The sequence below is a fragment of the Vidua macroura genome, chromosome 3 (genome assembly GCF_024509145.1).
Source record: "Vidua macroura isolate BioBank_ID:100142 chromosome 3, ASM2450914v1, whole genome shotgun sequence".
Classification (NCBI taxonomy): Eukaryota; Metazoa; Chordata; class Aves; order Passeriformes; family Viduidae; genus Vidua; species Vidua macroura.
Window position 1 is genome coordinate 82515999 of NC_071573.1, and position 72089 is coordinate 82588087.

General features: G+C 41.5%; 3 protein-coding genes across 7 annotated transcripts in view; 1 reads left to right on the forward strand and 2 right to left on the reverse strand.

The window, feature by feature from the left end:
- Positions 1-4244: 4244 nt before the first annotated feature.
- SH3BGRL2 (SH3 domain binding glutamate rich protein like 2) lies at positions 4245-42280 on the reverse strand. Its single transcript, XM_053973555.1, has 4 exons — positions 42105-42280; positions 21447-21632; positions 9566-9646; positions 4245-8468 (listed from the first exon to the last, which is right to left on the reverse strand). Exons 1-4 carry the CDS (start codon positions 42147-42149, stop codon positions 8454-8456), a joined length of 327 nt encoding a protein of 108 aa, XP_053829530.1. The 5' UTR covers positions 42150-42280; the 3' UTR covers positions 4245-8453.
- Positions 42281-61718: 19438 nt separating this feature from the next.
- LOC128805163 (inositol 1,4,5-trisphosphate receptor-interacting protein-like 1) lies at positions 61719-63990 on the reverse strand. The gene has a single exon (XM_053973674.1). The coding sequence runs from the start codon at positions 63746-63748 to the stop codon at positions 62024-62026; it is 1725 nt and encodes a 574-aa protein (XP_053829649.1). The 5' UTR covers positions 63749-63990; the 3' UTR covers positions 61719-62023.
- Positions 63991-68516: 4526 nt separating this feature from the next.
- The window catches only part of LCA5 (lebercilin LCA5), a 17569-nt gene continuing 13996 nt past the window's right edge, over positions 68517-72089 (forward strand). For 2 of the 5 annotated variants that reach the window (XM_053974454.1, XM_053974459.1), the window contains exons 1-3: positions 68517-68590; positions 68880-68963; positions 69056-69179. The gene's annotated coding sequence lies outside the window, so the exon portion shown is untranslated. Of the gene's footprint in view, positions 68591-68712; positions 68799-68879; positions 68964-69055; positions 69180-72060 lie in introns of those variants that run through there. The other 3 variants (XM_053974455.1, XM_053974456.1, XM_053974458.1) reach the window with 3 other exon arrangements.

Here is a 72089-nt window from a genome sequence, read left to right on the forward strand (position 1 = left end):
TGCCCACACAATATGCCAGGAAATATGCTAAATTGGAGCGATAGCTCAATCAGGGCTAAAATGAGAAACTGTTAAACAGCAACACTTCTGCCAAGACACTGAGAGCAAGTATCAGGATCATCTCTAATTACAAATTCTGCTAGCTGAAGTAATTAAAGAGCTCATTCTGGACTTGCTTCATGAAGCTACTCCATGCTATTGACTAGTGGGAATCTCCTTATGCTGGGGATCTTAATTGGCCCTGGATGTCAGTGGTGCCATCAGGAGAACTGGACTCTGCACTGACTCAGCCACTTCTTCTACCTGACAAAAGCATAGCTAAGGCAGAAGAAACCAACTCATATGGCAGGTAATTCCTGCAAGGGAGACTTATTCAAATGAAAGAACAACCAGGACAATTAAGACAAGCTGGCCACAAATAAACTTCAGCTGGAATTTGGAAGAAAGTTTATTTTTTGCTGCAAGAGAAGCAGGATTTTGAAACAACCTTCCAACTAGCACAGCAGAGCCAAAAAACCACAGGGAAAAAAATATCAACCCAGACCCAATGTTGTACTTTTAGCTGGAGTTGAGTTTTATGAAATAGTCTCTGTGGCAACAGAAACAGCAGAGGACTTGTCTCTGTAACCCAAGAATCTCCTCTAGGCTGATTATTTAATGCAGGCCATGAAATCTGTTGCATTGAAATGCCATCCCCTCTGCAGGTTTCAGTAGGTATAAGTGGGTTTGATGGATAATCAAACTTTGCTCAGAGCAAGAATGTTCCAAAGGACATGAAATGGCCACTTAGGGCTTAAGTATTATAGTCCAGCTGGAGCAGCACTGATGCTACAGCAATTTACCTTAATGACTCAAGAGCAGATTTCTCAACAATGCTGTATACCTCTTCTGACCTAAAAGCCCTTTGTGGCTTAAGCTCAAATTTATGGCACTCACAGAATACATCTAAAAGAAAAAAAAAAAAAAAAAAAAAAAAAGCATATCCATTGAAGCCAGGAAGAAAAACAGAGGATTTGAAGCTGTGAAAACCCAGAAATTAAAACATACTGAAGGAAAATTATACCAAGAGTGCCAATGATTATAGAAGTCTCATAGTAGGAAGACCATTACCTTGGGATTCAGCAGTGAAAGCCATTAAACAGACATTTTTTAGGTGCAGCGTGGTAGGGCAGCAGCAGGATGACCAGACTCTGCAGCACCAGTCAGAGGCAGTGCTTGTGGGGCCACAGCCATCTCAGCAAGCGTTCCTGTCTTTTGGAGAGGGCTCACGGCTGTGTCACTGCTCCAGGCAGGTGGTATCACCAAAGGACTCTGCAAGGGCTATCCCCAGCAGACAGCCATTAGGCAATAAATGAAAGAGGACAATATGGGTGTGTGGCCAAAGGAAGTGAAGCAGGAAAGCTGGAGCTCCATCCAGATACAGCTTTAATTAGAAAATCTACAGTTAAATGATAAATGCTATGTATCTGAGCACATTAGTGTGCTGCTTGTATCATGCTCAAAAGTGATTCAGTTTTCTTCATTCTCACACCTGGAAGGCTGACCTCTTCACACCCACATTCTTCCCACCTCCCTTCATTAAGCATATAAAACCGTGACATTTCGAGAATCTAAGAAAAACGAAGGGAAGAAGCTGTTAGCCATAACATCAGGTTCCATGGGATGGATTTTGCAAATGAAGGATGGGCTGGTGCTTATGTGCTGCAGACAGGAGCCCCACAGCAGCAGCACCCATGCCATATCCAGCACTGTGTGTGCTTTCCTTACAGCTTTGCCCTGTGAAAGAGAAGTTGACACACAGATTGGCAGGAAAGAAGGAAAATTGGCTTAGGCTATCTTGGAAATGCATGCAGAAACCATCAAATCGGATAATTACCCTTTTCCTATTGGGAAGGTGCGAACTGGAAGTATTTAATGAAGAGGAGTAATGGGGTAGCAGCAGCTGGAGAAGCAGAATGAGACAAACCTGAGCTGTTATCTTCAGCAAACCTTACCCACTACAGCTCTTATTTGCCTGGCCTTGCCCCTGGGCTCCTGATCACCTTCTGCAGGTTTGTCTCCATGCCAGCACTGGTCTGCTCCTCACTCCTTCAGTCACTCCTTGGTGAAACAAATCCCTCATGCCTAGGTGCAGTGGTGGTCTAGTCCCTTTGGGAGTCAGAAAAGCAGTCACAGCTTTTGCTTGGCATTTGGGGGAAGTCCTCTACACACTCTGGCACTTCACAGTAATGTGTTTGCAAAATCCTGCCAATACCAGAAGTGCCTTACCCAAAGAAACAAGGCAAAGAAACAAGCTACTATTTCTTTTTCTTTGGGTTCCCAGCAGAGTAACTCAATCTGCCAGATTTATTTGTGGAAAGTGCTGTAATGCAGAGAGATGTTGGCTCACCTCTTATTTTTCCCATCTTGATAGTCATTGATTGCAGTGGAATTGATCTTGATCTCCAAAGAGGTACAAAGGAAAGATAAGCACAGGTTGCTGTGTGGCATGGCTGGAGGGGATAGAACCCCTGGACCTGGAAGTGTCTACTTTCCCTGGAGGGTGAGGTTCCTCTCCTGAACTAGATGTACTATTACTGTGGACAGCTAAACTGGATGGGGCAACCAAGCAGCTAGAGATTGGCACACGTTTCTCAAGGTCTCTGCTTTTCAACTCCCTGTTTCCAAACCACAATTTCTTTCTTGTCTTCTGAACACAATTTTTCAAGGCTCCAGTTGACCTTTTCTTTAGAGTGCTAATTCCTTAAATCTGTCATTTCCTGTTTCCCAAATTTACCAGGGGATTGAATTACATGCAATGATCACCTTTAAAGAAATCATACAGAGGACTTGCACTCAGAATGTTTGCTTGTGCTGCACCATGCAGCCTGAGGAGGCTACTTCAGATGAGACCATCAAGGCACCTTCAGTGGCAGACTGATTGAAGTCTAGGGGATGAATTAGGCAAGTCCTTCTGAAACCTAAAAAGCAAATCAAGCAAATGAAAGTTCAGTAGGACCTTCTAACAGCCCAGACTGGCTGCCCTGGGGTAGGAATGAGATGCAGACAGACTGGCACAAACACCACTGTACAAACACAGTGATGACTTCCAAGCACTTTTTTTGCACTGAGGCTGCCCTGGCACAGGGAGCAGAGGCAGGACTGGGATGCACAGAAGGATGACAGCCAGTGGCAAGGCATGCCACACCGTGTGACCTTTGCCTGCTTTCTGCTCTCAGCACGGTCCCCAGCAGCCAGGCAGGAGGAATGGCAATGCCACTGGTTTTCACACAGAGAGCAGGCCGTGGTGCAACATGAGCAAGGTGACACAGAACATCACTTTCTCTGCAAATCAAGAAGATCCTGCCCACCCGTGCAGCAAAATCTGTCTGCCTCTACCCACCATGACATAAGAGCTGAGCTAGCACAGCTTCTCTCACTTCAGAGCAGTGCTACTGATCCTACAGCAGCTCAGGATCCCACTGCAAGCATTTCAGACTTGCCTATTCCATCTGTACCTCTTTTATGCATCCTGCCTAAAGCAGGATGTATAAAGGTTTAGTGTAGCCTAAAGCAGGATGCATAAAGGTTCTGTGCTTGCTCCAGGGTGCAGCAAAAGTCACAAATGGAGTTTTCATGGCAGCAACCCCAAGACACTGGGCCAGTTTAAGACAGGAATGATAAGGTATTAAAAACTATTTACTAGACTGAGAATCAAGGGAAAACTGTAATTATGCAACTTGTACCTTTGGTTAGCCACTTAAGTGGTAAAATGTATTAAATTACCTTCTATGGATTGGTAAAGTGGATAGGCAAACCAGGAACTCACATTTCTTTCTGACATAAAAAGCAGTGAAGCTTTTAACCCTAGGAACAAAACTTCATTGTGTGAAAACTTCCTGTCCCCAGTGTCCAAGCCACCCCAAAGGATCTACCCTTTATTTCCAGGTAACCCAAGTATAAAAAATAGAAGACAACACATAATCCCTTTTTTTGATTTCTTTTCTTTACTACTATTTACCTGGGGAGTCCCCAAACCATCAAGTATTCTGGACACATTGCAACTCCCATGCAGCCACTGGGGTTCAAAGCCTATCAACATCTTACAGAATCAGGCTCACCCACCCCAGGTGAAAACTTCTGCAGTGCTTCCACCTGCAAAGGCTGCCCAAACCAAAGCAACAGGCTGCCACCACAGCAAGCCACAGCAAGAATAAACTCATATTTTTTCATTGTTTCTTTTAGCACATACAACACAGTGCAAATTTATTTTCTGAATTGCAGTTTTTTATTAGACGAACACAGTTTAATACATAACATGTACACAACCTAGGATGCAACATGCTCCCTCCCCTCCCGAGTTACAGAACACTGAAGCTGTGAAGGGGAACACCAGCTCTGCATTTGTGACCCCACAGGGATGTTACAGATGGCTGGGAGTGGAAGCTTTGCACACAGGTAGGTCTACACAGGACAGGATTACACACGAGGAAAAGACAACGAAGAAGGGAGTAAGCTGGGTCTGCCCTGGCTGAAGGACTGCTCTCAAGATGTTCTCTGTTTTCCCTCCCAAATCCCTTAGGGAGCAGGAGGGTGAAGCACAGACCATGATGCAGCTGGAGTCTTGTGGAAAGCAGTGGTGTATGGAGTCACACTGCAGTGTCACTGCCAGCCAAGGGCCCCTGTAAGAACCACTGCTCGGGGTGCCAGAGCAAGCTGTGGGCCATTCTGCACTGGGTCCTCCACTCGGGCTCTCTGTGAAGGGTGAACATAAGGGGCTCCATCCTCCTCTCACTGTTCCTGCCAAGGTGTAGTGAAATCAGTGAATAAGTTACTGCAAACTAATGAGATTTGGCATTTTCCTGGTGCTCATCCCACTCTTGCACTCCTGTGAAGGGCCACAAGGCAATTTCAGGGTCCTACTTCTGAACCATGGTATTGCCTGAATAGAACACCTCAAATAAATGGCCTGATGGTGGAAAAAGATAGGGAGGGACAACCAAGAAATCCACTGAGAGCTTGGCAGCTACTCTTCATTTCAGTGATAGCACTTGGGCTGCTAAACATTAGAATCAGACACTATTTTAATAAAAGTGTAAACATGAATTTATGGGCTTTACTCCAGGTTCACTTCCCTTGGAAGGTTTGATTCTAGACAGTCAACAAAAAGGAAATGAAAATTAAAAAAACAAAGTCATCTAGGAAAAATCAAGAGTTCAGAAGATTCATCAAAAACTGTTTCAGTCTTACAAAGCATGTGCCTTTTGACTCAAGCATCAAAATTAATTTACTGTATTATTAAAAAATAGCACTATAGAAACTATGCCTTTCTCAGTTCAAAGTTTAAGCACATCTAAGAAGACCCCACAGAAACAGTCCTCTTTCTGGCAAGGCACTATCCAGTAGTGTGTGGCACAAACAAAACCACCTCTATCAAAGCCACTGATACAGTGAATGTGCACGTGCACGTCAGCCCACACAGCAACTTTAGGTACAAAGATTAAGTTTCACTCACACTGCTCTCCATTTTAAAAAGTGGGGTAGTTATATGTGTTATCTAGAAATTGGGATCATTTGGTTCTTAAGCATAACTTTATACGCCAAAATTTTAAACAGAATTAAGAATTTCCTATTTCCTTCAGTAAATGTCTCTAGATTCCCCAGACCTTTTCAGTTACCTGATAGCTACATTTCATTAATACAAAACTGATTACAAATATTCCAGATCATCTTGTGTAACAAACTAGAAGTCTACTTGCTTTAATTACAAAAATAAGGCTGTCATTCAACAGACAAAATTCACACCCAAACATATATACTTTTTTTTTTTTTAAACTAGCTATTTATAATTCAAAAGCACACATTCTAAGGGACTTACACTGCCAATCCATGCAAGCAGGATATCTTTGGAGCTAGTGTTGTCCTCCATACAACTGACTATGCCCACACACACGCTCTGAAATAAGCCAGGTTCACTTAACAGCTGAAATAAGACAACTCTCCACTAAATGAGAGCCTTCTATTCTACAATTATCAAAATTCAAAAGGAGCTTTGTGAAACTAATTTCATCCCTGGAGAAATCAGTGTGGTTTTTCCTTTCACATCAGTAAGCCTGGGATTTCATCCAGGATTACTCATGTTTATATGCTTACACACTTAGGTAAATTTTTCAAACCTGGGACTTCAGGCAGTTCTCAAAGTTTACAATGTATCAAGTACATGATAAATCCAGGATGGCTTCTCTGTAATCAACTGCAAAATTACGTACATTTATATCTCTATTCATTTACAAAGTTTAATATTTAACTTCTTTTTAGGAATAGTTATATTGAACGTGGTGAAGTTAACAATGTACAGCTCCACCTCATGTCATATTCCCTTCCTATAGTGAAGTTCAAGTCTTATGAAAATATGGGATTGGTTACAAGAATGTCACAGTACCTTGATATAGACAATATAATTCTTAAAAATGTACATACATACATCAATGCATGTTCATAAATCATCTAGAGAAGGTGCTCTAGCAAAGATTTTCACCAGCAAATACAGCCACGGACTTCAAATCTCTGTGTGCTCTTGCTCCATCTAGCTCTTTAGCTCAGCTGAGCATCCAGGTTTGTTCAGTCTTGTAAGAAGGCTAAGAAGTGACCCAATGGTAGCCTATAACTATCTTGAGTTAAAAAAAAGAATGGTGCCAATCTCTTCTTGTGAGTGTCAAAAAAACACAGCAAAGGCAGCAGCCTCAAATTAAAGTCTAGGAGTCAAAGCTGGACTTTAAAAGATAAAATTTTCACTAGGAAAGCACTGCAGCAATGTCACAGATTACCTAGATAGTTATAAGATCTTCATCTCTGGATATTCTTACTGCTCTGCTAGACAAACCCATATCTATTTCAAGCTAGTGTGGTTCTTCGGCCTGATTCTGACAGTGCTGCACCAGATGACCTTCAGCTGTCCCTTCCAGCTGACATGTCTCGTATGCCATGTTTACTGATGTCAACAGAACATGTGATTTGTTTCACAGTGTTGCTTTTGTTGTGACAGTGCTGCTTTCTAACACTTTTTTACAAGTCTGGCTTCCTTCAAACCACACAGTCTGAGTGATGCTGTTATTGCAAAGTAGCTTCTCTACATAGTGCTTGTCTTCCTTTCACCCAAAGACATAAGGACAGTCACTGTGATGGCACTACCTTGCCAGTATGAGATCCCTTTAGTAAAAGCTACATTACAGCACAGCTGCTATTTATGTATCCGGATTTGATTCAAAATGCATGATGCAATTTTACTTCTGCCTAGAATGCATTTTGTCATTACTATTGGCAAGTCATGGGCCTAAGTTCTGCTATGTGCATCAGTGCAGTCCCACTGGAATAATCTCCACTTCCTTTACTTGCTCCTCAGCTGAACAACCTCTCTGACTTCATTTGGCATAGCACACACATCACCACATCTGGGGATATAACCAGGACAACAGCTAGGCTAGTTAGGCATGCTCTTGGACCATGGTGGAGTGTTTAACCATCATGGGACTGAAACCTGGCTCTCAAAGTATCCCCTGACTCTCATGTGGCTTATGGTGGAGCTGTGTGTTATTGAAGGTAAACTGAAGTTTTGGCAAAATTTCATTTTAAGACAGTCCAACTATAGAGCTCCAACCTTGAGTGTTAAGACTTTATCATTTAAGAGATAACTTCATCTTATCATTAGCTATGAGACCCCTTTAGTTCTTCTGGACTCCCCAGTATTTCCACTGAAATGTTTTACTGAACATTTCACCTGCATTTGGAAACATGTCAAAGTATTTCACTTTGGCACCTCCTTCATGATAGCAACTTGTTTTAAACAGTCAGTTGTGATGTGCATCGTTAGACAAGTCTTCATTAACAAGATTAGCAGCCCATGTCTCTTAAAATAACCATGATCTAGAATAAACATTGCAATAAATAAATGTAGAGCAAAAATATGGCAGTTATTGGCTTAGACTGAGAGTTCAAGATTGATGCTTTTTACCTTCTGGATCATAGCCAGCATAAACATCATAATAACCACCAGCCCTTTAACTATCATGATGAGCTAATTTGAACTACAGTAGTGGGAAGAATTAATAAAGGTAAGGAGTATGACTATATAAGAATGCCCATGAATGATATAAAGCCCTACACTTTCACTCCTTATTCTCAAACAGAGGTGCCTGTTAGAATATCAGGGCCAGTTGCAAAAGCAATCAAAAGACAAAAGTGAAACATCAACAGTGAGCATTTTTACAACAGAAGATGAGTAGCCCAGCCTTAATCCTATTTCATATGCATGTTATTAGCTCCACATTATTGGAGAGCACCATCTCATGGCAAGCAGACTACTACTAATGACACATGTTTGCTCTATCACAGTGATCCATTAGGGAAGCTGTTATGTGCTGAAGAATAGTGTCACTCATTCAGGAATGTGCTTGTTGGTACTTCACATGGGCTTTCTAGGGTTCTGACTCCTATTGAAAAGAGAAAAAATAAAGAGTATTATTAATTATTATTAACATAATATTAATGTTATGACTACACTGTCATCTCCTGTACCTGTGACCTTTGCTTATAAGGTGACCCTAAGCCCAGACCACCTAGGAGCTGAGGACGCATCTCTCTGAAGTACCACCAGACTGAAGGACAAAGTTAACAGAGACACCACTCCAGGCCTCCAACACTATATTTTCTAGGAACAGAGCTGCATAGAAGCTGCTATTTCAGGTTGTGTCAGAACATCATCTTTTTCCTAGGACAAGTTCTCCAAACTACAAAGTGAGGCAGGCTGCCAAAATAACCTGCTTCTGTGGTTCTCTGCTGAGGTTCCTTCATACTGCTTCCCTCACGGGGTCCAGAAATAAATGAATTCCTGGCAGAAGAGCTCTATAGATACCCACGAGCTACCACCCAGGCCTGAAACAGTACTAGTACCAAATACATCTATATCTACAGTAACCAAGGAAAGGAAAATCCTCCCCTCTGTGTCTGATCTACTGCCAAAAGGTGCACCACACAGTCTGTTTGAACAAGTGTCCAGACTTCCATATGGCAATAAAATTTCCTCTGTTATACTGCCCGCAACAGAAATATGCTATTTGACTTTGTGTTTTGACCTCTAGATATGTATTTGCTAAAACTGAATTTAAAAAAGTTAATATTTAAGTTTTGACTACTCCAGCATTTCAGCATTAAATTAATTAATGTCTAATGAATAAATGCTGAGCCATTATGCCAGGCTTCAGAAAGTCCAGTGACTGAATTCTGTCTCCTGTTATAATTAAGCCAGTTGCTTACAATTTAGATTGATAATGTGAAGGAGAATGCCATCTTTAAACTTAATTTATCTGCTTTCCAAAATTACTCCCATGTATATGCTTGTTTTCATTTAAAATGCTTTACTCTTCCTTACAACCATCTCGATTACTTCATGAGCACTAGGGTGATATGAACAAGGTATGGATCACAGCAGGGATGCATCCAAACAGAGTTCCATCCCACACAGGGATCAAAGAAAGTTCAATCTCAACATCTCAAGAATTCCATTAAAAGTCTGCAATACTACACTGACCTTTGATGCCAAAGTAGGTTTCAGTCCAAGAAAGGAAAATACAGTGTTGCTCTCCTTTGATTCAAAAAAGCCATCATAATCCTAGAGAATTAAAAAAAGAAAAGATGAGTCAACATTTGTATTCCTATTTTCCTGATTGATATTACCACACCTTGTATTAGACTAAAGTGTGACATGTAATAATGCTCAGGAAAATATTGATACTTATCCCTATTCTCCTACCCCAACCTAAAACCTAAAGTGCAATGATATCACAAACTGCAGGGGCAAAGAAAAACACATAAATTCTCTAACTTCAACATCTCTCACGACTTTGATAGGAAAGTATAAGCATGTACCTGCATCAAAAGAAACTCTACTGTGGGTATATTTTAAAGGTATTTAAATGCAGATTTTCTCCTAAAACCTTTATGGTGCTCTAGATTAAGATGCTTTACCTGCATTTCAACAATGATATACTGTTATATCAGTGTGAACTGGGATCCTGTGCAGTTGCATAATTATTTAAAAAACCTCAGCCTCCCCAAAACCACAACCATAGCTGCACAAGGGCAGTTTCTCAGCCTGACCCTCTATACTAAAAGCACCTGTGAAAGACACCAAAAGGCCAGCAGGAGTGTATAAGGGTCCTCAGGCCTCAGATATATTAGCTGACATAAGTAGAAAGAGTAAACCTCCTTAAGATGACTTTTTGTAGTTTTCTTCATAAAATATGGCATATGCTAACTTAGGAATTAATAAAAATTTACAATGAATTGTCAGAAAGTAAATCCAAGTAAAACAGGCAAATCAACTAAGCCATGGTGTAAGCTGAAAGATTACTGAAAGGATTCCCAACAGTGCCGTGGATTAAAAAGGAACAATGTAATCACTGAATACCTAGAGGAGTAATAAGTAATACTGAAGCTCTGCAGAAGGATGTTTTATTAAGCCCTTGACCTCTAAGAATGAGACTTCAAAAGCTGCATGGACATATTAAACCTTAAAAAGGTTTGTTCTGACTCTTCTAAGGCTGATGAAAACCCATGAGGGACACAGGCTATATAAGCAACACACGAGAAGACAGCCATGACCTACCTGAGAAAGAACCTTCATTTGCTCCACGGGACAAGTGAGTCACACTCTCCGGAGCTGAAGGTAAGGCAGCAGTGGATGAGTACAGCCCACAGTGAGAAGGACCCTTCCTTTAACATCAGGGCAGGTCTGAATTGCCTGAAGATGCCCATTACAGCCCTGTGAACTACCAGCAGCCAACCTGCAGGCAGGCAGCTGTTGTGGCAGACGCCTTCTTGGGTCCCTGCCAGGAACACTCTCCCTCCTAAGCATCACAGGGAGTCTTCACTAACCCTCAGACATTTCTTTGTCTCAACAGTTTGTCCAAGGAAGGTTCTGTGTTTGTTCAGCTGAGTCATCATCTCTCAGCACCGTTTTCAAATGCTGGTATTCTCCTGAAGATTCTTAATCCCAGTACTTCAATTAGCTCTAGAAGTATCACTGCTTTAAGACCATGGTTTTTTCACTCTTTGTTAAACTGGTAAGAAAAACAGAGCAGAGAAGGACTCATAAACTGAAAATAATGTCAGAAGAAAAAAGGCTGCACTCCTGGCTCTGACAATGACTGACACTCAGCTAATCCACCAACATCTGTTTAACCTAACCTTTGTAAAGAAATTTAATACTCAATAATAAAAAGCTGTCTTCAAGTACTAGTTATCATTTTACTTTCAGAATTATCAAGTCCTGACTTATTATGTTTTTACTCATTAACAAACCTGGATTCATTTACTGAAAAAATTGTGAAGGTTAAACGGTGAGCTAAGTCTATATTTGAAAGAGCACAAAACCCAGTGGATTGATTTGTTTTAAAAGGACCTGAATATTTAAGAACCACAAGAGATTATCCACCAGAAGCAATCTCCCTGATGTTTTGAAATATCTGCATTGCAAAATGTATTTAAATTCTATTGACACTTACTTTCATGGGCAGTGAAGACGAAGCATCATACTTTCAGATAAAGTAGAAGTAAATTTTAAATAGGAGAATTTTCCTAGTGATATCTGCAATTAAAATCTATGATCTCAAAATATTCAAATGTGAAACAAAAAATGTTACAAAAATGCATAACAGTCCTATAAAAATTTTAAGAAATCACTTTAGCACAGCAGTTTCTGAAGAGATTATTGAGAAGTATGATCTCAATGACTCAGTGGCTGTGTCATGAGTGGTAGGAGTTCAAAGTGGGCATCCCTGGCTTTTCCTGTAACATAGATGAGATAAAGGATGCTCCAAAAACACCCTGCCTTTGATCTTACCATTAGAAGGAGAGAAAGTCTGTGCAGATTTGGGCCACATGTAAAGACAATAAATCCATGGGTGAAGACATAAAAATTCTTAGCTCAATAAAGGACATCACACTGCTATCAGCAGTGTCATGCAGAGGCTGAAGAAGGAAAACAGCACAAACTCAGTGAAAATGAGAATTTCATACCCAGGCAGGAGCTGAACTCACTGGTGACCCAATGAGTTCCATGTAGGGAAGCTCTGTGGACATTCTGCCTCCCACAGAGGAAGGACCCCACCATTCACTGGTTTTGGCAAAGCAGTGGTTCCCTCTTTCTGCACCATGCTTCACCACCAGCAGCAAGTTACTACAGCCCTCTTGTCACTGTCCCAAGCAGCTCTAGCCAGGGAATGCTGTGGCTTTGCTGGGATCAGTGGAGCAGTGCTGTCCTGCCCCTGTGCAAGGAAGTGGCTCCCAGTGTCAGACATCAGCAGTTAACCTAAAAATATACAAGCACAACAAACTGCTCCCACTGCCCCACTTCAAAAGGCAACTATGTGTACAGATATAATTTTGACTGTAGCATTTTAAATTATAAAACTTGGTGCTTTCCAGAGCTGCTAATCACACTTCATTAATGTATAGAATTCTGGCAACACCAGTAGCTTATCAAAACTGACTAAAAACTGAGTACTAAAACTAGTAGGACATGGAGACAGTGCATATGAATCAGCAGCAATGCAGAGATGCTCAATCCCTCTGGAGAAGTTGAAATGCCAAAAATACAGATAATGAATCCCATGACAGAGGGTATGAAATGCTACCAAGAAAGACAAATGCCAGTTAGGAGGAAAAAATATATCTCAGGATGGTTTAAAGGGACAAAGAAGGGACAGGAGGATAAAGAAGGCAACTAAAAAGCTATTTCAAGGCAGAAAGGATTTTTCATCAGGATAACAACTAGCTGACTGCTTTAGGCATGGTTCTTCACCCTTAAAGTTGGTGGCAGGTCCATCACCCACCAGGTAACCTGGGCAGGATACAGCCTCTGTTTTAACACCAAAACAGTTACAGCGTTCGATGCGCTCAGTGAGCTGCTAGGGAGTGGATTAGCTGACCTAATAAGCTCTTGCTTTGTTGAAAATAAACTGAAGCCACTGTAGGTGAGCTGCTTGCCTGCAGCTCACCTATAAACAAGCAAAATCTTGTTGGCCTTGTGCGGCTTAAAGCTCTGCTTTGCTCTCCCAGCTCCTGCTGAGTGACTCTAAACTGGGACAGAGAGACAAACTGTGGCTGCAAAGGTCTTCAGGAGCAATGTTACCCCAGAGGGTAATGGCAGAAAGGCTAGGAAGGCTGTGAACCTCACTGTGGTGGCAGAATGCTTGGTATTAGATGTGTTAGTGGGCACATGGAATGCACTCCCAGAGCATATTGAAGATGCTAAAGGTTCCCACCAGAAGGTTCAAGTTAATGAAAGAAAAATGTAGTAAGAATTACTAAATATGTTAAAGTGACATTTATTTCAGAAAAATAACTAGAGACAAGGAAAATACTCAACCATTTTATATCTTGACTTGTTTGTGGTCTTTCCTAGGCTTATGGCCACTGTTGGGACAAAACTGGGCTTGATGGACCTTCAGTCTCACAAATGTAAGGCCATTTATGCTAATCTTAAGGCATATCACACAGTAGGTTTTAAAATTATCACAGAATCAGAGAATGACTTGGGCTGGAAGGGACCTCAAAGATCATTTAGTTCCACCCCCAATACTCAGCACGGCCATGTGATGTTGTCCATTAAGTATGATGGTAAAGGGGAAAAAATGAAACCAAAACACAAAATAACCCAAGCCTCCAAGCCTCACACTTCCACAGCTTTGTTTCTAAAATTTGAATCTTTGCAGCTTATCCTGGAAATAAAAGGTGCTGTAGCTGTGTTGCACCTCTTTAAAACCAGATAAATCAAAGACAGGAGAACTTTGTTAATGTATACATTATGCAGTAATCCCAAAGACCACCTACTGCCCAAATGCTACAGAAAACTACCATCTGCTTAGTCTTTGAGACACTGGACAAGCATTCAGGAAATCTGACACAAATGTCTTGGGTTTTTCTGGCCTTCATCTGGGTTTTATGCCAATTTACTCCACTAGGAAAACCATTGGTCCTTGGGAATTCTCACCTCTTTAGGAATCCCACTTCCAGGGTAGGTTCTTCTCTCAACAGCAATGACCAAGCTCACAAAGCTCACGCTGGATACAGCATTAGCTGTTTCCCAGCTGTGATGATCACTAGACCTTAAGTGTGATGTATTCCTGGTGCTGGGAAACCAGATCACTGCAGTGATGTAATTACAGACACTGCCATAATTAATTTGGCTCAGGATTTTGTTAAGCAGGTATACTCAGGATTGTTTAAATAAACACTGTCACTGCTGAGAGAAACTACTGACTGCACACCAAAGTTAAAATTGGCAATACTGCAGATCAACATAAATAATTATTTGGGTTTCAAGAAACATAGCAGAAACATGAAGGCGTTGGATCAAAGTAACACATTAAAACAAAGTAGATTTACAGTGAGCAATTTTACCTTCACTAATGCACTGAAATTAGGAGAACATTATCAAAGACAGCAACTGTGAATAAAATTCTTTCCAGTAAGCTTCTTTAAACAAGCAAGTTGCTTTTGTTGCTGCTTGCTTTTAGTTGGCAACAAGCGTGAGCTTGTTAAACATCTCAGACAAATCTTTATGTTTACCAGACTGAGAAGCAGAAAAACAAGAAACCCACCCAAATGTAGCTTGCATAGCTGTTCCTATGAAGATTTTTAAAGTGCAGTGATTACTGGACAACACTTACAGATTACTCCATTGGCATGCTGTCCAAATTTATTTCTCTTTGTCAATATTTTTAATGTAAGATTATGATCTCTCTGTTCTTATAAAACGGGTGACATAATTGCTCCTTCAAGTAATAGAGGGGAACTCATAATTTAAACACATTGAATCAGCACTTTGCTACTGACTGAGTTAATACTGTATGCCATTGAGAATGAGCTCTTAACATCCTCCCTGAAAAAGGCAGTTCAGTTCTCCAGAACAGATGACATTCATTTACTGATCTGATTAGGATTACAATAGAAAACCCTTATGCAGCACAGCTCTCCTTGGAGAATGTGTGTGCATGTGTGAGTCTCTTCTAATATTATATAAACATATAAATAAAATAAGATCTTGTCTGTACAACACAGAACAAGCAAAACATGACAGTTTTCATTACCTAACCTTCTGATAAGATCTCTGCACAGGATTTTTAAAGAGCTTATAGAATTGACTCTACAAAACAACTTGTTACTCCTCTACTAAAGGCCAGATGTTTATTTTGGTAATCTGTCTAGTTGTAGCCTTCCAGAAACAAAGGCTTTAATAAAAGGGAGCAGATGTCAGCCACAGCTCTATTGTTTGGACAGTACAGAACAAACTCAGGCTGATGTGATGTTTGCCATTCGTGCAGCAATGATGCCAGGCTACACAGACATCAACTGTCTAAGAACTGATATCCCTCACCTCCAAGGCAGGGAGTCCAAGTGCAGCAGGGCTTCCCTTAGACAAGCACTGAAGACCTCAAATCTAGTGCCTAGTGCCCACCTGGGGTAGGGGAATATTCAGGGGAATTAGTGGCAGAATCCATAAGTACTGTGATGGTGAGAGCTGTCACCTCCACCTTATGTGCACCTTCCAGCTCACTGTGTCATTTTACAAATTGTTTGGATAAGAATATTATCAAATCAGACCACGACAGGAATTTGAGAAAGCGAGAGGTGGAAATACCAGGGAGTTAACTATGGTAGTCAGCCTGTTCCATGAGGCAATGACTAAAAGACGCAAAATGACCATGTTGCACAGTAGCTCTGCATGCACGTATTTTAACTTGGACACAAGTGGAACAGTAGTGGACTGAATTACTTATTTCATCCTGGCTGTTCTCTGACAACAGTCATGGCCTTTTCTAGATATTGTTCCAAAATACTGCTACATCTGTATTCTGTGCAATATTATGTGACTTCAAAGTGTTACTGCCACTAATTAAAATTTCTTAGCCTTTCCTCATATCATTTATCCTCTACGCTAGAACTGGCCTCTTAAAAAGACATTAGTTAAAGTAGTCCAACATCTTAAATAATAAAACCTGTTTTTTTCAAGAAAGCATGGCACAATAGGAAGTTTCTGTTCCATGAAAAGGAGAATTAAGATCCCAAACAAAATTTTTAATAATTATGTCATACTTGCTGAAAAGATTTGCAGATTATCAGTGTAATAAATATAAATATAAAAAAGAAATGTGTGGTATTTTCCACTATATCTTGTAAAAGTAACAATTTTAATTTTACACCAGTCCCTTTTAAGTGTTCTAAAATACATAAAAAACTTACATTGTTATATTTAGGAAATAAAAAGTCTGTAAACAGAGTTAGGTATCTCCAGAGACATCTTTGATGCCTATCATCTTTACGTTAAGGGATTGTTTACAAAATACCTGCTACTTCGCTTTGAAGCAGCTATTAATGAAGTTTATTTAGTCCAAATAAAAACTGTGGTGCTCAACAGGATTGTACTCTCTCCACTACAGGGTAAACAGCAGCACTATTATACTTTACTGAAATTACTCCTGACTTCTCTGAGGAAAATAAAATTCTTGGATTATTTCATTTTTACTCAGTTGCTGAGCTTCTATTTTTTAAGCCTGGACACTGGGCAAGCTGGCTACTCTACACTTTGCCTCTGGTACCACATTTCCCTTTATAAAGTACATATTGCACAGAACTAAAGCTCTTTTCCTTAGCACACAGAAAAGCAATGGAGAAGTGGATGGCAAAGCACAGGCATAGTCTGGAAGTTATAACTAGCCCTTGGGAATGATCTGAGCAGAATCCTCCCAGCATGGAGAAGACCCTTGGGCAGGGGCTGCTTTCCAACACCAGCTCTGCCTTCTATATTCCTCACCTGAGACAAGGCCTTAATCAGGAAGATAAACAGTGCATGTCACTGGCCTCAAGTCACATTCAGCCTCGGGTTTGTGGATGCCTGTGAGCCAAGAACTGCTCCAATACAACTGCAAAAGGTAATTACAATTTCACACAGAGCTTAAATTAGCCATATAGGAAACTCTGCTTCTGACGGCAAAAATAATTAGTCAAGAAAGTTTCAGCATCATTAACTATTAACAATTGTTACATGATCTCTGAACAATTCACATTAACTTTCATCTAGCAAAATAATGCCTCTTCTAAAAGCAGACCAAAAAAATGTTAAGTGAATCAGATATCTCCAAGGGTGCAGAGAATCAAATGCAAACTTGCTGGATACCAAATTAGCCTCATTAGCTAACTCCTCTAGCTCCTAAAGTGAGCACACTACAGCAGGCATGTTAAGGTGAATTCTGCCACATTGTTTGAGTATCTAGAGCCAGAGTTCAAGCTCTCTGTACCTGTAGGCACAAGAATAATAACAAACTCTCCAATGACAGGCCAGGGCAGAAAATCTGAGGGGGCCTCTAGCCAGTTTTGTTAAATTCTCTTCTTTTATCAGAGCGCAGTTACTTATTTGTAATGTGACACCTATAAAAAAGGAAGAAAAAGAAACATGTGTGCACCTTTTCACGATCTTAAAAAAACCCAAAACAGAATGATACAGAACAGTGCAAACGAATCAGCGCTATAATAATTGTCTGTGCACTGAATAGTTTCCCAAGAACACTGTACCTCTTTCAGCAGCCTATTTTCTTTCTTTCTTGTCTATATGCCTTTGCTGTTTTGTTGGAGTTAACACCCATATATTACATTTCAGGGGAGGACAATAAATATCACATATCTCTGTCTCTACTGCTGCCCACTAGGCACTCTATCAGGACTCACCATAACACTCTAAACCATATGAACAGTTTCAAATGAAAAAAAAAAGAAAGAGTCAGCCTGATATGTAAATATTTTCCCTTTGGCTCAAATTCCCACCTGGAGATAGATTTCCTTTTAATTTTGGTTGGCCTGAATTTCAGGCAATCTCCCTTCAGTGGCAGATTTCTGCATATAAAACCGTCACTGTGCAACGTGCTAACTTGCAGTACCACAAAGTGCAGTTTCACTGGGAAGTGGCTATTTCCAGTCTTCTGAAAGATCCAGGAGTCACTTCTAGTCTAAGAAAAGTTGTGTACTCAGCTGTGGAGAATTCAAGAAGAGGGAGGTGTGAGGCACAGGCCTAATTTCAGACATTCCGTTTTCCAGCATTTCCAGTTTTCTGCTTGAATACCTGGGCTGCTGCCTGGGTAGAGAACCTGGTGAAAGGATGTTATGTAGATACTCACATGCCCAAGAGCCATGTCCCTGAAGAACATGGAAACAAGCAACAGGCAGACCAGGCTGCCAGAACTGAAACAGCTGCAGTGAACCTGGATTGGGAATGTAAGGACAAGCTGACCACAGCTCAGTGGGCCCGTGACACATCAGGACACCTAGGAGGAGACACAATGTAGAGACAGGCTGATGATCAAGGGGGGGACCTGACCACTGAAGTCACTGAATAGGTTATCCATGAGTGTGAAACATGTACCATGACAAGCAAGTCAGGTGGATAAAGCCCCTCTGCTGTGGAGAACAGTGGCTGGGAAAGACAGTATGGGATTATTTTCTTCGGGGAATATAATCCACAATTTGAGTTGCATTTCATAGCTGTAGGTCAAAGTGCTATAGCAGGAGCTACTAAATCTAACTGAAGATGAGCTCTGTAAGAAACTGGGCAAGACAAAACTGATTCCAGTGCCCAACTACACAACACAACCTAGCAGATCTGATTAAGGCTCTACTCCAAATTAAGCCCACTTTACTATTCTTTATGCAAAGTGCATGAGTTTTCTCCAGAAACATGCACTAGACACTAGCTCTTACAGAGCACTAACTATACTAATTTCAGGATAACTATACTAATTTCAGATTTACACTACTGCAAATTTGAAAAGCAGGATCATGTGTCTGATTTGTCTGAAAGGTAGACTCTGTTCTTACACACAATTTTATAGCAATGTCACTAAGATGAAACAACAGACTGTAAAGTCATGAAAATATGTAAATTATCATACTGTTGGTGCTATAACATAGCACTTAATTATCTGTAAAATTATTTCTGTTCTTGTGTGTTTGCAGCTCTTATCTCGTTCACAGGAAATAAAAATTGTTCTTGCCAAGTACTTTATTTCAAAATCTATTAGCATAACTTGGTACTGAAAAATTGGGAGTGCATCTCAGAAGACTGAGGAAAAGGAGAAGATAGATTATGATTGTATCTGCAATTACATCAAGTCAGAAAAACCACAAGGTCTTGCCCACACTTCAAAACATGGAGTTTGTCTCTTGGTACCAGAAGAATCCCTCCCTCTGTGGTACAAGACAATCTGTGAACCAGTAAACATCCATCATCTTTTGGTACCTTTCTCCCCTCCTACATGAGTTGTCAGATGTTCAAATGGTTGACACAAATTCATTTTGAATACTTATTGAAACCATTAGATACAAACCTCCTCTAGCCTGCAGTTACATCCTGAAAAGTGATTACTGCAAATAGTGATGTCCCTGCCAGGATAATCTAGTCTTAGATAAAACCCCTTGTGCACATTGCTGAGGTTTTTTTTATTAAGGAGAAAATAGTGAGAAAAAAATATCCCAGAACTATTAATGCTAATACTAACATAGAAAAACTAGTATAGCTATGAACATAACATTGAGTCATGGACCTCATATGCTTGTGAACTTCTATTGAAATAACATGACCAAAATAAAAAGTATACCTATTTTGCTTTGCACTGTCTAGCCCTCATACCTTTAGAGGAATAGCAATGGGCCTGACCAGTTTGTATCGTGTGTGTGAACTGTCAGCAACAATGCATAAAATAGAATAAGTACATAGAAAATCTCCTGATAAGACTGTAGAATGCAGAAAAACAGACAGTGTTTTTTAATAGATAAAACTGGATTTAAAATTGCCCGGGCACAAATCAGAAATGATAAGGTACAAATTTCACTAATTCAACTAACAGAAAACTCAGTATTTTTTGTTTAAGTTATTTAATAGAGATTACGCTTTAGTTATTTATGTCAAGATAAGCACATGAAAACCCTCAGTGTGGAAATGACAGAGACAAGATGTGCAAGGTTTGCTGACTTTTATCTAATTGTAATATTTTATCCCTGCTTCCAGCACTGATCTCCTTTGCCTTCTGCATGATGTTTTGCCTCCACTCTATTACCTAAGAAGTTCATTAACTAATGCAGCAGGTTAACTCATGAAGGTTGGAGATCCTGCACATACTTTCTCCTTCATCCTAGAAAACATCGTTTCTTTCAAAGCATGTTTGCTCTTTAAAGATGTTCATGCAGACAGTGGAGTCCAGTAATAGGATTAACTCTGCTCAACCAAAATGGCTATCAGCTCAGCAGACAGATTAATGAGATCATCTCACATGTTGCATGACATCTTCTGCCCTGCTAATTCCAAGCAGCAACTTCTAAGACTAGGTTAAAACACTCTATAAAGGCAATCTGAAAGGGTAAGAAACAACAGCTTTAAATTGTTGTGTTTCCCAGGCAAACTACAATCACACAGAACAATGTAAAGGTTGTCATTTGTGAGTGAGGGGCTGATCCATAAGCGAGGGTAATAATCCCTTCCACGTCCCAGATACATTTCTTTGATTGACTTACCTTACCTGGAAATAAGAAGATAAGAGTTAAACTGCTGAGGTAAACAAGTAAGGCCAATACAAAGCACATGGGAAGGATGTTAAATACTTGCTTTGAGAAACCAGTTAGCTGTGGCATCATACCCAATCTCTTTGTTGCAGAGGATCCTAAATCACTTTTTATATGCTTCCTGCATTAAGCAAGCAATTGCACTGCAGTCAACAGGCTCTCAAAAAATCTGAGCAGCACAGTTGAATCCAGCAGGGACTAAGTCAGAACCACTTTGGGTGTACATATCAAAGGCTACTGCTTCATCTTGCACTGGTGGATGGAGAAGCTTACACCAAAAAAGCAGCCCACCCATCTCCCTGTAGTCAGATTTACAGCAAATAGTGCTCATTTATCCTAAACACTCTGATTGCATAAAGATGTTCTGAGCATAGATGAAATCTACACCATGACAGCAGCAGAGAAGAAGCTTAATTACAATAACAATAAAACTCAATCTAGCCAGTGTTCTCATTTACTGTGCCAAACACAGACTTCCTACTGAATTTTTGTGCTTGAACTAGACCAAATCAGCAAGAATGCCACAAATTCCCAGCTTACAGTGGTCTCACCAGGCACTTTACCATCAACAGGTCATACATTAAGCTTGTGACATTTCAGATTTTTACATTCCTGGAGGGAATCCCCTAGACAGCCCTAGGATTTACAGAAAAATGACCTGAATTTTCCCTGTATGATCATTACCTGATCCTATTGCCCCATTAATTCAGATTCTACTAGAGAAAGCTCAGCAGCAAATCCCATGTTTAAATGGCCAGCTGAGTGTACTAATATGTTGTCCACTGAGAACCAGAACTTACCCCACAGTAGCGATCATCACTGAATATCTGTGGTGGCAGTGGATTGCCTTGTGCAGGCTGCCTATCCTCAGGAATGTTTTTATACATCCATTGTCTCTTCTCCTCTGACATGGTGATATCCACTTCTTCAAACTCTATGCGGTTGGCTTCTAGAAACCTCACCACATCCTGCTGCCTCTTCTTTATCTAGGTGGAAGAAGGAAAATTAAAAAACCTAGAATCAGAGCAAGTCCTCCATAACACAGACATGCTTACAAATCTGAGAACATTCCTCCCCTCCCATCCCACTTTCATAGGATGGGAAGTCACAAACTCAGAAAGACAAAGGAGATTTTTTTTCAGTTTTAAATTCATAAAAGCATTGCTGTTTCTTTACATGTTGGCAAAGATTATACTTCTTCACCTCACTTGTGAGGTGGCTGTCTGTTTAATTCAGCTTTGGTAATTTCAGCCTTTACCCTCTAAAGATATTTTTAAAAAGCAAACTGTAAGGGTCTCTTCAGAAGTAGAAGTTAAAAGAGGCATCCGGTGTTCAAAGATATTAGGGGCTATATTTTTATAGCTCCTAAAAATGCAAGGCACCTAAAAATGCAAGGTAAATAACCTGGCAAGTCTCAGAAGAATTTACTCCTAAATTGTTCATTGAGATGAAGATGACAGGACATCTGAAAAAAACCCACCCCAGCTACACACATTTTTGTTTTTCTATACACCTACACTTTTTTTTAAGTGCAGCTCAACAGTTTCCCAAGCAAGACTTGTTGAATATTTAGCTAAGAGTGTCTGTCAGCATAATACACATGCCTGAAAGTACTGAAAGTACATGATGTCATCTCTTGAAAATGAACTTTTTTTTCAAAAAAAAAAAAAAAAAAAAAAGCATGAGGTTTGTATTAAATGTATGGGGTTTCTGTCCCTTAAAGAGATCATCATCTTTATACAAAGAGGCAGAACACTGAGAACACTGGCAGTTTTTATCTCATTGTAGTTAAGATTGGTTGGACCCAATGATCTTAGAGGTCTTTTCCAACCTTACCAATTCTATGATATTAAGATCAGCCCTTAAGAGCTAGCTGGGCTTCAAGAAGATACTGTCAGGTAAAGACAACCTCTGCCTCAAATAGGACTTTATATCAAGACAGCAACCTTGGAAATGAAAGTCTGTACTTTTTGCATCAACCTGATGAATTAATACATTCAGAAAGGAACTATAAATTATGTGCCATATTTTTTACAGCTATCATCACAGTGTTATTTGAAAAAAAAAAATCAGCTTTAATAATTTTACACTCTTCCTGGAGTGTCATATCCATGCAGTTGCTGGCTGGCATAAAGCCCAGGTGGATGAATCATGCCTGTGGGTATCATATGACCTAGATACCACTTGGAAATCAAAGGATTTTCAAAATGCATATGCTAGTTGCTCCTGTCACACAACCGAGTCTACCTGTCTAAATGCATCACAAAAATACAAAATTTTGGAAGCAATACTGATGGAATTCTTATTTCCTTGAAATAAGGCAGCCATCCTAAGAAACTACAAATACAAAATATTGAAACAATTACTGTCTTTCTTAAGAAGTGGACTGCACAGTGAATTTGTGTCACAATGTCTTATTCTTTTTCCTTTATTTGCACACACTGGTGCAGTTTTTTAGGCATATGTGAAAGAATCACTTTTTCATAGAGAAGGCAGCTCCTAAACTTTCATGTAAGTAATGCATTATCAACAACAGCAAAATTACTGCATCATCATCACTGGTGGTACCAAAGGCAACACACCTTTTACTGCATCCCTAAAAATTCAAAGTATAGAAGTGAAAGAAAAAAACATTTTCCTCTGTGTTTCAACAAGAAGCTGCAAAAGAACACAAAAGAGACAGAAACAGCAATATTCCTAATACAAATATTAAATATCTGGTTAAACAGAAAAGAGATGTCTAAAATTACATGTGGGAGAGGTCATTTCCTTATAGTGAAGTGCTACCTAAACTGACATGAAATCCCCCCTGCACTGGTCAGAGCAATGAGCAAAGTTCAGAGTGGCTGGGCCAGCCCTCTGGCCCCAAGGCCAGTTGGCATCCTCCAGCCAAAGCTATTAAACCTTCAGCCTCTCAAAGCTGCTGCTCACAAACTGCACACTGGGAATCATCCCTGGCGTGCTGTAACATCTAAATCATGGCCACGGGCTGCTTGTGAGACTTTAAGTTAGCCTTGGCCAAAGCTGACTGAGCCAGCAACCATTCTTCAAACAGTTCCAGAGTGCTCCATTCTCAGAGCCAGGACATGCACTAGTACAGGTGTACCCACATGGACCCATTTCCATCTGCTGTCTCCCAGCAGCCAGTAAACCAAGCAACTTAGCTTTAGTCAGATCCCTATCATTTTACAGTTCACACCATTAGAATTCTCCCACGAGCACAAATTTCCTAATGCTTCATTTTATTTTTATAAAACTAATTAAGATGTTGAAGTGAAGTAAATTGGGGTTTTCAGTTTTTTTAGCCATAAGCCTTACAATTCTCCACATGACATCTGTATGAGTTATCAGCTGTGGATGTACCAGCTGCATAAACCTAAACAAACTAGCCTGAAAATTTCAAGCCAAAAAACTAGCATTTTCTCCTCTCCAATTTATTTGATTCAGGCCTATAAACTGAAACAAGAGCATTAGTTGTATTTAAAATCCTATTAAATTACGCCTTGTTGTTTAAGAGGGATGCTCAGAGCATCTGTCACAACAGAAGCCAGCTGATTATTCCCCAAGAAAACCACAGGACCTTTGTCTCTGTCTACAACTGGATCTGTGCCTCAGAAGTGCGTCAGCCTCCCAGTCCTGCAGCTCTCATCAGTGCTCACCCAGAGCCCTAAAAGCTGCCAGCATTTGGCCACAGGGAACACAGAGCAAAGGCAGCATGGCACAAGGAGCAGTGTCACTCCCTGCTTCCTCACCAGCCTGTCCTGTCAAGAGCCCAGTGGAGAAAAATACATCCTCATCTGACAAACCACGGAGGTGGATAATACTCTCTGTAAGGTATCTTGCTGCTACCAAGGTTTCTTGACTCTTATGCAACTGAAAGCAACCTGAAAAAAAGAATCCATTGTCAGAGGTACCATGTTCAGAAATACTTGGTTTGTGGCTATTCATGCACCACTTTGGGAAAGTGTTTGTAGTCTTACATGACACACTGCTTCAGCATCAATATATTTTGGGTTTAATACCTTTCAGCACGCCAGATGACACTGCAAAATACACCTTCAAACCTATATCCACTGTGAAGTTTCAGAGGAAAGTCTTCATGTAATATGATCCTAATCTATCTTTAAATGCAGTGAGAAAACTCTGATGGAGTTAATGGTCTGCTATTATAGTCCAATGTTTGCCTCCCCTATTTTTAGGAGGGTAATTCTTTTCTGAACATCATTTATCTGGGTTCGGTTTTAATGTTAATCTATATTTCTATTCACAAAACTAAGACAGGAAAAAAATCCCCAGAGACAACTCAATTTTATCCTTGTATTCACAGCTGGTATCTTTATTAGGATTAAAAAGCAGCAAAAATAGGATGCCCATTATGATACATAAAACTGCTAAAATGAGCTTATCACTTAATCAGTAACCTGATTTATAAAGGAAGTCTTTTGTAGCTAAAGTATTCTGTCTTTCTGTCCTAGTTTTCATTTCTTTCTACTGATTTGCAACAGGTAACAAAAGGATATATTTTCAAACTGCTTTGGAGAAATATGTCAAAGACATACTCAGGCCAGTCCAGGTGGGACCACTGGGATAATCTGTTCTGACTTTCAGCATCCCTGAATTAATTCCTCTAAGGAGTAAAGGGTTTCTTCAGACTTCTTTTTCACTCTAAGTTCCATTCCTGAGCTGATAGTAGCAGAGAGCTGGTCTTTGCAATTTGTTTGCAATTAATTGACTGTCTTTACTTGACATATTTTCTTGCTTCTGTTCAGAATACACCTCCCTTCAGCCACCTCACTTTTCACATCTTTGCCCAGACTAAAAAGGGTTCTGTTCTAATATTTCTGTTTCCCACACAACTAATATCAGATCTCCCAGCTAAGCTGAACACTGATCTCTGGTAGCAAGAGAGAATGAGAAAATGAGGATATTACCATTATAAATCATGTCCAAGTTGGAGCAGAAGTTTAGAAAAATCAGATTACATCCTCTATCCAAAGTTCCCTGGAAGCTTCTCATCAGTTCCAACAAGTAAAAGGTTCCTTCTTTTTTGCCCTGTCTATGCTTCCTGAACCTGTTTTCAGAAGTTCTCCTGTCCTCGAAAGGCTTCCCTACTGACAGCTGCTGAACCAGAGGAGCATAGCACGTGGTCTCTTCATTACTACAATCAGCTGCATCTCATCATTCTTTACCATTTTAACCAAGATATTCAATACCTTGCAAAAATCTTAGTAGTCCAGGATTTATCTAACTCAGATAAGATAAATGAATATTACTTCTGCTCTACTGTATGCAAGATGACTCAAGTCACAATACTAATAGGAACTGTGCCATGATTCAAGAGAACTTCTCTGCCTTTTTTCATTAGCCCAGTTAATATAAATGGGAAAAAGCAGACCCATTCTCAGTTTCAAATGTCTTCACAGTGTCAACAGGAGGAATGTTGCTGAGTGTCTGGTTCTCACAAAGCGGATGTGGAAGCTTGGTTTTCTGCTGTAGACTCTACCCCCCTCCTTCTGGAGATAAGGTATTCCCTGGCTTTCTGTCCTCCTGCCTGCAAATGGAGGGAATCACAGCAGGTACCCTCCATGAACTGGTTGGTGACTGAGATGTGCAGCACTGACTGTTTTACAGTCTCATCCTCTTGGAATTGAAGGAACTGACAGCCTAGCCCGAACTGTCCACTCCTTCCAGACAGATCCCAAGAAAAAATAACCATCTTTCTAACACAAAATCTTTCCCCCAAAAATATTCAGACCACACATGGTGAGTGAGAACAAAGCCTTATGAGGTTATCTTCTAAGTTGGCTTGTCAGATCACAGGCACATTTTAGAAGCTTGACATTTAAAAAACAAAAATTGAATGCATGTCTAAGTATACTTGTTTCACAGCCTGGCACACCTGTGCCTCTAAAGATGGAGATGGTCCTGCTAATTTTCTTCCTTTTTTTTAGTTTGGTTACTCTTTCCACACACCTGCCCTCACTCCAGAACTGCATCAGCCACGTTATCCACCCACTGACTCAGCCAAAAACTGAATGTATTGCATTTGGCAGGGGCACCTTTATGGTGCAGTTTGATGCTACAACTCAGCAGATCTCACTGCTGGCTGTCATTGAGATGACACAATGTGCCTCCCTCCTGCCAAGTACCTCCTGCAGCTTTCCTCACACAAGCATAATGCAGGAACCAGGGGAACAAGGGAAGGAGCATCAATAACGTCAGCACCACAATCTCACCAGTTTCTATCAGGAACAAAACTGCATCCTAAGAAAATGGCTCAGCAGTGGCTAAAGGTACAGGTATCTGAAACATGAACTGTAGAAGCAGCATGTATTACATAAAAACAAGCTCAACTCACTCCCACAACTGAAAATATTATATGTGAGCCTCTGCCTTTACAAGTCATACAAACATAACCAAAGGGACTGTTGCAGTGTAAAATGCAGATGTAATATTGCTACTGCAGAGGATTACTTATCCTCACTTTTCACACAGATGTGGCTTAACATATACTCACAGATAATAAGGAGATACTATGCTCTAACAAACCAATACAAGCCCTAAACACATTAAAGGAACAGAATTTTAAACTGTGTTGAAACATCATCTTCTTATGTTTCCACTATGTTTCTGCTCCCATAAAGTAGCAATAAAAAACTATCCCACACACACATAAGCTTGAAATGCAAATCCTCATGGTCCTGTTACACTTGAGACCTGTAGTGACAGAGATTTTCTGCCAAATTTCTCTTTTCTTTGCCTGACTTAGGAAAGAAGAGCATAACTGACCCCTGGCAATTTTTACTGCAGTGAAATGGCAGCACTGTGACAGAACTTTACAAAGGTTCATATGATTAATTCATTGTTCTTGGCACAGGAAAATACAACTCAGCTATATACATATGAAAAAAAGGAGCTGTGATGAAGAGAAGAAGGTTAACAGAGAAAATTTTTTTTAAATAAAAAGAAACAAAAATCAGCATTGCATAACTATTTCCAAAAGTAAAGTGAGTGGGTCTCCACCGTAGCAAATACTGCATTGCATTTGACAGAAGGAAAACACTGTCTTCTATAACAGACCTCCAAACAGCTAAAAGCACCTGAATGCTTCATCCTCAAAAAAAAAAAAAAAAAAAAAAAAAAAAAAAAAAAAAAAAAAAAAAAAAGGAGATGTTTCAATGTCCTAAAAAGTAACCATAGAACTTTTCAACCTCAAGAGGAACAGACAGAACAGTATGTGAACAGAGGCCGCAAGCAACCAGCACTGCCCTGGTCTCCTGCTAGCAGCAACCTTCCGCTTGCACACAGAGACATAATTAAGGACACACAACATGAAACACTATTAAACTGGGAGGACAATCTGTTCAGCTTTATGCAAAATCAGTCTGCAGGTCTCTGAGAGCTGCTGAGATACAGCTTAGCCAAGGACTCTGCACACCTTTGCCTCTGAGCAATGTTTGTACAGTAACTTTGAAAAGAACCCAGTATTTAAGAAATGCAATTAAAATTGGAGACAGGTTTGGCTTTTAAGAGATTCTTAATCACAAGCAGTCAGCAAAGGAAAATATTTTCTATAAAGCTACAAAGACAGTTAAACTGCTCCATGCCCAATGCCTGCTAGCCTTATATTTTCCTGGCCAGATGTTGCACTCTGATAAATGCATTTAAATCTATTTCTGTGTGTGCACATACGTCCCTCACAAGGTGAGGGGAAAAGTTTATTTTTTAAGGCAGTTTGTCTAAAATCATTGCTCTCTGTGCAAGTAACAGTGTAATATTCTGAAACACAAAGGGGTCTTTAGCAAGTATAAATACAACTATCACTGCTAAAAACAAGAGATGACGGGAATTTGCTCATGGGTTTACTAGGTATTGTTTCAATAATCAAAGGGAAAAGGAGGCAAAAATGGAAGAAACAGAAAAAGGGGAAACACTAAGAAAGGAAAAAGACAACGTCCTACAGAAAAATCACCTAGAGACAGTGCCACGAAGGGGCCTTTGAGATGTGCACAGCTGGAAAAGCCTCTGAAGTCATACCCAAGTCTAGTTCTTTTGAATTCTTCTGTATTTTGGGAAACAAGACTTCCCAGCAATGTACACAAATAAAGTAAGTGATTCTATAATTTTCTTCTTGTAGTAGGAACAGTGTGTTCTTACAGCACTGAAAATCCATTTACACAGGAGTCTCTGATGGACTGTAAGAAAACAGATGCTATAAACCCCAAAATTTGGCTCATTGCTTCCTCATCAAAAGAATAAAATGCCATTGATGCTGGATCTACCCTCCAATTAATAGTGTGAATTTTCTTCTGTTGCATCAGAGTGAAACTAAAATATACAGCATTCCTGTGGAAATAAAAAATGGCTAAAACAAGGTGAAACTTGAAGACTGCACAGCAGGATTGAACCAGAACCTGGAAGTCTCACTGAGGGTACAGGCAGCTCCAAATTAGTGAGACAGACTAAGAGCCAAAGGACTCCAAGCAGACTAACACAGCCAGAAGATTCCCTTCCCAGCCTGGCAAGCAGCAGGTGACTGCCAGATTAAAGGTCAGGATGCAAAGCTGGTTGTTCTAGGAGGGGAGCTTGCAAAGCCTGCTGCCAGTTTAGATTATAACCCATGGGAAGAATCTGTGGAATTACACTATCCTGAAAACATTTCTATTTGACAGAATGCATGCTTGAAATTGTATTTTTGCTACAGACACAGGATCTTTCCTAGTCATAGGTATTTTCTTGTGAGGACACTGGGAAAGTGTGTTGGCTCTTCAATGGTTCTTCACCTCTAACTAAAACAGAGGGCAGGTTACCAGAGTTCGCCCATAACTTCACCTGATTTTAAAAATATCTCAGCCAACAGTGAGCCAAAAAGTCAAAATTATTAGAATTATGTGTTAGGACATTTTTTTTTCCTTTTCAACAAAGTGAGGATCTTAGTGGCTAGAACAAGAGACAGGAGAAATTTTGACCAGCTTGGAAGATCTCAGGGATTTGTAAAATATATCCTCAGCTATCAAGAACTTCTCCTGAAGGAATCATCCTGCAGGGCTAGACTATTGCTTCAAAAGGCTAACAATTCAAATCTTAGCTGGCAGCTAACTTCTTTCAATAGATAGATGGTTTTGTTTGCAATTTACCATATGTTTCAGTAATTCAAAAGAGTGGTTAAAAAGAAAGTGTTATTTTCATGCATTTTTTTCAGCAGAAACCTTTCAAAGATGCCAGAGAATAATTTAAATCTCGTATTTGGTATTCTACATTTTCCTCCTCTTTGTACTACTCCCTTTTGTCAAAGTGGCATATTTATAGCAAGTATTTTGCATCATGAAAGAAACCCTTTCAACAAACAACATCTACCTTCTTTTTCAAAATACATACACATAAATACAACTATGATAACTGCAACCCTTATTATTTCAACTAATTTTCAGTACCTACTAACTAAATGCAAAATGTTCTCTGATCTCCATGCTATATTACATTTATTCATGTTTATTTCTTCTTATTTGATTCTGAGGAATATTCTTTGCTCCCCAGAAAAGTTCCAGTTCAGCAAGGTAGATGAGAACTGTCAAGTCTAAACTATTGGAAACTCAGTCCTGCACAGATGAACAGAAAGTTGATCTTACAGTCTCACAGTTCTGCAGAGTGTGCAGAGTGCAGAATAGTTTCTTGCACATGGGAGTCCACAACTGCTACAGTTAAAAATCTGCAGGGATTTAGAGATGTTGCTTTGTTGTGTGCATCAGCTTCCTTTGTAGCATAATGATTTTGGGAAGAAAAACATCATTAATCCATTTTGTTTCTTTATTTTCCTAAAACATTAAATATTTGGTAATTGATTAAAGTTCACTGAAATAGCACCAAAGAGGGCAGCTTTATAAGCAGGTTTTGGAAAGTAAGCAAACGCTCTAATGCTCAGCAGTGTGCCCTGGCAGCCAAGAGGGCAGCCCACATCCTTGGGTTCACCAGGAACAGCATCACCAGCTGATCCAGAGGGGAGATTATCCCACTGCATTCAGCCTTGGTGCTGCCTCACCTCGAGCGCCGTGAGCAGTTCTGGGCTCCACAGCTCAGGAAGAGTGTGAAGGGCCTTGAATGCATCTAGAGGAAGGCAGCAAAGCTGGTGGTGGGGCTGGAAGGAAAGTCCTGGAAGAGCACCCTGGGCTTGTCCAGTCTGGAGAAAGGGAGGCTGAGGGGTGATTTCACAGCTCCCCACAGTTTGCTGAGGAGGGGAAGGGGAATGGGAGGAGCTGATCTCTTCTCCCTGGTGTCCAGTAATGGGATGTGTAATACCTTTGTCAGGGGAGGTTCAGACTTGCCATAAGGAAGCCTTTCTCCACAGGCAGTCAAACACTGGCACAGGCTTCCTAGCTTGCAGTTGTTTAAGACACATTTAGACAATGGCATTAATAACATGCTTTAATTAACTTCTGGTGAGCCCTGATGTGGTCAAGCAGTTGGATTAGATGATCACTGTAGATTACTTCCAACTGAAATATTCCATTCTACTCTAAATTCTGTGAAGAAAAATAAAAGTTTAAAAACAAAAAATCCCCCTAACAAGCGATTCACTCACATTTCCTATTATGTAACATGTTTACCACCTGAACGTTTAAGACGAAAACACAGAATTAATTTTTTTTGTGATAAGGTGAGTCAGCAGAACACAGAAAGTGTTTGAACTAGTTCTCTGTGTTTATCAGTCACATTGTTTTGTCACAATGAATAAAGCATTCCCAGCTATATTTCCTGCATTTATTGCAAATGAGATATAAAAGAAAATTTTCAGCACTAAAAAAAGTAGGTCATGTTTTTTTCCTTCTCATTAGCTTTAAGCAGCAAAACCCAGTGGCATAGGAATATTTATCTACCAGAACGGATAAAAACACCTAGCAGTGTGTTACCAGGAGATGTAACAAGCAATTAGCCTTGTTTCATCTGGGTGGGGTCTTAGTTCTGTCAGCTTAAGATACAAGTTCTTCTGGCCTTCTCCTGCCATAACCATGAGCTGCACCCTCTAGATTTTGTCACTCAGGGCCCATAGCCCAACACCAGGTACACCCAACTGCACTCCAGCTACTTCTGAAACCAGAGCCAGTGGATGCAGGACGTGGATCCATTAGATGCCACAAGCAGCAGTCTCCTGACAGCAAGGCAGAGGGTTGAAGGCACATCAAGGCAAGCTTGAGAGCTGCAGTAGTGTCTAGCACAGCAGTGACATGCTGGGTTTAATGCAGAATCCTGTTCCTACATAAACAAAAGGTCACAATTCCTCCATGAATTTTGGGGAATGATAAATCCCTTTGACCACTTGGAAAAAACATCTAGCCTTTCCTTCAGAAGGACTATGCTTGCATTTACTTATCGGTCACCTTAAAGGAGCAGAGATACTATGATTCCAACATGCTCCCAAGAATTTCAAACACAAGTTTGTGAAATAAAGTTGTCAATGCTTTCGCTATTTTCTCCTGACAGTTGCTATCCACACAGCACAGATGTGTCATTCTGCCAACTACAGATACACACACCCCTGACAATGCACTTTGAAACAACAGCAGTAACAGCAGTGCAAGTCATCCAGAATTCGTTCTGCTACGTTTTTGCAGATATTTACAGGTTTTCTCAGCACTATATGAAACTGCAACTGAAAAATGCATTGTGGCTCAAGACAAATGTCATATTTCAGATAAAATTGGACTATATTACTGCAACATTTTCTCATGTTTTTGTAAGGCTAGGAGGATGGATTTTTCTAAACCAGGGCTGACTGCCACTGCTATTATTCAGATCAGTAACAAAATTATCTTTGACTCAACTGAGCAGAACAAGGTTTCTAACCTTATTAATAAATGTCAACATTATTTCTCTTTCTGCAAATGCAACTATATCTGTGTAGCTTGTGTGTTTTTGCAGCTCTGTATCTGTAAATTCTCTTTTCTTTCATACTTCTGCAGACCCATTTCTTAGTGGCAAGGTGCGTCCCCAAACACAGCAGCCATCTGATTATTATCCCATAAAACTGCAGACACATCTCCTGTAAGGCCAAGAGGAGTCACCTCCACACAGCCAAAGGTATTGCTGAACACCACACTGCATAAACCCAGAGACTTCCAAACCTCCCTGGGACTTGAAGCTGGGAACCTTTACTAGAAAACAGACCTTGCTGCAGGCAGGCCAGTTTGAGCAGGAAGGGACTGCTTGCACATAGCAGCTGTCTTCTTTGATCAAAGACTAATTTTGTATGTCTTTTCTAACTAATTTTACCTTCCTAGCTGGCAAATACTGTAGAATGTAATGGTAGGCATCCTTCAAATGCCACTCCTGTCTGTTTCTACATAAACCTATCAGATCACTCAATTAGATATGTTTCAGAAAGACTATCTGACCTTAGGAGATGCAGATCCAGATCAAAGGTTTAAAGCATACTTGAATTGCATTTCTTTAGATGACAGGGATGACAATTTCACTAGCCCTGCAGCAATTTAATAACAGGTTTCAGTTGCTGATGCTCTATTGTTCATCAGATCAAAGGAAGCTTCTTTTCAAATGAAGTCACACAAAAATTCACTTGATTTTCTCTCAAAAAACACAGATTAAGAAACCAGTCTTTAATTGATTTGTAAAGTTACTACTAAATTGTTCCAAATAATCATGCATAAATGTTTTAATAGCACTGATAATACCCAACATCATCCTCTGCAGCATACAGAAATGCCAGGAAACAAAACAAACTTGTGGAAGTTTAAACAGAATTCCCACTGTTAAATTCTGATGAATTTTTTTCTGAGTCACTTTCTCTTGCTTCAAGTGGGACCTATCCAGTGCATTCAGAGGACCTGTGCTACACAGACTGGTGAAAAGAATCACAACAGGCTGTATCTCCCAGCCTGTGAAGGTAAACAATATTCTGCCCTTTTGTAACAACATAAAAATCCAAAAGCCAATGGGAAAGCATATTAGCATGTGTGAATGGAACATACCCAATCATTTTGATTTGCATTTAATATGAAGTACGGGTTCATGGTTTCAGGACTCTTCTCACAAAAAAAAAAAGCTCTGAGGGTAACCCTGCTGGCAGAGTTTGCAACAGAACAATCCCATGAAATGGTTCATTCAGAAAGCCAGAGACTGTGGCTGTTCAGGGCTTTGCCACAGGCAGAAGCTTGCCACAGGTTATCATTACCCCTGTGACAGGGGCACAGCTAGACATGGCCTGGCGCTGCAGACACTGGGTTCCATGGGCCAGTGTCTCACTCGGCCACCTCAGCACCCACGAAGGCAAATGCTCACAGCTGTGATGGAGGAGGCCAGAACACAGCCAGGGGCTCAGCCCAAGAGCTCTGAAACAGGCAGAAGAGCAACTTTGAAGTCAACATCACTAAGGCCTTCCAATGCCCCTGCCATCCCTGTCAGAGCTGTCAGATAAAAATCTTTGGAACATTGTTTACATGAATGTTACTTTTTTCCTAGGCAGGAAAGGAACTATTCTATTCCACTGTATGTCCCCATTAGCCAGCACAATCATACTGGTGTGTATCTTATGTTGGCATAACTATTCTGATATTCTGCAAACAACTCATTAGCTGAAGTAATGTACATAAATAAAGCTCCCAAGCACAGACCAAACACATGGAATAACATAGAATAATAGAGATGGGTGAGCAAGCACCATGATTTCTGCTCTCTAACTTACACTGAAGACAGACATCCACAGCTGCAATAAAGGAGCAGGCATTTTTGACATGGCCCTGACAGATGCTGACATATCTTGAGCATCCTAAAGGCATCAGGACTTTAATTCTCTCCTGGGAATCCTAAAATCAGTGGTTTATTTTTACTGAGGGATAATTAGCATCTATCAGTGATTCAAAGGTTCAAGTATGTATACATAAGCATATATATATATATATATATATATATATATATATATATATATATATATATATATATATATATCCATATTCACATATATATATATGGATATTTGTATCTCTCCATATATATGTGTGCATGCAAAAGTACATACCTACATACGCATATTCAAACAAAATGCAAGTTGATACACATGCAAATGTCACTCCCAGGCATTAACTACTGCAAGTTTATTCCTTGCAGCAAAATGACAAACACCTTGTGCTTTCCCATTTTGTCTTAGTAGGAATGATGGGTATTAGTTATCCAGGGATAGAACAGCAAAATCAACAATAACAAATCCTGGAACTCTTACCTGTGAAGACAAGGTGTGTCCTACCCAAGGCAGATGGGCAGCAACAGAAGGGCACACTGTCACTGATGACTCACTTGACTCCCTGAACAACCTGCATCTCCTAAGAACTTCCCTTCAGAAATCAGCTAGTAAGACAGTTACTCCCTTTTCTTTGTACCAAATTCAATTACAGTGAAGTACAATATTAAATTTAGACTAAATAAGCTTGTTTACTGATGTAAATCAAATTGATTTTCCCTTCCCCCACTAATGAGATAGAAATAACTTGTTTTGAGTAGGTTCCTCATCACTGTAGCTCACATGCTTTAGACTCAGCCCCTTCAGAATGTTAATAAATGTCTTACAGTATAGTAGCACACCTGAGTGGAAAGACTGCCACAGCTTTGAAGAGAAGAATTAAAAGATTTCACCCCAAAATACTTCATAGATGGAGGTCTACAGCCCACATAAGACAAGAAAGGAAGTTTTGTGTCCATGTTCTCTTCCAATAAGACAAGCTATGTTAAATGAATTGCCTGTACAATATTTGTATCTCAGTCACTGCTTCTGCTTAGTCACCAACAACTTTGAGTCATTCCTTGAAAGATCAGGTCACCCTTTGCTCATCTACATGAGACACACTGAAATCTGATGTTTTCAGAAATGACAGGCAACAGTGACTTAAGTCTCTGAATTGAGTCCATCTGCCCATCCAACAGGTGCCAACTAAACAACATATCAACGTCAGGAGAGAAGATTATGGAAACAATATCTCAGCTACTGAGGAATTCAGAAGCTCTTCTGAGCTTTGGCAGCTATCTGCAGACCAATTTCATTGACAGTCACAGGTAAGAAACATTACCACCGCCTCTACATTTACTCTCACCTTGCCAAGGAAGAAAATTTGCCAACTTAATGGACTTGTGAAATGTTAACTATCTTCTGTAAAACTTATTAAAAAATTAAGCTGTTAAAAAACACTGACATACTTGAACATGGTCATGCTTTTTTGGATACAGTAGATTTCAGCCAGGCATAGATTCCATGGAGTACTGTGTTTCTGTGTTCGTTACCCTTCTTAGCAAGCTTCCACACTGTAAGGAAAACAAAGACTGCATCATTTCCTTCTGGACAGACTCCCCTAGGGGGCCAACACTTGAGGCTGCAGCTGAGGAAGCTGTTGCCCTTAGAGTACTTGCTAGCAAAGAGATGCACTCTGGGTTACCAGCTCAGTGACAATTTTCTATCTTCAAGTTGCACTCAGATTGATAAAAATAAAAGTGATACTGATATTATATAATGAAGAACTTCCTTAAGTGCTATTTTTCCACAACTCCCAATTTCTGAACATTCCTAAGTAATTTGTAATAATATATTGCATGCAAGTTAGCTTTTACTTCAATATTCTTTTTCATTTATTATAATCAAATTCAGTTATATGCAACATCCAGCAATCACTGGCACTATACCAGAGTTAGGAAAAAGAATTTCTAGACTTTAACAATATGGGTGGAAGATTAAGGAGAACAGGTCACCATCAGTGAAGTAGGTCCATTTGGGGACTTGGACTCTATAGAAAAACAAAGGGGAAAAATCTTCACAACCTCAGTCAGAACAATACCTCCTTTGAAGTTTTATTACAGCTGATTGTAATCAAAGGTCGGTAAGAAACTTTCTACACACGACAGCATGTAGTCCAAAGTGTGTTCTTTAAAGTAGCATTATTTCTGACATGATCTATCTGCCAAGAAGAAGTGTAAATATTTGAAAAGCACTAGAGCATACAGGAATGGTGCAACAGTTAGGTCCTAAATACCATACACAAATTCAACCTGCATCCTTGTGACTGTGGTTCACAATCAGCTCCCTCCTGAACACATTCCTTAAGTGATCTGAACTGCTGTTCACAGGCTCACAGTTCTCTTCATCACAAGGCAGGAGAATAAAACTAGAGTTTAGACTTACTTGGAATACAGACCTGAAACCTAGAGGCAAACAGTGAGTCCTTAAGGTGAAAACCAGCTAAAGCCTTCAATATTGCCCTCCCTACCTCACAGAATTCATAGTCATGAGTGAGGCTCTCAGGCTCTCTCTACCACAACCCTGCAAAATAGTACTCACAGAAGCCAGCAAAAATGAATATGAGTCACCCAACCTGATAATAAGAAACTTGAGGAAGAATGAAGCCAAGGGATTAGAACCAGAAAGTCCCCACGTGTCTCCTATGCACCTGTTATAATTGCTAATGTCCAAGACTGGATGCATGATGTGTCCAGTGACTGAGTAAGGATCCAGCTTTTTTCTTCCACTATCACTGCTGTGGTTACAGCAGTGCTTTGCAGGTGTACAGCCAAAAGCACCACCACCCTGAACAGGCAAAGTGGCACAGTATGATGTTCATGTGGGATTCATAAATCAGGCTTTGAGAATCCAATCCAACAGGTGTATCCCCAACATGCTGACAGATGTAGATAATACTATGGTTAAGCACTTAAAATGCTGCTACTTCCCAGGTAAATATTTCAGGATCACTTCCAACTGTAAAGATTATTGTCTCATTTCTGAAAAGCTAGCTTACCTGCTGCTCTGATTTTACAAAACTCAAGTATTAAAAAATCATGATAATATTTAAAATTTACAAAGCTCATTATTTTTCTAGTTGAATTTGCATAAATCACATGCAACAAGTTGTAAATCCCTCCAAATGACCACCATAACTAATACTGTTTTCTCAAAAGGCACTTATATCACTCAACCAAATTACTTTCAGTTTTGACTGTTGTGCTTTTGGGGTGAAGAGCGGCAAACAAAAAAAAAAAAAGTTAAGATGGTGGATATTCTATAAGTGACATATTCTAAATTAACTTATTTCACAACTCCAACAAGAAACACAATCTTTCTGATAAGTGCTGTGAGAAATGTTGAGTTACAATTACTTTTAACAAACAAGGGTGGAGTTGAAATTCATCGTCCATTGGAAACCAGCTTAGCCTTAAGAATGCTAGCACTGTATTCATCTCCATTACATTACCCAACAACAAGTGAACCAAACAAACATGACTACAATTATTCTGACATTCCAAAGTTTTATAATGTGATTTAAAGTCATTCCAGGAAACAAAAAATCCAACTCATTTGACCTCCATAATACGCTTAATCAAAAAGAGAGCTTTAGGCTCATAGAGCCAATATTTGCTATAGAAACAATGTAGCTATAACTGCACCTATCTTATCAAGCTTCCTAGTAAAAATTCCATAATCCTCTTCAGTTGCAAGAGTCAAAGTCCAAGTTTTGGTCACTTAAAAAAGTCTATTCTTTTCAGGTCGTTGCTGTTCCTCCCCAAACTCTCCTGTCCTCCCAAATATGTTTTCCTGAAGAATGTGGCTGAGCAGCACTTATCTTTGTGGACTAAAAGGAATTCATTTCAGTGACCTGGTTTTCTCATCTTGTGAACATACAAAAATTTCAATGGAAAATTGTTTCACATATCTCACTAGTCAAAGTAGATTGTACCTGCTGTGCCATAATTTCACTAATTTCCCTATGTTATCTGTTCAGCTCAACAGATGAAGCTTCAATAAATTAATACCACAAAGGAGAAAGTACCAGTGAGGCAGTTGTTTGAAGGTTCTCCATTATTTAACAGCTCTTCAGTGATATTCCCCTTACCTGATCTTCAGCCCTCTAACTGCAAGACTGAAGTCTTCTCTGGTTTGGCATTTCTAGGGAACTGCAGGAATTCCTAACTTAAAATTACTTAGCTCATACTACCAGCTTCCTGACAAAGGTAAAGCTGCTTTAAAACACTGAAAACCATTTAACTATGATGTACTATGTATGTAGTACAGTAGCACAAGTGTAAATTTTTATTGATAGACTGGAGAAAGCGAAACCGATAAAATGACAGTCATCTGGGAATGATTTGGTGAAAAACATGGGCATAAACTATTTCCTGAGAACAGTGAAGCACTGCTGAGGGAGAAAAGCAAAGGCTACTTTTAAAGTAATCTTTCTCTTAGACACAAAAGAACATTGATTGTCCTTATCAGGGAGGAGTAGCAAAGCCTGCCTCCTCAGCCCTACAAAGAAGTGCTTGGAATTCGAGACACAACTTACCGACACAAGGAGAAATTCAGGTCAGAAAGACCAGGAGACAGTCAGGCTTGTAGAAACATGCCTGTCTGCCTACTCAGAGGCTTCACGCTGCGATTCGATTGAATCTGCCTAAGGCATGCTTAAAACAACGCGAGGTGATTTAGAAATGCACCTGCACGCACAATGCCTCCCTCCTCCCTTCCCACAGGAAGGTCTCAGACACTTCTCTACAGCGTCCCTAAGGCTAAACCCGCTGTCCAGCTTCACTAAACACTGAAGATCAATGTTTCCACTCCAGCAACAGCTACCTTTTGGGATCTGTGAGTTATTTTAAGCTCATGAAGCATTTATAGTCACAAGTTTTATTAAACAAACAAAAAGCAGTTGCAAGAATTAACCTCTCGGGGGTCTAAGAACTTTTAGATGTTTGGAAGATGCTGCTGGGAGAACTCCAAAACCAAATGAAGGGAAAATTCACATTATTCTTGGCTCCTTCTCTTTTGATTCAATTACTTCCTTTTCCCACTCTTCGGAATGACCCTCAAATTATTTTATGCGTTAGACTCTTAGAATTAGGCATGACAATTATATATTTTCATCTTCTTTAGCCCAAAACAAATTACACCAAGTATTGAGATCAATAAATACTTTAGTAGTTTCTAGATAAAGTTATATTTACACAAACTAAAGCCTTTTCTGAGTATACAATCAGTGTATTTCTCAGGAGTGTTTCAGCCAAATGCCTATAATCTGACCTGGGTATCCTGAAGATTTCAAAAGGAGTCATACACAAAGAGTTTAGCTCATAATACTTGCCAAAACAAAGGCTTACCCTAGAGACTACATGGACTTTCCATTTTAAGATAAAGAGTAATTTAACAAAGTATCTCTAGAGACTGGAAAAATAATGATGTCACTGTTATGTCATGCTGGGGTTTTTTTTGTTGTTTTGTTTGTTTGGTTGGTTTTTTTTGTCAGTCAGTATTACATATAGAAGTTTCTGGTCAAAAACACCCACTCTTATAAGCAGTTAGCCTACAATTTGACTCAAGTTGACTTACAGGTAGAAATTAAACCACAGATTCTGACACCATTTTTAGCAGCAGACAGAGTAGGATCTATATGGGGTACTCATTTTTTCTCGATGGGGAAATAATTCTGTCTTGTGAATTGCACAGGATCCCCAAAAATAGCTGATGTAGTGCTGAAGGCTGGAGGAGATGACAATTGTATGACTCAAATACTTTTTTCTTTCCTTTCACTAATGTTTAGTTCTAGAAAGATGATAATAATTTTAAAACTTCCCTTAAAACTGTTTAAAGACATGAAATACAGTAACCACCTTCTTCTCCAGATGCAGATTCCCACATAACTAGCTAATAATAGTGTTTTCTTCATAATTTTCCTCCATCCTTAGCCTGGATCTAAGGACACCCCCTGCAAAGCCTACAGAAAAAAATGGAAAGCCTCTGTGATGCAACACTGAGAACAGCAGGAACCTAGCCCATAATTAAAGTTCTTAAATGCTGTGATAACACAGATAAAAAAACTGACAGAAAAGAGATGTCAGAGCTCTGGCCCTCTATAACAGTACCTTCAATCATTGAATCATCTGTTATGCTCTGCCTAGGCTCCATTCAGATGCACTACTGACTAGATGAAGAAAGTTGACTATCACCAGCATGCAAACTGTTACCTGTATTCTGTCATCCTCTTGTTGTCCAACCCAGAAAAAAAGTCAGCAAGAGAACTGATGTGCAATTTAAATTGCTTGTCAATTGACTCAAATTTAGTTTGCTGGGTTAACAGATAGTTATGAGGATTATATTGCTCTGCTAACTGCATAGGTACCTTGCAGGCAGACAGGGTAAGGAGAGAGCAGAATCAAAAAGTCCTATGCTTCTTGCAGACTGGACATGGGGGTGAGTGAACTGTGTGGCCCTTTTCTACTCTCCAATAAAAACAAAATACAAAACTATGTATATTGTTCAGCCCATGGAGCATGAAACAGAAACTAAAACCAGCAATGCTACACTACCACAGCATGAACCAACTGCACATGCAGGGAAGATGATGTTTCTCTTATGGATGCTTGATGGACATGAATTACAGAGTTCTGAAGACGCTGTGTTTACTCAGTTGGCTACTGAAATGGATAATTAGTTTTTATTAGCTGTAACGCAGCCACTAAGCATTTTGAACACTTCATGCCAAAACACATCAGAACACATACCTGTCATCATGTTGCTGAACTGAACACTAGATCCACACAGTAAAAGGCTGAAGGAACTGAATACACAATAAACCTTCCGACAGGAAGGTCTGCAACACTGAAAGTGCTGCTGCACTCACTGCTGAAGCATAAAGAATATCAATTATATCTAAATCCTTTAGATGTTTCTCATTAAAGAATGAATTCAGTAGGATGGTAATGCCCAGATTTCCTTAACAGAAAGCTGTCACTTTATATGAAAATATGGAAATTCACAGGTCACATGCATAATTAATTAAACAAGAGATTAATGTATAAGCTTCAATTAAACAGAGAATGCAGTGGTGCCCTTCAAAAGCAAGTCTGAGAAGAGCTGTACCTATTCCAGAGTATTTCTTAATGCAGAGAGGTGCTGGTGGCCTGAAGCCTGTCCCTAGTCTCTTGTATTTATCTGTCCACCCTGCCGTGGGTGGCAGGCACCGAGGCACCGCACCTGACCGGGCTCGCCTCCCCTCGGGATGGTCTCCCCTGCACCGCGGCGCTGGTCTCCTCCCAACAGGGAAAGTTTAGCCCCACTTAACGACCTCTAAGACCCTTAAATACACCCAAGATTTGTCCCCTACGAAGGTTTCGGGGTGCTTGGTTTGCCAAAGGTAATTTACAAGCTAAGTTAAGCTTCGGCAGCCTTGCGGAGGAGAGTTGTGTTGTCCGCCCCCATCGCACACGCAACCGCGGCAAATCCAGCCCCGCGTCCCAGGGCAGCCCGCGGACGGACTCGGGTCCGTGCCGGCCTGCGGGGACAAGGCTCGGAGCCGAGGGCAGGCTGGGCAGCGCGGGGAGAACGAGCTGCCAGCCCCGCGCAGTCCCCGGCGCCGCAGGCTGAGCCCTGCCCGCGGCGGCCGCGCTCCTTTCGCTGCTCCCCGCCGCTCGCCCCCACTCACCGCCACCGAGCCCGAGGAGGAGGCGACGAAGACGCGGATCACCATCTTCACCTCATGAGCCGCGGCGACAGGAGCGGTCGGGACGGGGCAGCGAGGCTGCGAGGAGCCGCTCCCCGGCACGGGACGGAGCCGCGGCCGCCCAGCTCCACCTGGCCACCGCCCCCGAGCGTGGCCACCGCCCGCAGCACCCCCTGCCCTGCCCTGCCCTGCCCTGCCCTGCCCGCGCAGCCCCTCTCTCTCGGGCGAGCCGGGTCCGGCTCCCGGCTGGCAGGAGGCAGCGATAGCGGCAGAGGCGGGGGGTGTGGGCGGCGCGCAGGGACCGACGGGCGCTGTAGTCCTCGCCGGGCGGGGACAGCCGTAGCACGGAGCCAGGAGGGAGCCAGGAAGGAGTCTGCCCGCCCCCAGCTGCCGGGTAAACGGAGGCATGCGGCAGCCTGCCCGCCCCAGCTGCCGTGCCCCAGCGCCCGGGGCTGCCCGCTGCCACCGTGCGCCCGGGAGAGGCTAAGAGGGGCTTGTGTCGCCCTCCGGGTGCGCTGCCCGCAGGTCGAGGTGAACAACGCCTGGAATTGCTCCCCCTCGGCAGGAGGGCTGCTCCTCGCTCCAGCTCAGGCTGCTCCTGGTCCTCCTACCCCATGCGGAGCCGCCAGATCTGGTCCGCTGGGTCCGGGTCTGGCCCCTTGGTCGCCGCTTACTGCGGCAAAGGGATGGAAAATGAGCCGTTCTGGACAGGCATTCCTGACAAGGCAAGCAACCGGGACGAGGCAGGAGAGGCAGGACAATGGGTGAGAGGGCTGTCCTATGCCATATATCCCAAAGGAGTTAAACAGCGCTGCCCATTTTCACTCCCTGGTATGGATGTACAGTTCCCAATATTGTCAGCTCTGGAACAGATGCTATTAATCATCAGGATAAGCAGATAACCCCAAATAACACTTCATCAGTCAGCTCATCTGCAAATGACCAAGGGCAACTCGGTCCCCATCAGCTTTTGGGTCTGTGAGGATGCAGCCTGCCGTTAAATAAAGTCAAGAACCACACAGCTCACAACCTTACACATATTACTATAGTCGTAACCCTCATCCTCCTACTTGCCTGCGTGCAGCCAGATGGTTGCTCATTCCCTCTGACTAAATTTCCCCTTCACACCGTTTCACCCCAATGATGAAATGTGCTCTGTCATCCTCCTTCACACCTTTGCATTGCCACTGCCCTCAGTGAATTTCCACTGTTCAGACTAAGCACAGACCTCGACTTGCTGCTAAATATATCCTTAAAGCTTGTTATACATTTTAATATTGATTATTTATTTTGAAATCCTGAATTTCTTGAGGAAGGCACCTAGCAAAAGCCATAAAACTCTCAGTGCTCTCTTAGAGCTTGATTTATCTTGTGGGATTCATTGGAAAGCTTTCTACTGATTTCACTGTCCTCTGGACTGGAGCTTAAGATCAGGAGTATAAAACAGGAATATAATATCAGGAATTCCTAAAAACAGGAATTTGAGTACCAATCTTGCAGAGATGTATGCATTACTTTGCTTTCGTGAGAGTGCTTGTTGAAAGAGAAGAAGAGTAAACTTTATTGGAGTGCACTTAGGTACAAAGGTTAAGATTTTCTGGCTTCCAGTGCTCCCGTCTTCACTTGAGCATAACCTTTACTATGGGAACCACAAACTGGTGAACGACAAGTGTTCATTGTTTAATTCCTGCTGAATGACCAGGAAAAGCAGCAAAGGAGACAAACTTGTTTTTATGTTGGTTCATAAGGCAACACCAAGCAACTTGTTAAAATTCTGTGATAGGTGAGTAATTATAGGAATTTGCTGGGAAATTCTCGTTACCTTACTCAGTGAATTTCCTTCACACTGCAGGATTATTTATGACAACAAATTTTCCTGTATGTCTCAAAAGTTTTTCTTTAAAAGATGGAGCTGCTTACTTCCTACTTATTTCTCTATTTACTCACTACTAGAAAATATTGGGTTTAATATTCTGTTTTGGCCATATTCTCATTTTATTAAACAAAATCAGGGCAACTCACTGCATCTGGTTGTATATGATTCACTCACAGCGCTAATACACAACTTTAAACTATAATATTAATAACTCCTGTTCACTAATATATTTCATAAATACTGCAAAGCAGAAAAAAAAGATAAACTGATTTGAAGGGTGGTGGACATCTTTATTCTCACTAAATAGAAGAGAATGTTCCTACATCGCAGAGACAACCTTGACACCTAACCAATAAACCAGAGAAAGCATGTGGCAATGGCATTATATGGAACAAGCAGGAGCCATAAATAAGAAACTTAAGAATTCTAAAGGGACTGTAGAAACTGGAACTAAGGTATTTTTTAAGATTGTTTCCTCTTTGTATAAGAATTCTCTATTTTGATAGCTCCAAAAGCCACAGAAACAGCCTCCTTTGCCATGGGGGAAACAGACAACTTTCATTTCAGTTCATTTGAAAGTGTTTATAAGCTGCATAAATCCTCATAAGCTATGGGGGGAAAATGACATACAAGACACTGCACTTTTGTTTTTGTTTTTGTTTTTTGTTTGTTTGTTTGTTTTGTTTTGTTTTGTTTTTTGTTTTGTTTTCAGAGTCTCCCTTTTGTTCCTTCAGCCCTTGGGTTGGTAGGTTCCTACAGTTTGAACTTCAAAACAGAGTCTGAGCAGCTAAACTCATTGCCAGAGCTGATAGACTCAAATGGAGCTAAAGTGCCAGAGCTCACGAAGATCTTCCCTCTATCACACTTGGCACAGCTTCAGCCAAAGCTTCAGCATCTTTATTCCATACATATTTAGAGAAATCATCAAAGAGTAGGGGGCTCCCTGCTCACATTCCACTTGATAACTAATTCAACAACTTAATTAAAGGATCCTTTCAAACACTCTTTGGAACTGATTTTGAAAAATCTCAGCCTGTATTCCAATGAATTTTCTTGTATTTCTCAATTTTAAGTATATTTATAATATTTTGGGCTAAAAATTTTGCACCTAGCACTTTTCAGTATCAACTTTGATGCAATATGGGAATTGAAAATCCAGACAGCTTTCTCATGTCTCTCTTTTGCCAGTCTTTCCATACACATAATGAAGCTAGTTCATTGTGGAAGTAATCCAGAAAGTTAGGAAAAATAAATGTTACACTGAGAAGCTGAAGATTTTAAAGCTTGTAGAGCAGCATCTTACTTTATGTGGTTCCTAAGCAGAGAATTGTTCCTCTATGGTGTGTATAGCCTATTGGACATCAGCTTGTGATGTTTGGCATTTTCAGGTGTTGTACAGGTTAAGACTGGACATCACCCTTTGTCCTGCAGCTGCTGCTGGTAAATGTCCTGAGGCCACGGCTGTAACTCCATTTCTATTGTAGAGTTCTGGACGCTTGAAGACAAAGTGGTACGAACTTTTAGTTAAGTAGAAGAAATGTAATAAATTAAAAACATTGCTAAAATGATTTATGAGCAGTTTCCCATGTTTACAGGAGGAACATGCAGAAAGACTGGAATAGACAATGAGAATTTATGGGGGGCAGGGGTAGTTCCTAAAGATTTTTGTGGTAAGAATGATTCATTGTTATGCCAGATCTTCGTGGAAGATTAAACAGAACTTTACTGCTGCTAAGGTAACAAAGTACACACAAACCCAAGGCTCATGAGTATGTGGAAACAGATGTATAAAAGTACAACTTTGAACAAAGAACATTCGAGTTATGATAAAAGATGATTGTATAGTAAGATGCAACAGGCATAGAATAAAAATATGGGAGAAAAAAATATTGTGGTCAGGACTTAAAAAATTGTTAAGTTGGATTTATTTCCACCTGAAAGAAGCAGTCTGTCCGAGGCATTTTAGAAGTTTTCTGGTCTGTGGGTTGTTGGTGCCAATCAATTATTTCTCTGGGTTCTGTGAAACATTGCTAAGAAACAATGAAGTCTCGTAGATTCTGCAGCAGTCCACATACTTTAAATTTCTAAAGAGGTCTTTATCACTTATTAAAAATTCCAAGTATAAAAACATGTTGAAAATTACAGATGTAGTATGCCATTAAATGCTCTGACAGTTCAGATCAATCTTTTTTGGTAGAAATGTGACTGTCATAGTAGGGAGAAGAAAATGAAGTTAAAGGGTAGAGAAGACCCAGTGCTCCAGCTTCAACAGAGCTACAGAGTACCATCAGCTGCTCTTGCACTGCAGAACACCAGAGAAAGATAACTGAAAGGCTCTAAACTACACAAAATGGCCACGATAATGTAATGTAAGTACAGGACTGTTTCACTTGTTGAGTAATGGCACTCAGTGTGGTGGCTGATAGCTGTCTTGGCCAGACACAGCTTGAAAGCACATGAGATAATGCTGCTTGGAGCCCAAGCATACATCCCAGAAGCCACTGGATTTTTAAGGTATCATTTTATTCACAGAAGTAACCTTCAGGGCACATTTTCTCCATTGTGCTTAAGTGCCTGCAGCTGTGGGTTGTGCATACTCTTATGAATCCTCCTCTACATGCACAGCAGGTCAAGCAGCTCCTACTCAAGATCACTATATCCTTTGCAAAATTTTTTTGATGTTTTATTAATCATTGTTGTTTCTCAAAAACAAACTCAGTTGCTGTTCTTTCCAGAACCTTCACTGTGGCCAGAAGTTTACATTCAGGGCATATCTCAGTTTTCCCCACAGTCAGATTTTAGAGCTAACATCCCAAGATAGAGCTCTTTCTCTTCTGACTTGAATTACTCTGGCGCTACAACGAAGCCCATGTGTTAAAGTAGGCTTGTGGGAAGAGACAGAACAGGAACAATTTTGAGAAAGCTATTGGTTCTTGCATTTACAAATTTGTGGCATGTTGAGGAGAGCAGAGAGGTATATCTGTTTTTCATTTCAGAATTATTTCTGTACCATCTCTTTATAATTGACAGAAGAAAATAAACCCAAACAAACTTTTTTTTTTTAATTCCAGAGATCTTAAGTAAACCTTCCTTCATGCCATTAAATCTAAATGTACTTAGATAACTAAAAACCCGTATGAATCTATTCTTCTCAGTGGCTGCTCTTTAGGTGAAGTCACAATCTGCTGCTCTTTAGTTAAAACTTGACTAGTTTTAGTATCTGTGGCTGCTTTGATTCCCTCCATGAAATCCTAATACTAAGGACCTTTGAAAAGAAAAACATTTTCCTGTGAAATTCCACATCTGATATAGGTCAGTCATCTGACTTTCTCAGCCAGCTGGATCTGAAGGTTAAAACACCTTTCATGTTCTGTATAAATCAGTCATCATTCCTTAAGCTTCCAGCTACATTGTGTAAGAAGTTCTAGAGTTCATTTTCTACTTGTGTCTTTAAAGATCCGCTGTTACTGAAGGTGGTGGCCCTGACTGAGGAGCAGGAATTAGGCAGGTTTCAGTCAGTGTCAAGCCTTCTACCTTGTCTACACTTTCAGCACAAGATACTGCAAAAAAATCAGGCCCAACAATATCAGGTCCAGTAGGTTTGCATTCATATTTCTGCTGATTTGAACAACATTTAGTAATCTACCTTACTGCAGAGGGATGAGGGATGAAAGCCCCCACAAATCTCATTTCCCCATCTGCCATTCCAATGAGACCTAAATTAGCAAGCACTCAAGATGTGAAGTGCTCTCAAAGAGCAGCCATGGAGCCTTACATTCCTGCCAGCCCTTTCCGGGAGGGATCTTCTGCCAAGCCCTGGGAAAAACAATCTATCACCACATTCATTTTGGCTTTTTTCCAGTGGTTTTCCCATATCTGTTCAGTTCCACTCTGACAAGGCACTTTAGAAGACTAATTTCTTGCAGGATGCAGAAGTGGGTCGGCAATAATATTTACACACGCAAGGACAAAAAGAGAGTAATCTTATGGAGAATAAGGAGCAGTTGAGTACATGAATTTTGGCAACTTTCCTAAAGTGTATGCACTAAATGAACTAAGAATAGTTATTATTTTTATAGTATTTTGGAGTTGTTTAGATGTTTCACAGAACAGAGAGGTGAGAAAGCATCTCAAACGTGGAAAGCTGATGTAAATTTGAGGATAAGGGTTATGTGTGCTCTGCATTTCAAGCATGGGTTCAAACCCACTCTCCCACTGAGGGTACACAGGACTATACTCGGTCACAAGTTTGAGATGACCTTTAGGAGCCATCAGAAAAAAATCTTTGGTGCCCACCTTTACTCCTCATCTCAGAGGCCAAAGGTGCTCCCCACATGCTGCATGGGTGGCCAGTAGTGGTCTGCTGGCCCCTACCCTGTCTCAGGTGTAGCCCATCTCTCTGCAGAAGGTGACCCAGAGCTGACAGAGCCCTTCTCCACAGACAGGACACACGAGCAGCATGAATTTAACTCTGTGGAAGCAGTGCAGACAACTGCAGCCAACCTGCTGGCATTCTTCTGCACCAGGGGAGTGATGCTCTGACACTGCGCATTGTTGGCTTCTTGGGCAGGGGCCAAAGGGAGTGAAAGAGTGGAGAAAGCACATGGTTCTGTTTCCCAAACTGGAGAGGGGATGACCCAATGTGGAGAGGGGACTAGCAAGTGGGAGCTGAAGCTGGTACAAGGAGAAGGCAGAAAAGGAAAGAGTGGCAGCAGTAATTAGGCCTGTGCTGCAGACTGACCATGTATTCCATGTATTGACCTACATGGGAAGTGACTGCAATGTCATAGGTAGTTTGAACCAAGATCACCCTTTACTGCCTGGACAGAAGATGAAGAGATGTGGACTCAGAGCAGGAGCACACAGAATGGAAACCAGGTGCTGGCCTGGCACCATCAGGTTAACATAGATACAACCAGTACAACCAATACACTGAACAAAGGAACATGTAGGAGGCAATGCAAGCCAAACAAAAAGGCAGCCAAATAAATGAGAAACCATACAGTGTGTCAGGGGATGGGTAGAGAAATCATTCATGTCCTTCCATGCATCACTTCACAAGCCCCAACCCAAACTGTTTTGAACTAAACATGGACCTGCCTGTCATAGTACATGTACATTTTGTATTCTTTGGTAGGGTAACCCTGAAAAATTTGCTAATATTTGTTTATTCCTTTTAGATTTGTAGAATAAAATTGGTTATATTTTGTATTTCCGTGTCCTGTGTTCTGCACAATGTTTTCCCTGATCAGATCTCTAGTGCACCTGCTACTGTCTCAGAGCTACCTGAGATTTATTTTCCTCTGCTATAAAGGAACTGGGGAGGTAGTGGTTGGAAAGTGGTATTTTCCATAGGGGGCTAATTAACCTGCAACTGTTGTTCAGTTGTAAAATCTAAAGTGGTGAAAATGCTAAGTGGAATTTTTAGCACTTTCCAAAAGTCAGCTACAAAACTCAGTACTGTTACCCCTGGCCACATTTGATCTTACTACCTCTTCTGTGCAGAAAAAGAATGACATTCTTTGCATCCATGTTTTTCCACTGGGAGAACTGCTGGTTGAACACAATAAGTATGTATGACTTTGGTCAGTGAAGGCTCACCTTAGGCCAGCTTCCAGACTCGTCAGAACATGAATTGGATGGTAAGAACAAAAAGCTAATACAGCCCCATTTGTTTGGGGTTTTTTAATTAACTAGACAAGGATGACGAAAGACACACAACTAATTTTCATAGGAAATCCGTAAAACAAACATGGCTTGATCAAAATGAGAAGCTAGGAGAGGCTAGCAAAATTAATCTTGCTGCAAGAAATATTTTGTCAATTCATCAGAACCATCTTCTCAAGATATACTTTCTATTTCACTAAGCAACAGACATCATGCAGCCAGCAGGGTCAAGTCTGCTGCTCTGCCAACGGCATGGCAAGGGTAAGCATGTCAAAGATGCCATTGATTTTTTCTAAATGCAGCTAGACTGAACAAAAATTACTTTCAGAATAGCAGATATAAAATAACTGATGCAGGAATGGCCAAACAACTATGCTGCTAAACCTATTTTGACAGCATACCTGTCTCAGTCATAACCTATTTTACTCATGGTCAGCATAGGCTGCTCTTAGATGACTCCTGAAAAAGAAGCTACAGTATTTTAAAAACCTTACTTGTCTAAATTTTCTTTTTTGTATACAGGATGTTGTCTTTTGACCACAATTTGTCCACAAATGGACAAATATGATATAAAAGCTCTATCAGACCCTAAGTGGGTTAATATTTGTGATGTCCACTTTCAACATGTAAACCCCCTCCACCCCTCAACCATTCCTATTTAAAACAACAGGAGATAACTTTGACTCAATACTAACTTTTTAATGATGATAACTAAAGTTTAGGAAAGTCTGAGAAATATTAAACTCAACACAATTGTGTCATAATTGGATCTATAATATCCTATAGATAATAGGACATGCAACAGGCCCATTCTCAGAGTTTTTGGACTACATCATAGGCTGCACTGGAGGCCAGTGTGAGGGGTTCCTCCTCACATCACCAGTGGTTCAAGGACTAGGAACACTTCAGCAAAGACCTCATGGGAGACTTGACAGAAGGGAAAAATATTGTTTCATATACCCACAGAGCCAATTCAAATCTTTCATTTCAAATCCCCATTGAATCAGTAAAGTCTGCAGCTGCAGTCCTCATTCCCATTGAGTAGACCTCACTCAGACAAGTAGCATTCAGTGAAATAAATGGGACTATCTGCATGAAAGACAGATACTCCACAACATGGGTTGCAGATTCAGGCTGGGAGACAACTGTGAGTCATCATGAAAGTAAGAGCAGACTTCTTTTTAGAATGTGACTGGCAAGGGCCTTACAAACCTTCTATTACATGACCCAGTGGTGAGATATGGGCCTAGAGAAACCAGGCTTGCTTCTGATTTTAGCTGCCAACCTAGGTGCAGCAGGCAGAAAATCAGAGAATCATATGCATCCTGCATATCTTCTTGAAAGCAACTTCTGAGAGACAGTCTGACTCACAATGTTTCTTTTAGGATCTTTCAATTTTGTCACTTTCTGCCATGCAGCTATTAAGCATGACAAGCAGTAAATAAATGTTAAACATGGTCTTCATACCTCCAGACATCTACATCTTACTCAGATTCAGCGTTATCTGTGGCGTCTTCACGCTGTCTCCATATTGCTGCTACTTCCAAGGCTAGGCTGCATCACCTCTTAGTCGGGAATTGCATCTGGTTCAAAACAGATGTTGAGCCAATGAGAATGATTTTTATGGGACTAGGATATAATGAAGATCATGGCTGAAGATGGAGTTTCTCTCACAGGCTGCAATTCATGTATTAAGAATAAACCCTTTGCGTATTCAGAGCAAATTTCTCATGAGACTGATCAAAAACAGTGCTGTGAGCTTCCCCAGGAACTAAGGGCTATTTATATTTCTTGGTACAAGTTGCACTAACAAATAAAACCAAGTAAACTGGGTTATAACATTTCTCCTATGTCTGGAACTTGCTGGATTCCAACAGAGATAGGAACCTTTGTCAGTGAAGCAAATATTTTTTTGTCTGTCACATGGAAATTCATGTCTTGTTTTAATATGGGAAATGAAAGACTGTTTCCAAATATGCTTAGTGCCATGGAGCTGGTTCTTGGACAGAAGCATCTCTCTTATCTACAGAATATTAGTATGGACTTACTAAATTCAAGTTACATCTGCCTACATAATATATTTTATGATATTTATATTCTTCAGGAATTCAGAAGACTAAAGGAGGAAAAAACAACAATAAAAAAAGCAACCCTGCAGTCTTAATCTCAGCTCCCCACTCTCTGTTTTCTTCTGTGACCTTGGAGTTTTTTGCAGTATTGATTTGTAGCATTTCCTAACATATTAGTTATTTTCTAAAGGTTTTGCTGTCCTCTTGCTATTTTTTTAGAAAGAAAAAAAAAAGTTTGTTTTAGTAATAATGAATGTTTCATTGCCTCTACAGATCATTCAGGGACACCATTCATAGTTAATGATTAAAATGCAGTAATAAAACATGAAAAGTTTGAAAGTCAACAGTGATGCCTCTGAAGATAGATCTTTGACAGAAATTGCTGACAGCATCAGAAATTCTCCCTCTATAAATATATATACAAACATAATAATTTTGCTCTTTATTTTTTCTCCTTTTGCCTTCTCTCCCTTGCAGGCACCTTTTGTACGTGCAGTTTCAGGTCAATATTCTAGCAAGATGGCAGTTTGTCTATAATTTAATTTAGTATTTTTCTCTCTTCATTTAAATTTTTTACTCATTTTCAGCCTGCAGTGATTATTTGCATGGAAAGAAATTGTCTTCAAAGTCTATATTTAGCCTGATATATCGGATTAGAAATGTAAGCCAATCATCCAATGAGGTTAATTTTAAATCCTGTGGAAATTGTACCACTCTATTCAGTTTTCTCAGTACTGGTACCCATCATGTGTGAGGTCATATGACCTTTAACACCAATGTCAAATGTCATTTTCCACCAAAAAGAGTACACGCAATACCCTTAAAACATTCATTTTAGAATTTATAAGGAGAAGAAACCTGAGCAGCAGCTTTTTTTTTTTTTTAGGTTGATGAACTGAGGGCTGTGATTGTGTTTTAAAATATGCAAAGAATGAACAGAAATGTCAAGATAAAAAAGCAGAAACTTGTGCTCATTCTACTTTTCCTACCACAAGCAGTATTCATCATTTCTTAGTTCAGGGTCACCCACCAATATTGGTAGACCTGCATTTTAACCAGTGCTGTATTTATAATAATTAGTCAACATTAATATCAGTTAATACTATTTTAAAGTTCTACATCTGCCTTAACTGCTGCTTTCTTCTCTGTTTGTCCCCATTCTGCCCCTCTAAAAAAGCAAACATTTTGGATTTTTTTTTTTAATAATACTATTGTTTTCTTGGCAGTAACTGTCTAGGGATGACTATCACATTCATCATCTCCATCAAATCTATTTATATCTATTGGTTCAAATCCAGCTTGTGATCACTGAGCTGCAGATGGAGCTCCCTGAAGAGCCAAGGAGTGCATGCGTCCATGCCAGGAACACTTGGAGTCACTGTAGAGAAAGGGCTGAGAGGATCTGTCATCACACAGTCTTTATCCTATCAACTTCAGAGAGGTGGCAAAAAAAGGCAAAGACTGTTACCTTACCTACGTATTAGTGCCAGGACTTTTAGCAGGCTTCAGGGTTTTTTTCCAAGGGAAAAAAAAATTAAATTTACATGTAATTAAAGACAATATAGGGAGTAGATGTGATGTCCAGCTTCCAATGAACTATTAACAAAATATTAAATAGATATACTTTTAAAGTATGGAAAATGCAGGGTAGGAGTTCTTTTTAAAACATACTTTTCCAGCAGAGCTTGTTAAACAAGATCAAGGCAGTTCTAACCTATAAACTTCTGGATGATCTGCAACAGGGATATTTTTGTTTTCTAGGGCATGGGCTCACTTGAATATTTCATTCCTCACAGTGCATGAACAGGAACTGAAGAAGGGGTTTTAGGAAAGAAGGAAGACAGAATATTCTCCTTCAAGGCCATGAGCCATGTGCAGAGCTGCACTGGTTTCAGAAGGGCCCCACTCCAGGTGGACATCAGGCTGTCTCCTCGTGGAGCACTGCAGAATTAGGCTAAATGGAACATACTTAATATGATCTCAGAGAGCTAAGCTGCTTATCACTGTGTGACAGATAATACATTATACAGCTGAGTGGCTAATAGATTAAACAGAGAAAGGCTGATGGCAGAGGGCATTTTCACTTCCTTTGGCTTACATTCTCCCCCAAGGAACAACACTGTGAATTTGGAAGGTGCAGGAAAGATTCTCGGCTTCCTCAGTTTCTCCTGAAAACCTGCTTAAAGAGATGCATAAAGTAAATTCTGTCTTCTGTATGTGGAAAAACTGAGCAATCCTTAAAGTCATCATGTTTCATAAATCTTTATATTAATGGATCTTAAATAGGAATAAGGAATTGGTAATTAGCTAAATGTATTATTACAGGAAATCAGTCAAATGTTAAAAACTCTTCAGTTCTGAAATTTCAGTTTCAAAACGAAGTTTCAATCTACAAAAGTACAAAGGAAATATCTCTGCTAATGAAAAGAAATCTATGTTTAGTTGTAGTGGTGTGTACAAGCCACTGATGATCCTTGTTCAGAACACAGCATGAGAAGGATCAGGATTTCACATTGGTAACTATTGTCATAAATCAGATTAACAGAATGAACAAGCTAACTGTACTTGCATGAAAATAAAGAGGTGTTTTTATTTTCTGAATTTATATCTTAGGAAACTATATTTATTTACTCAAACTATTTCAGAACTGTAACTCTGTCTCCTTCCCTGTGAAAATGTGACCACAGCCAGTGCCATGGTGTTCATGGTTCAGCTAGCACTCTCCACAATGATCCCTGTACATGCTTTGGGAGGCAGCACAGGCCAGGCCACACTCCTGGCTTGGAAACAGCAACAGAATGTCAGAATCACAGCATTACAGACTGACATAGTTTGAAGGGACTTCTGGAGGCCAGCAGTCAAACAAGCTGCTCAAAGTAGAGGCAACTCTGTTGGGTTGTCTGGGGCTGCATCCAGTTAAGGTCTTAACATCTCCAAAGCTGAAGACGCCAAAACTTTTCTGGGCATCCTTCTTCAGTGTTTGACCACCCTCATGGTGAACAATTTTTTCCTACCATCTGGCCAGAATTCCCCATGTTGCAATATGCATTCAGCTGCCTCTCATCCTTCCACTGGGCACCTTGGGAAGAGTGTGGATAAATCTTCCCCACACCCTCCCAGCAGGTAACAGCAGACAGCACTAAGTTCTCCCTGAAGCATCTCTTCTGCAGGCTGAGCAAAGCCAGCAGCCTCAGCCTCCCCTTGAACATCATGTGCTGCAGCTCCTCACTGGCTTGGTGGTCCTTTACAGAATTCAATCCAGGTTTAAAATGTTTTTCTTGTACTGGAAATCCCAAGCCACATTGCTGAGTCATGTTCATCACTAGGATCCCAGGGCTTTTTCTGGGGAACTGCATCCTGGCCCATACTTGCCTCACGGGGTTATTCTGTGCCCAGGGATGACAGTGGGGACTGCAGAGTCCCGCTGGCTGAGGGCCGGGCTGGGGCGGTCATGGGGTCAGCCCAGACCCCGCGGCCACCAGGCTGCCCCACAGCCACCGGGCATGAACTGAGCTCCCATCTGCAGGGCACTGCCCTTGGCACAAGACTCGCAGCTGAAAGCAGCTGCCGATGGCAAGGGCTGGCCCCGGCTGCACGCCCTGCACAGCACTTTGGAGACAACTCTTGTCTGCGATGGCATGGAACGAGCCCCCAGAAGAGCCAAACCTCAGGAATGGGAATACATACCCAAAGCCCCAGCAAACTCCATCCCTTGGCCAGCTCAGTAATAAAGACATTAAACAATACTGGCTCCAGCTTCCATCCTTGAGGGATGCCTCCAGTTACTAGCAAATCCTTATGAAAAAAGGCAATTGGATGAAAGGAAGAAGGACGAATTTAAAGGCGGTTTCCAGCCCCTCCATCGCCTTTCAGGTCCGGTTTTATTCGCTGCCTCCGCCGGTGCTGAAGCCCCATCTAGAGCATCGCCGCGCTATTGCGCCCGCCGCCCCGCCGGGACCGGGCACCCGCGGCTCCGGGGCGGGAGCCAGGGCGAGCGGCAAAAACCTCCCCTCGCCCCTAAGGAAGTGGAGAAGGGTTAAAAAAGCGAAGGCAAAATGGCCTGCTCGGCAATCCTGTGCTTCTGCTGTCAGGGCCCTCGGCAATGGCACCGCGGTAATTCGAATTTCAGACCTTGTATAGAAAAAGTTAATGTTGAACCAGCCTTTTCAGGCAATAAATATAATCACTTGGGCAACTACAGGCAGCTTTAGCTAGCAAGTCATCAAACAAACGAAGAGAAATGCTGATATGGGATCCTAATGAAGGAATTAACGGATTATGGGTTTATTAGCATCAGTCGACACAATTTCCCAGGAATCCAGTCAGTCAAACAAATTTGATACTGTTTTAATGAGATTAAGCATTAGACTGATAATGAAGATTGTGGCTGAAATTGTGTCTTTGCCAAATATTTGACATAATCTTGCTTTAAAAAACAACTATAAACAAAATCAATGTAGCATATTACATGTTAATTTTTAAAACTGGTTGAAAACTAGGTCATAAAAATACATTACAGCTGAAGAGTTTTCAATTCAAGGGATTGCATATTTTTCAAACTTACGGAAGAATCTTTTGGGTATTAATTTTTTCCAATCCAAGGGTATTTATCAATGCCCTTGATGAGAACTGTATCACTGTACATAAAATTTGCAATATGACACACAAATTGCTGCTTATGTGAAAAACAATAAAGGTAACAGTTCTATTGTACAGACTGACTGATCAATTGTTGAGATAAAAACATCGTCCAGTTTTGTTAATTCAGATGTGATCACAAATGCAAGCTCATGAACCTGAAAACCAAAACCAGAACCAAATATCTAGATCTGGGGCTGAGTCCTAAAATGTAATAGGGCATGCCAAAAGAAGCTCATAAGAAGTAAAGGGGTTAATCAACAGCAGTTGACTGTTGATGCCACAATAAAAGTCCTAATCAAAACATACATACGTGAGACACGCATATCTGAGAATTTAAATGACACACTGGCTTAGTAGGACCAGTGTCATCAGCTCCAGCATCCCTTCTCCATAATATGTATTCTGGTATTGCAGAATCACAGAATGTCTGCTGTCCCAGGGACCTCTCGATATTGTCTGACCTGCTCAAGCAGGGTCAGCTAGGGTAGGCTATTCAGGACTGTGTCCAGTCACATTTTAGAGCATCTCCAAGGATGGAAATTCCTCAACCTCCCTGGGCAAACTTCTTGTCTTTGATCGCCTACACAGTAACAAGTCTTTTCTTATGTCTAAATGGAACTTCCTGTATGTCAAAGTGTGTCCATTACCCCTTGCCCTGCCATTGGGTATTGCTGAGAAGCACCTGATTCCTTTGACTTTACTCCCCTCATCATGTATTTACAACCTCTCATACATCAGATAGCTCAATCCCTTCATGGTCCTTCACTGGACCCACCCCAGTATATCCATGCCTCCCTTCTACTGGGGTGCCCAGAACTGGTCCCAGCACTCCCAAAGTGTGCCACGAATGCCAAACAGAGGGGAGGGTCCCTTCCCTCACCAGCTGACAGCACTCCCCCTTGCAGCCCCAGGTGGCACTGGTTGCAAGAGTGCACTGCAGGCTTGTGTTAATGTTCATACCTCACACATGGTGTATCCCAGCACAACCTTACCTACATCTTATGTTCAACCAATCTGTACCTAAGTATCTCCCTGGCACAGGTACTCAGCTTTCCTTGGCAACGTCGATGCTGTTCCACATTGGAAGTGACCTTGGAGATGGGATCCAGTTAAAACCATGGGGCAAGCTAATTTCAGCATCCTGCCCTGAGAACCCCTCCAACCTGCTTAGTCACAATTATTTCACCAAGTGACAGGTAATCAGTGTCAACCAGGTCTCACAAGTTGTACTTTCAGAGCATTGAGGACACGACCCACCAGTTCTGGCAGACATTGTCAAGGTAATTTATCATATAAATTTCCCACTTCCCTGGAAGGGAAGCTACAGTCACAAGTGAAGACGAGTTTGACTCAGAAAACCAGATTTACCCGAAAATACCTGAGATACAGCCATTCACCTCCTTCTGTAGGCTCTCATAAGAGCAGGCAGCTGGGGCCTTAAAACTGAACTTAAACTTAAAATAACTTAAAACTCCCACATTTCTTCCAGTCAATTTATCTGGGTAGAAGTACTTCTTTCCACTACTAAAAAATGTGCATTTTCTTGCTTGGAACTAATTCCAGCTCCTCACCACTAAGGTTTATTACGCCTTCTTACCTCTGGACTAAAAGTCCTCTAGCAAGAGGAACAATAGAACTCACCATCAAACAATCTCTCAACCTTTATTGGTATTGAATCTTCTCTTGGGTCTCTCTCCCTGTAACACTGAGTTTTATAGACCCCTGGTGATTCTTGAAATGTGTTTGTGAAGCCTTTTTAGTTTTTCAACACCTTTCTCCAAGTGTGGACACCACAACCACCTACCTTAGTTCAGCTGACAGGTTTTACTTGTGGCACAGAAAGATATGATACCACTTTTCTCTCCAAACTATTATCTCCTGGCAGTATCCAGGGAATTAACTGGGCTAAATCTCCAATGATAACACTTCTTATTGTTTTTTTTTTAATTACTTTAACCACATGGTGACCAGAAAAAAGATTAGGCAAGTGAGAGTAAAGCCTATTTCACCCACTTTGTTTGGATGGACATATCTCCATTTTTTATTGATGATATGAGTTGTCAGAGGACTAGGCCCTCACACCCAGCATTAGCTTTTGTAAACATCCCTAGTGCAGTCTGTCAATCTGTCTGAGCAGACCCATGATTTTTTTTTCTTTGACTATATGAAACATTCCTCCTCTGCAGTCCAGGTTACTTCAGTCCCTTTCCTTGCTTTTCTGACAACTACACAGTGACTGATCTTATTAGTTACTAGGTTTTAGAAGAGGATTGACAGTTTTGTTATAAAACAGAAGGGGAAAAAACATCCCAAAAGCAGTCTTCATCAATCTAAGCATCCTTGAAGCACAGTATGGAACAGTATGGAGGCACAACATGAATAGTATCATATTCTAGCATTTGGGAAGGGGGGAACTTCAGATCCTGAGAAGACAAAAAGGATGTTCACACAATCATAGAATATCCTGAGTTGGAAGGGACCCACAAGGATGACTGGAGTCAGTGTTATTTAATGCTAATGAGGAGAATTCCAGGAAGTTGATGAAAACATTGCAAAAGTTTATGCACTACAAGCTGTAAAGGCTCAAATGCACCCTACAGAGGACTTTAACAAATCAAGGATATGAAGTCAGAAATGCTGTCACCAAGCTGCTGTCCTGCTCAGTGGTGCCCAAAGTGCCCAAGGCACATGTTCGGCTCAGAGGCATCTAAGCCTTCACAGCGACAGGCAGAACATCTCCTGGATAATTTCAGTCTGCCTACACAAACAACTCTGATTTGGGGCACATCCAAAAATCCGAGGACCCAAGTTTCATATCTCTCCTATGAATGGGTTCAAATCCCTACCTCCTACTTGCCCAGAGTATGTGATACACAGGACTGTGGGCTGAGGTGCTGGCACTTCTTCCTCATGGGAAGCATTCCATTTTGCATTAAAAAAAAAAAAAAAAAAAAGAAAAGAAAATTTGATGACATGATAAGGTGTCTAGAAGTGGGGTAAGTTGTTCAGATGTCTTTCTGGGTTTAACACTAGTAATCAAGATGTGTCTATGCTCTGAATAAAGATTTTTTTTTTAAGGGGACAATTTTTCTGTGTAACTGAAGCAATAAAACTATTCTCAAAGCAGTTCACATTGAACATTGAGCCAAATTTATTTTGATATTACATCCATTATTTTTGCTGGTATCAAAGATGCATTTGACCTCATTCCTCTACAACATAAAGTATATTGCAAAACTGTAAAGAGACAGAAGAAAATTAATTTTCTACCCTAGCAATACAAATTAATTTTAAAGCCAAAGGACATGGATATTCAGAAGCAACATACATTGCTTATAATTAAAGAGTTTTTCAAAATTATTTGATCACTGCTTTTTTTTTTTTTTTTGTCAAAGACTAAGGTACATATTGTGAATATGAAACTGCAGATTATGAAAAAGCAGCAGAAACAAGTCCACAGATGTCATGTTTGTCCTTCAAAAAGTGGTTTTCTAGAAAAATGTTACTAAAACCTTCCATGAACAAATGCAGCACTTAACATAAAACTGCCAGATCGTGAATAATATGTGTGAAATCTTCCTCCCAGTAGCACATGTCTTTCGGAGAAAGATGTCCTTAACTGAAATGTCTCCTTCAAATATTTTTTTTCCCTAACTAAACATTCAATACTTGTTTGCTCAGCATCTTCTTTACCTTCCCAGGATTTACTGGGCTTTTTTTGCAATTTAAATTGCTTATAAAACACTTGTTGCTAGACCATAGGCAATAATTACCTTGTTTTAATTTGTGTCCCTGCTAAAGCACACCTATATTCACAATATGAGCAGTTAAAGCTTTGCATTATAGTAACAGAGCATCTTATTTTATTATGTGGAAGTGTTAACTCATCACATTGTAAATTGTATTCCTGTGATTCATCAGCAATCACTTCATGTTATTCACTTAGTATCTCTCCACAAGGCAGCTGTGAGCTCAAAATCCAAGCAGGTATACTAACACAAAGAATTCTAATAAATTTGTAAAACCTCTGAAATCAACTAGTGCTGTGAAGTATACGTAAATGTTTCTTTCATTGCACTGTATCTGCCCTTTAATATTTCAATATTGCACAGCCTTGGAAATTTGTATTGTTAAAAACAAATCCCCATGAGCAATGCCCAACGTGCTTCTTTTATACATGCTCAAGTTTAGCTGAGTTCATGGAAGCCCTTTCTCCGGTGCCTGTCAGAGACAGAAAAGGACTGTCAGGAGTGCTGAAGCAGTTCCAACACCACCATGATCAGAGAATGCTCAAGAAAATCCTCTTGAGGGGGTTGAAAGCAGTCATAGTATGAGAAGTGACACCAAAAGACATTGTTTCAAAGAGTGATAAGACTAAGCTGTCAAAGGTGAGCTGTCACTTGTCACCAATGACTCAGGAACACTTGTAAAAAGAAGTAGAGAGGTCTTGGGTCACTTCAGAGCCCAGGCCATGGTAGGAAACCTCTGAAAGTGATCTTGGGGTTTTCATTTCTCAAGATAGGCAAGCATGAAGTAAGAAAAACAGCTGGCCTCCAACAAAACCACAGCTTATTTTGACACATGCATTAAAAAGTACAAGGAGACCATGAATATGAATAATGTCAAAACAAACAGACATTGATTTACATTCAAATTTCCAATATTTTGATTACATGATTGCAGAGAGCAGAAAAGAAATGGATGTGCTCATACACAGAGTATGTTGTACTCAAGACAATATTCCAACATACACAAAGGAGAAAAACCCTCAGGAGTACCCTAATTATGTCCATATTCATGCTCTAATACAGAAGTCTTAGTCACGTCATAGACTAATTTTATAGCAGTGGACAGAGGGGGTGATTTCCAGTGGGCCAGTCCTACTGCCGACATAGCACAGTGTTCTGCATATCCAACAAATTAATTTCTGTGGTGCCAAAGCCCTGCAGTGTGTCTGGGATGAGCAGGACTTTCATTGTCTCCCCAGTGAACACAAGGAGGCACGGCAGCAGTGCCTCTTGCTTGGTCCCTGCCCAGCCAGAACTGCCAGGGAGTTTCAGAGCCCATGTGGAATGGCCAGCATGAACAGAGAGTGCAAGGGGAGCACAGGGCAAAAATCATCTTTGTAGCCACCGTGGTCTTCCGTGGCTGCTGCACCAGGGAGACCATTGAGAGGAGCCATGCAGACTGAGAATTGTGTGCGCCTGTTAAAAAAGCCTTGCTGTTAACAGTGTCTACTCCCAGCCAGTCACAAATTCACAACTGGTGGAATTTACAAATGCCCTAGGTCTGCCTGAGTTCAAGAAGAGCTTGCACAATCCAGATACTGGAATAGGCCAGTTTATTGAAACAAATCCAAAGAAGGTTGAGGGTTTCTGAATGCACTAACTAGAGGGTACTAATGTAAATAGTAAAAGCACTAACTAGAGTGTCCCTACACATTGGGTAAATTCACAACTAGAGGGTCCTAATATATATATATATATATATATAGTAAATGCAATACTAATGGGGTATTAATAAATATAGTAAAAGCACTAATTACAGGGTACTAATATATACTGTAAATGCACTAACTACGGGAGGTTAATATACACAGGGTCTGTCAAGAGGCCCCATAAGCACAGCTCTGTGCACCAGGATCTCTTTCAATGGCCGTGCATCGGCAGTTGTTTGAGCCGATGCAGCAGGCAATTGTACTCCTGCACGGCCTTCCTGTGGGCATCTGGGCTGCTGGCCAGGTGCTCAAAGAGGTTGGGTGCTTCAGCCACCCGGAAGCCGGAGGGCAAGCTGATCTCCGTTGGAAAGCTGGCATTGCCAACGACAAAGTGGTGAAGCTGTTTTGTGTCCACTGAGCAGCGGAGGTACTTCAGGATATCCATCAGTCGCTGCCCGAAATCCCTCCTGTGCCACCGTGTCAGCGGTACGGTGCTCAGGAGGTGCATCACCACGGTCTTCAGGGCATAGCTGGAAAAACCTACGCCCATCAGGAAGCCTGTGAGGAGCTGCAGACACTTGCAGTGACAGCTGTCCTGGGGGGCCTGCCTGGAAATGTGCCTGAAGAATTTTGCCTCTGCCACGGCGTAAGTCTCCAGCCACGTTGTGCTTGGGATGCCTACTTCTGTAGGCTGGCTGCCCACAAAGATATCGGAGTCTCCTTGCTGCACTGCAAAGATCATCTCAGCTGTGAAGCTTTCCTTGTCTTTGCTCAGCTGAAATTTACAGGAGCGGCTGCAGGGCTGCAACACTAAACGCCAGTGGCGGGACTGAGGCAACAGCAGCCAGGCGACTCTCACACATCGACAGAACCAGTGGACAGTTTTCTCCACATCTAGATAGGAGCCGGTGCAGAGGGTGTGCAGGAGGCTGGGGTCCTGTTTCCTTCTCAGCTCCTCCTCGGGATGGTGGAGGAAACATAGCATGTCCTCCTCAAGCCTCTCCCTCGTGCAGGTGCACAGCAGCTCCACACGGACACAGAAGTTCCTCTGGAGCATCCCTGCAGTGTCCAGCTCCAGGTGGAAGGCATGTCCTGGAGGGGGACTCAGGGGTACAAGCACATGGTACACAACATCTTGTGCATGGGGACTCCAGCCTTCAAAGGCGCTGCCCACTCCAACGGCTTGTTGTGGCACCGGGTAGAAGCTGTTGGACAAGCCTTGTCCAAAGATGTGGGTCAGTTTGTCCATCAGGTCTGTTATCAGCTGGCGACCTTTGTCCAGACCCAGAACAGGCAACTGCACGCGCCCCTCTAAACGGCTTCCAAGCTTCCTTTTGGCATTGTGGTCATCATCTTCTCCGTTTGCCTTCTCCTCTTTGGCTTCTTCATTTCTGGCAGCACTGGCTTCCTCTGCCTTCTCATCATGGTTCACTTCTTCCTTTGCAGTGTTGTAGCCTTCTTTTCCTTCACTTCCAACATTACTTTCTGCCTTTGTATCAACACTGCTGCCTTCTTCATTTCCATCCTTATTGTCTTCTTCCACATTTGCAGCAACACTGCTTTCTATTTTTTTCTTTGCAACAACGTTGCGTCCTTCTTCTTCCTCCTCCACCAAGTTGCTGCTGGACATCTCCTTGTGGCCACCATTGTCTGGATCGCGTCCAATCTTCCCAAGTCCAAACCACAGGGCCAAGTGAAGGACGAGGATTCCAGTCACAGCCCAGAACTGCCACCCAAGCAGGGCTCCCCAGGCCCCACCACTTTGCTCCTGCTCCATGTGCTCCAGCTCCTGAATCAGCCGAGTCATCTGCTGGTTCAGGTAGTCAGCGTGCTGCCGCATGCGCTCCAGTGCGGCCTCATCCAGCCCATCCCCGGCCTGCTGCGGGTATAGGATAAGGCCTTGCACAACCAAGCAAAGGAATGTAATGGCAAGCATGGTCTAGGGCAGTGAGCAGGGCTTGAGTGGGGCTGGGAGGGAGCTACTGATAGGGGAAGTGGGGACAGGGGTCCCCAGGATCTGAAGGCAGGAAAGAGGGGGCCAGGCAGCTAGCAGGCTGCGAGGCCCGTTCCCAGCCAAAGGCACTCCTGCCAGGGACTGGCCGCTGGATGCCCGCTGAGAAGCGCCTCCCTGGCTACTCGTGTTTCTGCCGAGGCCCTCGTGCCGCGCTCAGCACGGCCTCCTGCACTCGCTGAGGCTGTACTGAGGCTGCGTTACCTGCTGCTTCTGCTGGCACCTGCCCCCATTGTGACACTGGGGCTCTGATGTCACAGGTGTCGGCTTGCATTCCTGCCAGGACTAAATAACAGTGGACTTCGTGACCTTAAAAACTTTTTCCAAGCTGAATGATGCTATGATTCTCTTCCATAAATATCTACCTTGCTATTGGACACTGAACAAGCACTCCTGGCTACCAAGACCTGCTTTGAGGCAAAATCTCTATAGTAGAAACCCCTCTATTCTGAACAAAGACATTTTTACAAGTGTGTCTGCAAGGTACTACCTTTGGTATATGCAGGGAGATGTATATAAAGGTTTATGCATGTACACTATCATACGGCCTATTCTGAGGGAAAACCTCAGAAAATGTCAAGGCTGAAGGAGCCAAAAGGGGTCTTCTTTGGTACTTTATACCTTGTCTGATAGTTTTAACCAGCCTTTGATCTTTTGCAGAAACTGAATGTCTAAGTCTGAATCTGACAGTGGATTTTCACATCATGTACTCTAGTATCATCACATGCCTTTGACTCCATCATTTGTATGACCATGCAGTTTTTAAGTCCCCACTTCTTATAGAAATTGTGGTATTGAATGCAGTACTAGAAAGATATTCCCTTTTCAAATTTGCATGTCATCTTTGTTCTGTTGATTCAGGGAATCTGTTTTATCCATCACATTAGGTGCATTTATTGGAACAGTTCCCACCCTGTTTGCCACAGCTATTTCTATGGTGCAGTAGAAATCAATAGCATTTTTTCCATGCATCAGGGATTTCCCATCAATATTTTTGTACAACAATTAAAAGAGCACAGGTTCCACTCATCTGAATAAGCCTGGTAGCTTTATCCCTTTTTGGAACCTCTGGAAGTAGCAAACTGTTACATAGGACCCAATTTAGTGTTTGAAGGTTTCCACCCTGCCTTTCTAGAGCATCCTTCCCCTCAGTTCAGCTCTGAGGCTAGGGCTGTTCCTTCTGAGCCTTCTACTTCCCACTCCAGCTCTTGAATTTAATACTCTGTTTAAACGACCTTCCCAACCAAGCAAGCAGTTAAGACATCAGACTTGCTTTACACAGACTTAAGAAAATTGCAAAACTTTGTCCTGCTCAGGTGATTCATCTATTTGTCCTGTCCAAGGGAATGTGAAATACAGCACCATCATTCATCTGCCGTGTATCAACAACGTTAGGTTGTTAGGACTATATCTAAAATACATTATTTGTAGTTTTTTGACTAACAAATTTCTATCAATTAATCCCTATGCCAACATTTCACAATACCTGAATTTTTTCCAGCTCAGCAGCTAATTCAAGTCTGTTGGCATTATTCTGGATGGAGCATTTGATGGAGAAATCTGATGTCATTTGTTGTGAACAAGAGGCCTGCTTTCATTATGACTGAATACCTACATTCAGTACTCGGATTACACATACATACTGCCTAAATTCAAAACCTGTGTTACCCATATTCAGTAAGTAATGATTGGTTAGTCACTCACCAGGCTTCAAATGGGTAGCCATGACAATTAGTCTATAAATCATCAACACAAAAAAATAGGTCTCTCCCACGTATTTTAATGCTTTTTCATGTTTGTTTGGTTTTTTTAATTGCTTTTTCTGCTTACAATTTTCCTAGCTACAGTGGGCATGGAGATGAACTATAAATCCCTTTCATCCTATTTACAGCAGAAACAGCATCTCAGATTCTGGCCTGGTTTGCTGCCAGATGCAAGCAATACATTTCCTCCAGTTGCAAGCTATAAAATTATTCCGTCTTTGTCATTCCCTGGATCTTTTTGAAGGACATCAATGATTCTCTGCCAGCATTGCTGTGATGAATTATATGCTTTTGCTGTTTAGCACAAGGGTGAGCTACACGAAGCCACAGAGGATGAATTTTAAACAGATCCACGAGTTTTTATTGTTTATTGAAACCAATTTCATAATAGCAATGCAAGTACAGCAAAAATATTAAGTGCAATTAAGGAGACAATTGAAATTAGGAAATTCAAAGGCTGGTTGTTGGGTTTTTTTGCATGCTTCATGCCTGTTTTCTTGCCTATTAGGATCAAAAGATGAAAAGCTCCATTCAGCTTGGGAGACTCCATGTCAGGTTTATGCCACACAGCTATTTCTGTGTTTCTGAAATACCACTATACATCTCCTCTCCTTTTACAGGAGTTTCTGATTGCATTCTAGCCTACTACTAAATTACATTTTCCAGTAACTTAATTAAACATATTCAGAGTTCTTGTGCACAATACACATAGTTTTTGATTTTCTTGAGTCTTTCATAATCACATTTGGTTTTTTTTTTTCATTTTTCCTCCTAAAATTTATAGTCAGGGAAGAGGAATTGCAATATTTTAATTTCAAGTGCATTAAAACCATACTCTCCTGACATATTTCCTTATTCTTATTGTGAAGTGACAGATTGTGCACAAAAATATTGCCTTGGTAAACAAAAACTGGTAAACAAAACCAAAACTTTGTCCTGTTTCCTCAATTTTTATTATTTTCATTTAATGGTCACTAAGTATTTATTTTGAACATTCTGAATTGTGGAGACACAGTTCTGCCAAGGGCAAATATGTCTCCCTCTCAAGAATGTCCCATTTATGCTTTCCCATACAGGCAGGGTATAATCTTCATCTGAAATGTTCTACTTTATCCTGCTCCACCCAAATTCTTGTGTCACTTGCATCACTGTGCTAACATAACATACTCCAGCAAGTGAAGCAAACAAGATCTCCTGTTTCCTTTTCCCTTCCTTTCTCCACAAAGAAATTTGCTTAACTACATTTTTTAATAAAGATTAGGATTATGGAAACAAAAATAACAGTAACTCGGAGTAATAAAAGCCAAGGTTTAGAAACCCTCTTACTTTTTTGTGGAATAAACCACAACAGCCTCTTTACATTGGGCCTGCCTTTGAAATCAAGCCTTTTTGGCAATACTTTCATCCTTTTGTCAGTACAATCCATTCCTGCTCCCCCCTTTTGCTCTCATCCCTGTTCTGTCATTATCCCAGGTGCCGCCCTGACCCAAAGCCTTGTGTTCAAGCTGGCAATGCCAGAACGTGCCCCAGGCTCCCCAAAGGCTTCCTTGGTCCCACTGCCTGGAGGGGACACGATGGGTCTCAGCACTGTGGCAGGCTGCTCTACTAGCCTTGTGCTCCCGGGCAGCTCTCTGAACAAAACCACAGAAATAATTAGGTTGGAAAAGACCTCTGAGATTATCAAGTCCAACCTGTGACTGAACAACATCATGTCAATTAGACCATGGCACTAAGTGCCACATCCAGTTCTTCCTTAAACACTCCAGGGATAGTGACTCTACCACTTCCCTGGGCAGCCCATTCCAGTGTCTAATATCCCCTTCTGTGAAGAAATGCCTCCTAATGTCCAACCTAAACCTCCCCTGGAACAGCTTGAAGGAAGCTACGTCCCCTTGTTCTGTCATTAGCTGCCTGGAAGAAAAGGCTGACCCCCACCTGGCTACAGCTTCCATTCAGAGAGAGCCAAAAAGCCTCCCCTGAGATGGCTCTTCTCCTGGCTAAACACCTTCAGCTCCCTCAGCTGTGCTCCAGACCCTTCACCAGCTCCATTGCCCTTCTCTGGACTCGCTCCAGCGCTTCAATGTCCTTCTTGTAGCGAGGGGCCCAGAACTGGACACAGCACCCACGGTGCGGCCTCAGCAGTGCCGAGTGCAGGCCCACAATCACTGCCCTGCTCCTGCTGGCCACACTACTGCTGACACAGGCCAGGTGTCATCGGCCCTCCTGGCCACCTGGGCACAGCTGGCTCATGTTTACCCGGCTGCCAACCAGCACCCCCCGTGCTTTTCCACAGGCTGCTTTCCTTCGATGTCACAGGGGCGCCCGACAGAGCCAAGACGGTGAGGGCTGGGCAGGGCTGGGCACGGCAGGGCTGGGCATGGCAGGGCACGGCAGGGCTTCAGGGCACGGCAGGGCAGGGCAAGGCAGGGTTTCAGGGCACGGCAGGGCTCCAGGGCACGGCATGGCAGGGCAGGGCAGGGTTTCAGGGCAGGGCTCCAGGGCACGGCAGGGCAGGGCAGGGCAGGGTTTCAGGGCAGGGCTCCAGGGCACGGCAGGGCAGGGTTTCAGGGCAGGGCACGCCAGGGCACGGCAGGGCAGGGCAGGGTTTCAGGGCAGGGCAGGGCAGGGTTTCAGGGCAGGGCTCCAGGGCACGGCAGGGTTTCGGAGCTCGCCGCTCTCGGGGCACAGCGCCGGGCACGCCTCGGGCCATAGCGCCTCCTGCAGGCGGCGCCGGGGCACAGCGGCGCGGAGAGGCAGCCCTCCACATTCCCCCCTCTTCAGCAGCGCCTCAGCCAATCAGCAGCCGGGCCTTGGCCTCCTGCCAATGGGAAGAGCTGCTGCCGCCAAGCTGGCAGGGCGGGCAGCCAATGGCTGACGAGAAGAGCCCGCCCCCGCCCCGCCGCCCGTTGCCGGGCAGCCGCTGTCAATGGCCGCCGCGCGGCCCCTTTAAGCGTAACGCGGCAACCGCCGGCGCGTCCTCCGGGCGGGCCTCTGGGCTGGGCAGGTACCGCCGGGACGGGCCGGGGGCGGCGGGGACATCGCGGACATCGCGGGGCGAAGGGAGCGGCACGGGGAGGGACAGGGCCGTCGCGGGGCCGTGTTTTCCTGGGGGCTGTGGGGGCTGGGAACGGGCCCCGGCCTAGGCCTGGGGTTGGCCTCCGAAAGGTCTCGGGCCGCTGGCGTTCGGGTCCTTCCTTCTGAAGTCATTTAGTGTATGTAGGTTTCGGTGACTGCATTTAAAATGTACCATCTCGAAGTGCTGCTAGAAAATAACATTCGATGTGTTCTTTAAGAACGGCTCCGCTGAGCGAAGGAAAGCTGCCTGGCTGCGCTGCGGGAACCGCAGGGCTGCTCTCGGGGCGGCTGCGCTGGGCTCGGTAAGTCCGCACGCACCGGGCTGTGGCTGGGACTATGAGCGACGGCACGAGCCTCCGCGATTTAGAAACATAATCTCTTCTCCCGGTTGTAGGGCTGGCCTGCATGTGCCCTGTTTGAAGTGCCATTTCCTCATTTCTGACCTGGGACTTACAGCAGCTTCTTCATTTTGAGATCTCACACAAGTAGCGTTGTGGCTGACTGGGACACACAGTCAGGTAAATGGAACATAGGTTTTTAAAGTCATGCAGCGTTTTAATTCACCAAAATGCAGGACAAGGCAACAGTCTTAAGCTGTGCCAGGGGAGATTTATGTTGGACATTAGGAGCAATTTCTTCACAGAAAGGGTGATTAAACACAGGAATGGACTGCTCAGGGTGGTGGAGTCATCATCCCTGGAAGTGTTTAAGGAAAGACTGGACATGGCACTTTGTGCCCCGAGTTTGTTGACGTGCTCATGTCCAGTCATAGTTGGACTTGATGATATCCAAGGTCTTTTCCAACCTAATTGATTCTGTGATTTTGTTAAAAGCTAGTAAATCTAGAAAAACTACATACAGTTAAGCCAGCAGCTGCAGTACCTAATGAAGTTATACTTAGTCCTCACTGAGGCTTGTCACTCAGTATGTTTTGATGTCATAAAAGTAAATAATTTTGCTTGTCTCTCTTCTGGAAAACTTGCAGTATTTGGATCTGAAAAGGATGGATGCAGGGAGAGGAGGGAGACAAATTTCTTTTGAAATTATTCTCTGCTCTGAAGTTCAGCACTTCAATGACTTGGATTGATGCTTTTGTACTTGTCTGAAGCTGGCTTTCTTGCAGTGCCCCTGTCTCAGAATAGGTGGAAGGCCGGAGCGGGCCGTTAGAGGTCAGTGTTTGTACGGGAAGTGCCATTCGGTGACCAGCAACAGCACCGGGCTTGCCCTGGTCTGGGAAGGGTGTTAATACTGAAAAGGACTTAAGAAGTTTTATGAGTCTTGCTCTAAGAACTAAGCTCTGGGTGCACTGCATGAGAAGAATTGCTAAGTAATTTTCCTTCCTGTCTGTTGCATAATACCGTAATCCCACCGTTCAATTTCTGTTTGTGTGATTTACTTAGGAGTAATAGGGAATCTCCTGTCTCTGTTGCAGTTGTTTTGTGTGTTCTCTGTTTTGTCTGTCATGTCCTTTGTGGTGACCTGGTGCTTGATTGTTTTTTGTAATTATGAACATGGTTTTGATACAAAATACGTAAATAATAGCAATAGACAAAATATGTAAATAATAGCAATAGACAAAATATGTAAATAATAGCAATAGATAGAAGTAGCAGCAGTAAAGGAGTATGAAATCTTGGAAACAAAACTCTTTCCAGATTTCCTTCAGCCACTCTTATTGATGTGATCTCAATTCATTAGGCTTTAAAAGCATGCCTTGAGCTTCTGAGGGGAGAGGGTTGGGATTTTGATGATGGTGGTAGAGTTTAGTAGACCCACTGCTAATCCATAATGTTTCACTCCTCACAACTTATTAAACCTACAGGGGAAAATAGATATCTTTGTGGATCTTACTCACATGAGTTAAACTCACTTTATAATCAACTCAAACTAGTTTGTAACAATTGGACAGTCAGGGAACCAAAACATTTCTTAATTAAGCAGTCCTTAGGCTCACTCAAGTGAAACTCAAATATCCTAGTTATTCTTTTGTTCTCAAGATAAACTGTGCATTCTTTTGTTAATCAAATTTATTATAAACGGTTGGAAAAATTAATTTGGCAAGACTTGACAGATTAAGGGTTTTTTTGTTTTGTATGGAAATTATGATAATATTACCAGTTTATGGAACTGAAAACCATTTGAAGATCCAAGAGATGTTTTTGGGTATTCCTCAAGGGAGCTTTCTTTGTTTTACCTTTTTCAATTTGTTTTCATACCATTGCTTTTCAAGTACTTCCAGAATGCATTGAAAATTCCTGTTCATTTATATCACTGTTTGTCAAAATTATACTTAGCAAAATATTCTCAGGAGTGAGGAATATCCAGTACAGGAGTGGTGGATAATTCTAATCCTCCAGTTCTTACTATTTGTTTGTTTTAAATACAGTGAGTTATGAAAAAGCATTCTTCAAAAAGATTATTGCCTCTTCAGTGAACTCTTATGAGGCTATAAAATAATTGATCAGCTTTAAGTTGGTATGTGAGAGTGAGTGCTGTTTTATATATATAATTAGACATGAACAGTAGGTATTTATGCTTTCCCTAAATGTAAGAATATGAGGTCTGTGCCACCAGAGTACTATTTTTATATCTCACATTATTTTAGTACTATAATATAAATATATTAGTTTATCTTTTTTTGCATTCCCTGAAATTCTGTCCTGTGGAGACAGACCTGATGCAGTCTTGCCTGTGCCTCTTCCAGGGAACAGATTGTGCCCAAAACACTGCCTGTTCAGACTTGTTTTGCTCTTCAAGGAGCAAAATAACATCCATTCTGTACAGGTGCTTGTGGGGCCAGGAGTTAGGAAAGGAAGTATTTGGGAGTAGGGAAGCACCATGATATGTTCTAATATTCTTACATGATCTTAGTTACAGTTAGGATTAGCTACATCCTTGCAAAATTTTAATAACTCCACTATCTTGGAAGGAAAAAGAACAATTGTTCCCTATTATTTGAATATTCACAATAATGATACCTTCCAGCTTGTGTTTAGCAATCTCTAGGACAGGCGGTCTCAAGCATAGCTTATTTAACTTTCTAGGCTTTGCAGTGAAATTTTTGTTTTCCTCAGATTCTTTTGACATAAGTTTTCGGCATCTAATTTTTTTTTATCACTTTGAAAATATTTAGGTGTTTGAAAAACATTATTTTGGAAAGTTACTTCCTAAGTAACAAGAAATATTCTTTTCCAGGTAATTCAATATTCATTTCCAACCATCTTCCCAGTTTAGAAACCTGATGGGATATTTATTCCTCTAATTCCTTCTGTATAGATTATGAGGCCAAATGGATTCCAGTCACTGGAGACAGAGTTGTGCTAGCAGTGAACTGAGCCAGAAAGCTTGAATTTGTAATGAAAACTGTCTTGGCAGCTGACATTTCTGTTCTGCTTGGCTCTGCAATAATGCATGTATAGGCAGTGAAG

What these genes read in the sequence shown, in the direction of transcription:
- SH3BGRL2 (XM_053973555.1), bottom strand. Translation starts at nt 42,149, where the DNA reads ATGGTGATCCGCGTCTTCGTCGCCTCCTCCTCGGGCTCGGTGGCG. An exon ending in CCTCCTCGGGCTCGGTGGCG is followed by an intron (nt 21,633 to 42,104) that starts GTGAGTGGGGGC and finishes TCTTCCACCTAG; the next exon opens with ATAAAGAAGAGGCAGCAGGA. An exon ending in GTGATGATCGCTACTGTGGG is followed by an intron (nt 9,647 to 21,446) that starts GTAAGTTCTGGT and finishes TTAATTCTCTAG; the next exon opens with GATTATGATGGCTTTTTTGA.
- LOC128805163 (XM_053973674.1), bottom strand. Translation starts at nt 63,748, where the DNA reads ATGCTTGCCATTACATTCCTTTGCTTGGTTGTGCAAGGCCTTATCCTA.